This window comes from Ranitomeya imitator, chromosome 8, assembly GCF_032444005.1.
Source record: "Ranitomeya imitator isolate aRanImi1 chromosome 8, aRanImi1.pri, whole genome shotgun sequence".
Classification (NCBI taxonomy): domain Eukaryota; kingdom Metazoa; phylum Chordata; class Amphibia; order Anura; family Dendrobatidae; genus Ranitomeya; species Ranitomeya imitator.
This window is the reverse complement of record NC_091289.1, coordinates 122,012,504-122,084,592: the sequence shown is the minus strand read 5'-3', so window position 1 is coordinate 122,084,592 and position 72,089 is coordinate 122,012,504. Positions and strand designations below refer to the sequence as shown.

Here is a 72,089-nt window from a genome sequence, read left to right as displayed (position 1 = left end):
CCCAGCAGGAAGTACGGCGGCGTCTAAAAATCACTAAAATTGACAAATCTCCGGGCCCGGATGGGATACACCCCTGAGTACTACAGTCATTGATAGACCATTATTTTTAATCTTTAAAAAGACTCCATAATAACAGGGTCTGTACCAGAGGACTGGCGTATAGGAAATGTGGTGCAAATATTCAAAAGGGGACAAAAACTGAAATCGGAAATTATAGGCCAGTAAGCTTAACCTCTACTGTGGGTAAAATCCTGGAGGGCATTCCAAGGGATGCTATACTGGAGTATCTGAAGAGGAATAACGTCATGACCCAATATCAGCACGGGTTTACTAGGAACCGTTCCTGTCAGACAAATCTGATCAATTTCTATGAAGAGGTAAGTTACGGACTGGACCAAGAGAACCCAGTGGACGTAGTGTATATGGACTTTTCAAAAGCTTTTGATACGGTGCCACACAATAGGTTGATACATAAAATGAGAATAATGGGGATAGGGGAAAATATGTGTAAATGGGTTAAGAGCTGGCTCAGGGATAGGAAACAAAGGGTGGTTATTAATGGAGCACGCTAAGACTGGGTCGCGGTTAGCAGTGGGGAACCACAGGGGTCAGTATTGGGCCCTCTTCTTTTTAACATATTAATGACCTTGTAGGGGGCATACAAAGCAGAATTTCAATATCTGCAGATGACACTAAACTCTGCAGGGTAATCAATACAGAGGAGGACAATTTTATATTACAGGATGATTTATGTAAACTTGAAGCTTGAGCTGATAAATGGCAAATGAGCTTTAATGGGGATAAATGTAAGGTCATGCTCTTGGGTAGAAGTAATAAGATGTATTAGGCCGGCGTCACACTTGCGAGTTTTACGGACGTAAGAGCGCAGAAACTACGTCCTTAAAACTCGCAAAAAATACAGCACAATTATTCTCTATGCCCCTGCTCCTATCTGCCGTATTAAACTGATCAGTATTATACGGCTTTCTACGGCCATAGAAAATCGCAGCATGCTGCGTTTGTCACCGTATTGCGCAAATAAAACGTTAATGAAAGTCTATGGAAGCCCCAAAAATACGGATTACACACGGACCAGCAGTGTGACTTGCGAGGAATACGCAGCGCTGTTAGAGAGAAAAGCCAGCAATTCACTGCGGTGTACAGTAAAATCACACTGACAGCTTACAGTAGAATAAATGTGTACACATAGAATAGGTATATATATATATATATGTCAGTGAGACACATATATACATATACATATATATATATATATATATATATATATATATATATTAATATTTCATCCAGCGCGATATAGCAGAAAGCCGGTAATTCAATTACCGGCTTTTGCTTTCTCCTTCCTAAAACCCGACATGATTTGAGACCTGGTTTCCATACAGTAAACCATCTCAAATCCCCATTTTTTTTGCATATTCCACACTACTAGTGTTAGTAGTGTGTATATGCAAAATTTGGCCGTTCTAGCTAGTAAATTAAGGGGTTAAATGGCGGAAAAAATTGGCGTGGGCTCCCGCACAATTTTCTCCGCCAGAGTAGTAAAGCCAGTGACTGAGGGCAGATATTAATAGCCTGGAGAGGGTCCATGGTTATTAGCCCCCCCTGGCTAAAAACATCTGCCCCCAGCCACCCCAGAAAAGGCACATCTGGAAGATGCGCCTATTCTGGCACTTGGCCACTCTCTTCCCATTCCCGTGTAGCGGTGGGATATGGGGTAATGAAGGGTTAATGCCACCTTGCTATTGTAAGGTGACATTAAGCCAAATTAATAATGGAGAGGCGTCAATTATGACACCTATCCATTATTAATCCAAGACTAGTAAAGGTTAAAAAAAAAAACACACACATTATTAAAAATTAATTTATTGAAAAAAAACACAAAGGTTGTTGTATTATTTTATTCTACTCTCAATCCACTCACTGAAGACCCTCGATCTGTAACTCAAAAAAAATAAAAATAAACCAAGAATATACATACCTTCCGAGGATCTGTAAGGTCCAACGATGTAAATCCATCTGAAGGGGTTAAAATATTTTGCAGGCAGGAGTTCTGTTAGGCTACGTTCAGACTAGCGTTGTGCTAGTGTGCGTCGGGTTAGCGTCGGGTGACGCAGTGGCGACGCACGCGTCATGCGCCCCTATGTTTAACATGGGGGACGCATGCGTTTTTGTTTGTTGCGTTGTGCGACGCATGCGTCTTTTTTGCCGCAAGCGTCGGACCAAGAAAACGCAACAAGTTGCATTTTTCTTGCGTCCGATTTTCGGCAAAAAATGACGCACGGTCGCAAAACGCAGCGTTTTTGCGTGCGTTTTGCCGCGTTTTTGCGTGCATCGTGCGTTGCATCGCCGACGCAGCGGCGCACAACGCTAGTCTGAACGTAGCCTAAATGCAGCGCTACTCCTGCCTGCAAAACCCCAGCGAATGAAGGTAAAGTGGGTCAACGACCTATATTTACCTGCATTTGCGGTGAGGCGCCCTCTGCTAGCTGTTCCTAGATCGTGGGAACTTTCCTAGAAAGCTCCCTGGCTCGAGATCATAAGAGGGCGCCCTCTGCTGGTTGTCTACTGATATAGATATATATATATATATATATGTATATATATATACATATATATATATATATACACACATATATATATATATATATATATATATACATATATATACATATATATATATATATACACATATATATATATATATATATATATATATATATATATATATATATACATATACATACATACATACATATATATATATATATATATATATATATATATATATATATATATATATATATATATATATATATATATACACAGTATATATGGGTTTTTTTCTTTTTTTTTACACATGGATCCCTTGTATAGCCGTATGTCGGTTTTGCAAGCCTGCGATAAAAACACGCAGTACGGATGCCATACGGATTACATACAGAGGATGCCATGCGCAAAAAACGGTGACACACCCTGCCTACGGAGGAGCTACGGACCACTATTTTCGGGACTTTTCAGCGTATTACGGCCGTAATATACGGACCGTATTTTCATACGCTGTGTGTGACGCCAGCCTAACTATGTGCTTAATTCTAAAACTCTGGGCAAAACCGTCAATGAAAGAGACCTGGGAGTATGGGTGGATGACAAACTCACATTTAGTGGCCAGTGTCAGGCAGCTGCTACAACACCAAATAAAATAATGGGATGCATTATAATTTTACCTCTACACAAGTCACTAGTTCGACCACACTTAGAATACTGTGTACAGTTATGGTCTCCGGTGTATAAGAAAGACATAGCTGAACTAGAGCGGGTGCAGAGAAGAGCGACCAAGGTTATTAGAGGACTGGGGGGTCTGCAATACCAAGATAGGTTATTACACTTGGGGCTATTTAGTTTGGAAAAACGAAGGCTAAGGGGTGATCTTATTTTAATGTATAAATACAGGTCCTTCTCAAAAAATTAGCATATAGTGTTAAATTTCATTATTTACCATAATGTAATGATTACAATTAAACTTTCATATATTATAGATTCATTATCCACCAACTGAAATTTGTCAGGTCTTTTATTGTTTTAATACTGATGATTTTGGCATACAACTCCTGATAACCCAAAAAACCTGTCTCAATAAATTAGCATATCAAGAAAAGGTTCTCTAAACGACCTATTACCCTAATCTTCTGAATCAACTAATTAACTCTAAACACATGCAAAAGATACCTGAGGCTTTTATAAACTCCCTGCCTGGTTCATTACTCAAAACCCCCATCATGGGTAAGACTAGCGACCTGACAGATGTCAAGAAGGCCATCATTGACACCCTCAAGCAAGAGGGTAAGACCCAGAAAGAAATTTCTCAACAAATAGGCTGTTCCCAGAGTGCTGTATCAAGGCACCTCAATGGTAAGTCTGTTGGAAGGAAACAATGTGGCAGAAAACGCTGTACAACGAGAAGAGGAGACCGGACCCTGAGGAAGATTGTGGAGAAGGACCGATTCCAGACCTTGGGGAACCAGAGCAAGCAGTGGACTGAGTCTGGTGTGGAAACATCCAGAGCCACCGTGCACAGGCGTGTGCAGGAAATGGGCTACAGGTGCCGCATTCCCCAGGTAAAGCCACTTTTGAACCATAAACAGCGGCAGAGGCGCCTGACCTGGGCTACAGAGAAGCAGCACTGGACTGTTGCTAAGTGGTCCCAAGTACTTTTTTCTGATGAAAGCAAATTTTGCATGTCATTCGGAAATCAAGGTGCCAGAGTCTGGAGGAAGACTGGGGAGAAGGAAATGCCAAAATGCCTGAAGTCCAGTGTCAAGTACCCACAGTCAGTGATGGTGTGGGGTGCCATGTCAGCTGCTGGTGTTGGTCCACTGTGTTTCATCAAGGGCAGGGTCAATGCAGCTAGCTATCAGGAGATTTTGGAGCACTTCATGCTTCCATCGGCTGAAATGCTTTATGGAGATGAAGATTTCATTTTTCAGCACGACCTGGCACCTGCTCACAGTGCCAAAACCACTGGTAAATGGTTTACTGACCATGGTATTACTGTGCTCAATTGGCCTGCCAACTCTCCTGACCTGAACCCCATAGAGAATCTGTGGGATATTGTGAAGAGAAAGTTGAGAGACGCAAGACCCAACACTCTGGATGAGCTTAAGGCCGCTATTGAAGCATCCTGGGCCTCCATAACATCTCAGCAGTGTCACAGGCTGATTGCCTCCATGCCACGCCGCATTGAAGCAGTCATTTCTGCCAAAGGATTCCCGACCAAGTATTGAGTGCATAACTGAACATTATTATTTGTTGTTTTTTTTGTTTGTTATTAAAAAACACTTTTATTTGATTGGATGGGTGAAATATGCTTAATTTATTGAGACAGGTTTTTTGGGTCATCAGGAGTTGTATGCCAAAATCATCAGTATTAAAACAATAAAAGACCTGACAAATTTCAGTTGGTGGATAATGAATCTATAATATATGAAAGTTTAATTGTAATCATTACATTATGGTAAATAATGAAATTTAACACTATATGCTAATTTTTTGAGAAGGACCTGTATATGAGGGGACAGTACAAAGACCTTTCTGGTGATCTTTTTAATCATAGACCTGAGACAGGGGCAAGGGGGCATCCTCTACGTCTGGAGGAAAGAAGGTTTAAGCATAATAACAGACGCGGATTCTTTACAGTAAGAGCAGTGAGACTATGGAACTCTCTGCCGTATGATGTTGTAATGAGTGATTCATTACTTAAATTTAAGAGGGGACTGGATACCTTTCTGGAAAAGTATAATGTTACAGGGTATATAGACTAGATTACTTGATAGGACGTTGATCCAGGGAACTAGTCTGATTGCCGTATGTGGAGCTTACTCTTTGCCACATGTGTTTTTTTTGCCTTCCTCTGGATCAACATGAATAACTTCAGACTCTAGGGCAACATCCACCATGAGAAAATTTACAGCAGTGCGGCAACCAAGGCCAGCTGTGTAGCAGCGCCATGGGCAGATGTTCCTTCTGTAACTGTTGACATCAGCCTTGACCTGCAAGGCTCCTGAACACTGAAGCCCTAAAAAGGTGAAATGTGGCAACCTGCTCCTTTTCCCAGTTTAGAGACATTGGTCTTGGGTGTGAGGGGATGCCCTTGCTCTTGAGTCAACCATAGTATAGGGTGTTGTTACAGACTATGCAGCAGGCTGCCATTGCCTTCTATTAAGGGTCTATGTAACTAACCTCAGCCTAACTAACTAAACCTCAGCCCATCTTTCCCAAACACATTGCACAAAAAACTTCTTACAATTCCAATAGCTACTTGCTTTTTATTTTCCTACTCCTACTGATTTCAGGAGACAGCTCCCCCAATCTCGCTCCACCATCCCCCAACCCATACCCTACCTCACATCGAAACCTTACTAACCTTATTAACATTTGTTGTACTCCATCTCCTTCTTTTAATTGTGCCCTCTGAGATCCGTGGTCTGTATGTAACAAATTTCCTTTCCTGCACAACTACTTTATGACCAACTCTCTTAATCTGTTGGCTCTCACTGAAACCTGGATTCGGGATTCTGACACTGTCTCCCCTGCTGCCATTTCCCATGGTGGCTTACAATTCTCCCATTCCCAAAGACCCACAAACAGACCTGGTAGTGGAGTCAGCATACTCCTGTCCCCGCAATGCACCTTCCAGGTAATCCCCCAGTTCCATCACTCTCATTCCCTTCTTTTGAGGTCCACACCATCAGGCTCTTTCGTCCCTTCTCCCTCAGAGTAGCACCCATATCAGCCCCCAGGCTCACCCACCCAATTCCTTGACCATTTCTCAACCTGGCTGCCACATTTCATGTTCTCAGAACTACCAACCCTTATCCTGGGAGACTTCAACATTCCCATTAACAGCCCCACTTCCGCATCTGCATCCCAGCTTCTATCATTAACCACTTCTCTAGGCCTCTCACAGCTCTCAACCTCTGAAACACACAGACGGAAACACCCTTGACCTGGCCTTTGTCCGTCTCTGTTCAATCTCTTACCTAGATAACTTACCACTTCCCCTCTCTGACCACAACATTCTCTCCTTCACGCTCAGAATTCCTCACCCACCCCAGCACACGCTTACCTACCACACATTCAGAAATCTACATGCCACTTACATTTTCAGACTCCCTACACTCATCATGGTCCCCAATCTCCTCTTTTTCCTGTCCTGATCTGGCTGTACATCACTACAACGACACTCACTCTCAGAACCTCCAAGCACAGAGTAAAAAAGCCCTTGCTCACATCGCAAACTCGATTTCTCCAGCGATGCTCTAGGTGTTCTGAACGCTTATGGAGGAAAACCTGCACACCAGAAGACTTCATCCACTTCAAATTCATGTTAAGAACCTATAACTCTGCCCTTCACCTCACCAAACAGACCTACTACACCACCCTGATCTCCTCATCCAACAACCCCAAGAAACGTTTTGAAACCTTTCACTCCCTCCTCAGGCCAAAAGCACAAGCCCTATCACAGACATTTTGCCGACGACCCGGCCTCCCACTTTATAGAGAAAATAGATAATATCCATCAGGAAATTCGCTCCCAGCCAGTGATGTGACTCCCATCCCTCCCTGCATTTCCCCTGGCTCACTCTCCCATCACAGAAGTCGTCTCCAGGCTTCTCTCTTCTTCTAGTCCAACTACATGCACTACTGACCCCATTCCCTCTCATCTCCTCAAGTCTCTCTCTCCAGTCGTCACTACTCACCTAACTACAATCTTTAATCTCTCCCTCTTCTTTCATTTTCCCATCCTCCTTCAAACGCTATAATTACTCCATTATTAAAGAAACCCTCTCTCGATCCATCCTGCACAAACTACAGACCAGTCTCCAATCTCCCCTTCATCTCTAAACTCGGAGCGCCTTGTCTACTCCCGCCTTAGGCTTTCACACTAGCGTTGTTTGGCGTACGTCGCAATGCGTAGTTTTGGAGAAAAAACGCATCCTGGAAGTGTGCCCGCAGGATGCGTTTTTTCTCCATAGACTTGCATTAGCGACACAATGCGACGTATGGCCACACGTCGCATCCGTCGTGCGACGGATGCGTCGTGTTTTGGTGGACCCTCGGCACAAAAAAACGTTACATGTAACTTTTTTTGTGTGTGGAGTCCGCCAATTTTGACCGCGCATGCCGAAACACCGCCCCCTCCTCCCAGACATTACAATGGGGCAGCGGATGCGTTGAAAAACTGCATCCACTGCCCCTGTTGTTCATTTCTTTCACAACGTGCGTCGGTACATCAGGCCTACACATGGCGACGGCTCCGTAACGACGCTAATGTGAAAGTAGCCTTTCCCGTTACCTCTCCACTCATTCCCTCCTAGACCCTTCAGTCTGGTTTCTGCCCCCTACATTCAACAGAAACTGCACTCATCAAAGGGACCAACGACCTGACAGCAAAATGTAACGATTACCACTCTCTGCAGCTTTCGACACTGTTGACCACCCTCTCCTACTCCCTAGGCTCCCGTCACTAGGCATTAAGGACACTGCTCACTCCTGGTTCTCTTCCCATCTTTGACTGCACCTTCAGTGTTTTGTTTGCTGGCTCCACTTCATCTCCTCTTCTTCTCACTGTCGGGGTACCTCAGGGCTCAGTCCTGGGCCCCTTCTCTTCTCTCTCTACACAGCCCCAATTGGACAGACCATCAGCAGATTTGGCTTTCAGTACCATCTTTATGCTGATGACACAACTATATACGTCATTCCCTGACCTTACTCCTGCTGTACTACATAACGCCAGTGACTGTCTCTCCGCAGTCTCCAACATCATGTCCGCCCTCTATCTGAAACTCAACCTCTCCAAAACTGAACTTCTTCTGCTCCCACCATTTACTAACCTCCCTAAATCTAAGGGTACCGTCACACTATACGATTTACCTACGATCACGACCAGCGATATAACCTGGCCGTGATCGTAGGTAAATCGTAGTGTGGTCGCTGGGGAGCTGTCACACAGACAGCTCTCCAGCGACCAACGATGCCGAGGTCCCTGGGTAACCAGGGTAAACATCGGGTAACTAAGCGCAGGACCGCGCTTAGTTACCCGATGTTTACCCTGGTTACAAGCATTAAACTAAAAAGAAAACAAACAGCACATACTTACATCTGGTGTCCGTCACGTCCCTTGCCGTCTCTGCTTCCCGCACTGTGACTGCCGGCCGTAAAGTGAAAGTGAAAGCACAGCCGCTGTGCTCTGCTTTCACTTTACGGCCGGCAGTCACAGTGCGGGAAGCAGACGGCAAGGGACGTGACGGACACCAGAACGTAAGTATGTGCTGTTTTTTTTTTTTTTTTAGTTTAACGCTTGTAACCAGGGTAAACATCGGGTAACTAAGCGCGGTCCTGCGCTTAGTTACCCGATGTTTACCCTGGTTACAAGCGAACGCATCGCTGGATCGCATCACTAGATCGCTAGATCGGTGTCACACACACCGATCTAGCGATGACAGCGGGAGATCCAGCGATGAAAGAAAGTTCTAAACGATCTGCTACGACGTACGATTCTCAGCAGGATCCCTGATCGCTGCTGCGTGTCAGACACAGCGATATCGTAACGATATCGCTGGAACGTCACGAATCGTACCGTCGTAGCGATCGAAATGTTATAGTGTGACGGTACCCTAACATTGACCTCTCCGTGGGTGGCACCATAATAGCACGCCGGCAGCAGGAGCGCTGTCCGGGTGTTACGTTTGACACCAATCTCTCCTTCACCTCCCATATACAATCTCTTGCCCGTTCTTGCCGCTTACATCTAAAGAACATCCTGGAATCCGCCCTTTTCTCACCATGGAAACAACAAAAACCCTCACTGTCGCCCTGATCCACTCCCACCTGGACTACTGTAACGCTCTATTAATTGGCCTCCCCCTTACTCAACATTCCCCTCTCCAGTCTATGCTTAATGTAGCAGCCAGGGTTGTCCATCTGGCTAATCGGTACACAGACGTGTCTTCTCTTCGCCAGTCGTTACACTGGCTGCCCATTCACTACAGGATCCAATTAAAAATACTTGTTCTCACCCACAAAGATCTCCACAGTGCAGCACCCCCTTACATCTCCTCCCTCATTTCTCTCTATCGGCCTAGCCGATCGCTGTGCTCTGCAAACGACTTTCAACTAACCTCTACATTAATCCGTACCTCCCACTCCCGACTCCAAGACTTCTCCCGCACTGCGCCAATCCTCTGGAATGCTCTACCCCAAGAAATTAGGACCATCCACAACTTGCACAGTTTTAGGCGCTCCCTCAAAACACTTTTGTTCAGAGCGGCCCATCACGTTCCCTAATCAATATCATTTTATGTGTAAGTGTGTGTAGCCCATTCACTATCTCTATCTATCCTAAATACACACCTGTACTTTGTATCTCCCCCACCTCATTGTAGATTGTAAGCTCTCACGAGCAGGGTCTTCTTATTTTGCGTTATTGTATTGTTAACATTGTTACTTATGAATTGTGTTTGAAACTGTTAATTTGTAAAGCGCTGTGGAATATGTTGGCGTGAAATAAATAATAATATTATTATTATTATTAAAAAGAGGTCATGTGCAGTGTAAAAACATGAGACAGCGTGAGGCGCATGTGCTACAGAACACATAGCAGGAACCCAAAGACTGAGCTGCATGATGGGGTACATCCATGCATCACTGTCATGGGTGGTCTTCAGAAAAAAGCTATGGCTGTCATTATTTCTCCAAGTTAATGTTAACAGTGTTGAAGACTCCTGGATGTGGACTTAAGGTACCGTCACACTACGCGACGCTGCAGCGATACCGACAACGATCCGGATCGCTGCAGCGTCGCTGTTTGGTCGCTGGAGAGCTGTCACACAGACAGCTCTCCAGCGACCAACGATCCCGACGTCACCGCTCTGCTTTCCGGCCGCTGTGCTTACACAGGGCAGAGAAGCAGAGCACCGAGGGACAGACAGCGGAAGGTAAGTATGTAGTGTTTTTTTTTTTTTACTTTTACACTGGTAACCAGGGTAAACATCGGGTTACTAAGCGCGGCCCTGCGCTTAGTAACCCGATGTTTACCCTGGTTACCAGTGAAGACATCGCTGAATCAGCGTCACACACGCCGATTCAGCAATGTCAGCAGGAAGTCCAGCGACGAAATAAAGTGCTGGACTTTCTGCAGCGACCAACAACATCACAGCAGGATTCTGATCGCTGCTGTGTGTCAAACTGAATGATATCGCTAGCCAGGACGCTGCAACGTCACGGATCGCTAGCGATATCGTTTAGTGTGACGGTACCTTTAGTTGTCTAGTGCTTAACTTGTTGCTCCGCAGGGGTCCGACAGTTGAGATTCCACCAATCAGCAGAACAGGGTATTTTTATCCCCGTTACAAAATGGAGCAGGAGGTCAGAGGCCGGACCACCACCTTATACATTCTCCATGGGGCTCCTGGACAAGGCGGAGGGAAGTGCTCAACAGACCTGCACTCTAATGGGGATAGAAGTGCCCTATTCTGCCCAGCACTCAGACACCCGACCATTAACAAGTTATCACTAGTGATGAGCCAGTATACTCTTTGCTCGGGTTTTCCTGAGCACGCTCGGGTGGTCTCCGAGTATTTAGGACTGCTCGGAGATTTAGTTTTTATCCCCCGCAGCTGAATGATTTACAGCTATTAGCCAGCTTGAATACATGTGGGGATTCCCTAGCAACCCCCAAATGTACGCAGGCTGGCTAGCAGCCGTAAATCATTCAGCTGTGGCGATGAAAACTAAATCTCCGAACACTAACAAATTCTCGGAGACCACCCGAGCGTGCTCGGGAAAACCCGAGCAATGAGTACACTCGCTCATTACTAGTTATCACCTATCCTATGGATAAGTAAAGACTTTCCACAGGACAACCCCTTTAAAGGATTTTTTTATGCTTTAAAAACTGTTTACATGGAGTACAATGGATCACATTCACGCACAGTGCCGGAAGATACGAGCTCACCCTAGCACTGCCTGACTACCATCTCTGCACCAATACCTTAGGTAGCCTGCTGTCTATCAGTGCCAGACTATGCCTACAGTCGTTGTTCTTAGTGCGATGACTATACCCACGCCATGCACACCCCTATAAAATGAAAACTGGCAGCTTTTTGAAGAAATAAAGTTCATTTTCTTCTGGGTGCCACACTTTCTGTACAGCAGCCGGATACCTTCATAATGATATTAACCTGAAGATTCATCTCATATCTGCAGATGAATAGCGTTATCAGACATGACAGGTTCTGTTTAAAGGGAGGCCGTCACCCTAAAAACATCTTATAAACGGAGCACAGAAAATCACAGAAGGTGAAAGCTTGTGTCTCCCTCGCTGGCTTGCCCAGAACAAGCGCCGTCTTAAGACACAGCTGGTGCCTGCGCTCACTGTCTGAGTGCCTTGATCGCCGGGTGCATAGACAGCGCTCTCCTCTCTGCTGCATGCGACGGTAGCAGACGCGAGCGAGCTGTGTGCACACGCGCTAATCATGGAACTCCGACAGTAAGTGAGAGCAGGCATCAGCTTACTCCTGAAACAGTGCTGACTACAAGCAGCCCAGCATGGCCAAAGATCAGAGCGGGAGGCAGGGGGTATCCAAACTCAGCGGGTGGGACAATGCACCGAGCACCCTATTTAGGATATGGAAATTAAGTTTTTTTGCACGGTAGAAGGACAGTTTACACAGTAAAGGTGTGATTTATATAGAGGCGAAATTCTCTACATGACTATGAGTTTAGTTTAAAATGTGTTTTGGGTGGGACAGACTCCCTTTAAATTTACACAAGTTGAATATATGACACATACGTCTACAAAGTGCCAACCCCTTAAGTTGCTTTTTTTTTTTTTTTTAAAACATCGAAAACGATTCACACAAGGTAATAACAAAATCCTAGGGCTTTAATGTCACTTAAGGACTCTCAATAAAATGAGAGAATGTTTACTTCTCGGGAATGAAAAATGTTCCCAAGATCAAGGAGAATAGAAAGATAATCCCTTTTAGACCAACAACCAGGACCTGGGTGGTGTGGTCACTTGTGTGGTCTCCTCTTGTCATGTTTTCGGATGAGGTCCAGGATCTGGTCTCCTGAGACCACCTTGTTCTGGTGATGCTTCCTCTGCTCCAGTCGCTTCTGCTCCTGCACATAGGGCGAGTTCAGCAGCTGTGGGGGCAGCAGTGACCCCGTGGGCTGCACTCTCTTCACCAGGTCCCAGAAGAGGTTCTTGTTGTTTTTATTGATAAATGTGATCGCAGTTCCTCGGTGACCGAGTCTTCCTGCTCTTCCAATCTGGTAAAAACGCAAGATCAGTTAAACATTGCACATGCAAGTAAATTAATACTAATGACTTCTCTCTGCGATGCTTCTGATGCTCTTATTAGTACATTACAAAAATATGCTGACCAAAACTCTTGCCAATATATATATATCATTACAATTTATTTTTTTCAACAGAGCTCCAGATCGAGAGATGCAGTGTCCCATACATACATGAGACCATCCAAAGCAATGTCATGTCAGCGATGTGTCTAATAACCAATGTGACATCACTATGTGAATATATCCCCCTCCCAAAAAAAAATCTGTCAGCAGGTTTTTGTTATATAATCTGAGAGCAGCCTCAATACAGACATGTGTCACTTTGTTATCTTTGTAGAAGATAAAATTGTGGTTGTATAATAACGGCTGCACCCAATAACCTAACTGATACATCACTGGAATTAGGGTCTCTGTCCCTACATAATTCTGCTGTCAAATTACATAGCAGAACCTGCTGACAGATTTCCCTTAATGAAGTAGTGATATTTTCATTTACTGTATTCTTAGAAATTCAGACAAAAACTTTTTTATGCCTTTTAAAGAGGCCAAGTTGAACAGTGCCCTGAAAAAGTAAGAGCTAAATAAATTAAAACAAAATCCTAAAATAGAAGGCCCAAGAAACCTATTGTGTTAACTACTCCAGCCTCATCAGCAAGACGGCTGTTAGCCCAGCACAAGGTCTGCTGTAAGTCACAGAAACATTGCACCTACAGTCATGTAACGTCATGTATCTAGATCATCATCCTTTATACACAGGGACAAAGAACAGAACAGAATAAATTTGACTATAAATAATAGTGTTAAAAACTTGCGAAACATGCAAAAAAAACTGAAAACACTGGCCCACGTGCCGCAGTATGCCTTCCCGTCCCCGGATCCAATATCAATGCTGTCTGCCTTCTCGAGATGAAGATAGCGGTGAATACATTCGTGGAGGATGGATCAGCAGACTCCTTTTTCCACCAATCAACACGTGCGAATGAGACAGCAGACAGAATGACGTCACTACATCTTGCTTGCTGTGCGAAGAGTCAGTACATCAGAGATCAAAAAAGAGCGCCGGGAGAATGGAAACAAGGAGAGTATGTGTTGTTTTTATTTTTTTATATGTGCATGGGATGTGTGCCTGTATATATAAGGGGCTACGTGAGGGCTCACACCGTATATAGGGAGGCTACGTGAGGGCTCACACCGTATATAGGGAGGCTACGTGGGGGCTCACACCGTATATAGGGAGGCTACGTGAGGGCTCACACCGTATATAGGGAGGCTACGTGAGGGCTCACACCGTATATAGGGAGGCTACGTGAGGGCTCACACCGTATATAGGAAGGGTACGTGAGGGCTCACACCGTATATAGGGAGGCTACGTGAGGGCTCACACCGTATATAGGGAGGCTACGTGAGGGCTCACACCGTATATAGGGAGGCTACGTGAGGGCTCACACCGTATATAGGGAGGCTACGTGAGGGCTCACACCGTATATAGGGAGGCTAAGTGAGGGCTCAGACCGTATATAGGGAGGCTACGTGAGGGCTCACACCGTATATAGGGAGGCTACGTGAGGGCTCACACCGTATATAGGGAGGCTACGTGAGGGCTCACACCGTATATAGGGAGGCTACGTGAGGGCTCACACCGTATATAGGGAGGCTACGTGAGGGCTCACACCGTATATAGGGAGGCTACGTGAGGGCTCACACCGTATATAGGGAGGCTACGTGAGGGCTCACACCGTATATAGGGAGGCTACGTGAGGGCTCACACCGTATATAGGGAGGCTACGTGAGGGCTCACACCGTATATAGGGAGGCTACGTGAGGGCTCACACCGTATATAGGGAGGCTACGTGAGGGCTCACACCGTATATAGGGAGGCTACGTGAGGGCTCACACCGTATATAGGGAGGCTACGTGAGGGCTCACACCGTATATAGGGAGGCTACGTGAGGGCTCACACCGTATATAGGGAGGCTACGTGAGGGCTCACACCGTATATAGGGAGGCTACGTGGGGGCTCACACCGTATATAGGGAGGCTACGTGGGGGCTCACACCGTATATAGGGAGGCTACGTGAGGGCTCACACCATATATAGGGAGGCTACGTGAGGGCTCACACCGTATATAGGGGGGCTACGTGAGGGCTCACACCGTATATAGGGGGGCTACGTGAGGGCTCACACCGTATATAGGGGGGCTACGTGAGGGCTCACACCGTATATAGGGAGGCTACGTGAGGGCTCACACCGTATATAGGGAGGCTACGTGAGGGCTCACACCGTATATAGGGAGGCTACGTGAGGGCTCACACCGTATATAGGGAGGCTACGTGAGGGCTCACACCGTATATAGGGAGGCTACGTGAGGGCTCACACCGTATATAGGGAGGCTACGTGAGGGCTCACACCGTATATAGGGAGGCTACGTGGGGGCTCACACCGTATATAGGGAGGCTACGTGGAGGCTCACACCGTATATAGGGAGGCTACGTGGGGGCTCACACCGTATATAGGGAGGCTACGTGGGGGCTCACACCGTATATAGGGAGGCTACGTGGGGGCTCACACCGTATATAGGGAGGCTATGTGGGGGCTCATACCGTATATAGGGAGGCTATGTGGGGGCTCACATTGTATATAGGGAGGCTATGTGGGGGCTCATACCGTATATAGGGGCTAAGTGAAAGCTCATATTGTATATATAGAGGCTATGTGGGGGCTCATACCGTATATAGTGAGGCTATGCGAGGGCTCATACCGTATATAGGGAGGCTATGTGGGGGCTCACACCGTATATAGGGAGGCTATGAGGGCTCACATTGTATTAAGGGAAGCTATGTGGGGGCTCACACCATATATAGGGAGGCTATGTGGGAGCTCACACCGTATATAGGGAGGCTATGTGGGGGCTCACACCGTATATAGGGAGGCTATGTGGGGGCTCACACCATATATAGGGAGGCTATGTGGGGTGGGGGCTCATACCGTATATAGGGGCTAAGTGAAAGCTCATATTGTATATAGGGAGGCTATGTGGGGGCTCATACCGTATATAGGGAGGCTATGTGGGGGCTCATACCGTATACAGGGAGGCTATGTGGGGGCTCATACCGTATTATTATTTATTATTATAGCGCCATTTATTCCATGGCGCTTTACATGTGAGGAGGGGTATGCATAATAAAACAAGTACAATAGTATTGAACAATACAAGTCACAACTGGTACAGGAGGAGAGAGGACCCTGCCCGCGAAGGCTCACAATCTACCGTATATAGGGAGGCTGTGTGGGGGCTCATACCGTATACAGGGAGGCTATGTGGGGGCTCACACCGTATATAGGGAGGCTATGTGGGGGCTCATACCGTATATAGGGAGGCTCTGTGGGGGCTCATACCGTATACAGGGAGGCTATGTGGGGGCTCCTACCGTATACAGGGAGGCTATGTGGGGGCTCACACCGTATACAGGGAGGCTATGTGGGGGCTCACACCATATATAGGGAGGCTATGAGGGCTCACATTGTATAAAGGGAGGCTATGTGGGGGCTCATAACGTATATAGAGAGGCTATGTGGGGGCTCATACCGTATATAGGGAGGCTGTGTGGGGGCTCATATCGTATATAGGGAGGCTGTGTGGGGGCTCATACCGTATAGAGGGGGGCTATGTGGGGGCTCACACCGTATATAGGGAGACTATGAGGGCTCACATTGTATAAAGGGAGGCTATGTGGGGGCTCATACCGTATATAGGGAGGCTCTGTGGGGGCTCATACCGTATACAGGGAGGCTATGTGGGGGCTCACACCGTATATAGGGAGGCTATGAGGGCTCACATTGTATAAAGGGAGGTTATGTGGGGGCTCATACCGTATATAGGGAGGCTATGTGAGGGCTCACACTGTACATAGGAAGGCTATTTGGGGGCTCATACTGTATATAGGGAGGCTATGTGAGGGCTCATACTGTATATACAAATGTTATGTGGGTGCTCCCACTGTATATAGAGGGCTAAGTGAGGGCCCATACAGTATATAGAGGGACTGTTGGCTCATACTGTACATAAGGACTGTGTAGGCTCAATGTAGGGGTGGTGTGTGCAGTCATACTGTACATAGGAGGCTCACTGTACACGGAGTGGCTGGGTGAGGGCTCACTGTATAGGGGACTGTTTGGGATCACATTGTATATAGGAGGATGTGTACAGGCTCGTTTGTTATATAGGGAGGGGTCAGATCAATTCTTCTCTATATTCAGTGATACAACTAATATTAAAGGGAACCTGTCACCCCGTTTTTTGAGATTGAGATATAAATACTGTTAAATAGGGCCTGCGCTGTGTGTTACTATAGTGTATGTAGTGTACCCCGATTCCCCATGTATGCTGAGAAATAACTTACCAAAGTCGCCGTTTTCGCCTGTCAATCAGGCTGGTCAGGTCGGGAGGGCGTGTTCACAGCGCTGGTTCTTCCTCAGCTTTACGTTGGTGGCGTAGTGGTGTCCGCATGTTGAGGTAACTAATCCACTGTGGGCACGTGAACAAGCAGCGCGCGATCTGCGCTGTCATCCCTTTCGTCGGTGGGGGCGGCCATCTTCCTGGGGCCGCGCGTGCGCAGATCGAGTGCTCTGCTGCACGGGGCTTCAGGAAAATGGCCGCGGGATGCCGCGCGTGCGCATTAGAGATCGCGGCGGCCATTTTCCCAAAGCCGAGATGCAAACTCGGCTTTGGGAAAATGGCCGCCGCGATCTCTAATGCGCACGCGCGGCATCCCGCGGCCATTTTCCTGAAGCCCCGTGCAGCAGAGCACTCGATCTGCGCACGCGCGGCCCCAGGAAGATGGCCGCCCCCACCGACGAAAGGGATGACAGCGCAGATCGCGCGCTGCTTGTTCACCACTACGCCACCAACGTAAAGCTGAGGAAGAACCAGCGATGTCACCACGCCCTCCCGACCTGACCAGCCTGATTGACAGGCGAAAACGGCGACTTTGGTAAGTTATTTCTCAGCATAGGTGGGGAATCGGGGTACACTACATACACTATAGGAACACACAGCGCAGGCCCTATTTAACAGTATTTATAGCTCAATCTCAAAAAACGGGGTGACAGGTTCCCTTTAATGATATGCTTGTGCTCCATGGCGGCCTGTGGGGGGGGTGAAGGGGTGGAGGGTCTTCATATGGTGTTTTGCTTGGGTATTAATGTGTATGGCTTCTGTCAGGTCACTGATCCCTAGTTTATATAATGAAAATTATATACATTTAAAAAAAAAAAAAAAAATCACCGTCTGCAGGCTGGTAGGAACCGGCGCCTGCGCTGCAGCATGATCGCATCTATAATATGCATTTAATTTTTGTTTTTTTATTGTATACATAAATTTAAAAAATAAATAAATAAAAATCAGTCTGAAAATGGCGCTGGCTGCAACTGCGATCCGATAGCTGCTACTGGGCAGACATCTTGGTAGAAAAAAAAAAAAAATTCCCTCCTCCAAGATGGCGTCGCCTGCGCAGTAGCAGCTATTGTATCCCTTATAGCTGCTAATGCGCAGGTGCGGCCGGCGCCATTTTCAGACTTTATTTTTTAAATTTATGAATACCATTCAAAAATCGTCTTTTAATTACCGGTAATAGGATTTTACAGAGTCCACGACAGCACCATACGAGAGAGGGGATCCGCCCACCATCTGGACAGGAACCTACAGGGGCGGTCCCCCTCACCACTCCAGTTTGTATTTCAGAGTATAAGGGACACCGCCATTGAGTTAGTATACAATCATATACACTTAAACATTACTAAATACCATCACCTCTATAGAGTGACAAACTAAAGGCACACCTTCCAAAAGAGTGCAGGAATCCAGTGATTAACTCCCGGGGGGGAATGTGTGGGTGCTGTCGTGGACTCTGTAAAATCCTATTACCGGTAAGTAAAAAACAGTTTTCCTATCGCCACGACAGCACCCTACGAGAGACTTTCAAAGACAAATCACCTGGGAGGGACCACAGCACTAAGAACTGATCGCCCAAACTCTAAGTTGGCCTTAGATGATAGATCAAGACGGTAGGGTTTATAAAAGGTGGAAGGAGACGACCACGTTGCCGCCTTACATATTACGTCTATGGAGATGTCTGCTTTCTCCACCCAGGATGAGGCCATGGCTCGAGTGGAGTGGGCCTCGATGCCTTCTGGTGGTATTTGTCCTTTGGCAGAATAGACAAGACATATTGCATCTCTGATCCATCTGGCGATAGAACCTTTTGTTACACTCGCCCCCTTTCTTGGATTCTGGAAAGAAACAAACAGAGCCCTACCCTGTCTTGTGCAAGTACTCCAATACTGCTCTTCAAACATCTAGCATATGACATTTATGTTCTTCTGCTGAAACTGGATTATCACAAAAGGATGGTCAATATATCTCCTGACTTCTGTGGAACTTAGAAGCTACCTTTGGTAAATATGCTGGATCTGGGTTCAACTCAATCTTATCCTTAAAGACCATTAGATAGGGAGAGTCTACTGACAATGCTTGCATATCACTAAGGGTACCGTCACACAGTGGCACTTTGATCGCTAGGACGGCACGATCCGTGACGTTCCAGCGATATCGTTACGATCTCGCTGTGTCTGACACGCTACTGCGATCAGGGACCCCGCTGAGAATCGTACGTCGTAGCAGATCGTCTGAAACTTTATTTCGTCGATGGATCTCCCGCTGACATCGCTGAATCGGCGTGTGACGCCGATTCAGCGATGTCTTCACTGGTAACCAGGGTAAACATCGGGTTACTAAGCGCAGGGCCGCGCTTAGTAACCCGATGTTTACCCTGGTTACCAGCGTAAACGTAAAAAAACAAACACTACATACTTACCAAGGAACTTCTTCCAAAATTTAGAGTAAATCTTGGTCGTAACCTCTTTCCGGCTACTTAAAAGGGTAGATATTAAGGCGTCCGAAAAACCCCTCCATGCTAGCAACTCCCTCTCAAATTCCACGCCTTCAAATGCAGAGACTCCACATTGGGGTGACGAAATGGACCTTGAGAGAGAAGCTCCGGACTTGAGGGCAACACCCATGGGTCGGTCACTGACATTGCCCTGAGTAAAGAGAACCATGGCCTCTTGGGCCAGAAGGGGGCAATTAGGACTACTCTCGCCTTCTCTTCCCTGATCTTCCTGAGAACTAGATGGATCAGACACATTGGGGGAAACGCATATGCTAGAGGGAAATCCCAACAAACTTGAAGGGAATCCACTATATAAGGTTTGTCCGCTACCCGAAGAGATGCAAACTTCCACATCTGCCTGTTTTCCCTCGTAGCAAACAGATCTATAATGGGTAGCCCCCAAAGATTGACTATCTGTTTGAATATTAGCCGGTTTAGAGACCATTCTCCCTGACGTAGAGAATGACGGCTGAGGTAATCGGCCTCCACATTGTACTCTCCTCGTATGTGGATTGCTGATAAAAAAAAAAGGAAGTGAGTTTCGGCTATGGTAAGTATGCCTGCAGTGGTGATCATTAGAGATTTTGACCTTGTCCCTCCCTGATGGTTGAGGTATGCCACTACGGTCATGTTGTCGGTCTGTACCCGCACATGTGAATTCCGCAGTATTGGTAGAAATTTGAGCAGGGTATATTTGACTGCTGTAAGCTCCTTCCAATTTGAGGATCTTTGGGTTTCTAGAAGAGACCATCGCCCTTGGGTCCAAACACTTCCGATGTGAGCTCCCCAACCTATTTGGGCTGGCATCAGTTGTGACCATGTTGTCCGGTACCATTCCCCAATGTACCCCTTTTGACAAATGTCTGATATCTAGCCACCATTTTAGACTGTAGAGAGTGGCGGCTGATCGTCTGAATGGAAGACTCAGACTACCTTGAAGACTCCTTTCTGCATCTAGGATTTCGGATTGCAATACCCGAGTGTGGAATTGAGCCCACTGAACGGCCGGTATACATGACGTCAACGACCTCAGAAGAGACATTGCGTCTCTCAGGGTTAGACCTGGATATTCCCTTACAGTCTTGACTTTGTGAATAATCCTCTGCTTTTTTTCTTCTGGAAGGAAACATAGTTGATCTTCTGAACTTAGCAGAATACCGAGGAAAATCTGACTCGTTGATGGCTCTATCTTTGATTTCTTTAGGTTGACCAGCCAACCTAGGTCCTGTAGATATATTATACAGTTTAGGCGGATTTTACACTGAAAAAACGAATTCGCCACAACCAGGAAGTCATCCAAGTAGGGTATAACTAATGTATCCTGTTCTCTGATATAGGCCATTACTTCCGAAATGATTTTAGCAAACACCCTCGGTGCCATATATAATCCAAATGGCATTGCCTTAAACTGAAAATGTCTGACCTGATTGTTTAATTGCACCGCCATTCTGAGGAATCGCTGGTGATCCTTGTGAATGGGTAGATGGTAGTATGCATCCTTTACATCCAGGACTGTCATATAACACCTGGGAAAAAGAAGTTTAGTTGCCGATTTAATGGATTCCATCTTAAAGGCATGGTATTGTAGAAATTTATTCAGCTTCTGTAAATTTATGATGGTCCGAAAGGATCCATCAAGCTTGGAGATTAAAAATAAAGGGGAATAAAATCCCTCTTTTTCCTGATCTTTCGATACCTCAACAATAACCTCCTTTTGTCTCAACAGCTGAACCTCTCTTTCCAGGGCCTGTTGTTGATCTGAAGAACTAAGGGCAGTTAATACATCGTAATCAGGAGGTATCTCCTGAAACTCCAACTTTAATCCTGACGCAACTATACCCAAAATCCAGCTGCTGGAAGTTATTTTGGCCCATTGATTATAGAAATATATTAGTCTACCCCCTACTGGAAGATGTGATTTATTGGTAATTGCGTCTACGCCTTGAAGATGATGATGAGGTATTGAAGTCTGAACCTTTCTTCCTTGGCTCCGTCGGCTCCGGGAATAATATATTTCTTCTCGGATGACCGCCCTGAGGTCTGATGCACGAAGGGGAGCCTATTCCTCTAAGGTCCGACAAACACAAGCCTGGCAAAGCTTTTTACTATAGCTATCAGGCAAAGGTACTGTGCACAATGCACACTGCTTATGCTTAGATTTAGTTGTCTTTTTGGCCTTCAACAAAGCACAAAAAACGGACCATATCAGCTACTAGGTGTATTTATAACACTCACCAAAGGCTGAACTCAATAGTACCGGTTTCGGATGAGGTGAATCCACATGTGACGATGGGGCGCTCGAACGCTGTTGCCCCCGTACCACAATGCTGCTACTTCTTGAGCGGCTGCTACCGCTTTTCCTGCGCTGCTCAGGCACCTCCACCTGAAGGTGCTCTGTGTCCCCAACCGAGGACATGTTGCCGCACATCCAGCACACAGCCTCCGCTGCTTAATACCTGCAGCCCCGCCTCCTCCCCGGCCGTGTTACCATCTACTTCCGGGTCACAAACGCTGATGAGACGCCGAGCCGGCGCCGCGCGACCCAGGGCGGCACTGCCCGACCCCTGGGATCACAATTCCACATGGCCAGACGAGGAGGGGTCTGCAAGCAGGACACCCCCGACGCTGCTTCCAGTGACCCCGTCTCTGCCGTTCCCGCAGACACAGCGCAGAGGCCGAAGGACCTGGGTAAGAACCTCGTGCTTTAGCACCTGTCTGTTCCCATCTAGGACAGGATCCCAAACTGGAGTGGTGAGGGGGACCTCCCCTTTAAATCCTGTAGGTTCCTGTCCAGATAGTGGGCAGATCCTCTCTCTCTCGTAGGGTGCTGTCGTGGCGATGGGAATAATTAATTAAATACACATTATAGATGTGATTATGCAGCAGCACAGGCGTCAGCACCTGCCTGCAGAAGGTGATTTATTTTCAATATTCATAATTTAAACTAGGAGGCAGGTCAGTGAGGGATCAGTGACCTGTCAGAAGCCATACACATGAATACCTAAGCAGAGCACCACATGAAGCCGCCCGGAGCACGGCCATATCATTAACTCAAAGCTGAAACCACTATATTTATTGCAGGACTAATGAGATTAGTTCTCTATAGCTCATTCTAACACCCTCCTTGTGGCAGCATTGCCCCCAACCAGCCTGTGAGTACAGGCAGGTCTGTTTGGTCTCTCTCCTGTGTCTTTGTGGTGTAAATTTTTACATCTTTATGAATCTGTGAAATGCTATGTTTCAAATTCCCATTTCTTGCTAACGTATAATTGAAATCACTTTCCAGCATACATTTTTGGTAACAGTGGGAGGCAATAGTGGATTGATGGACGGTCCATTATACTTGAAACATTCACTGAACATTACACCGCGAGTGCAGCCTGCACAGAGCCTTTCCTAGCACCCAGCACTGTAACGTCCATTTAAAGGCCAATACTGCAGCAGACTGCTCACCCATGTGAATACCACTGGTATGTCTAACCTCCTCACCTGGTGCACATATTCATCCATGCTTGATGGCATGTCAAAATTTACAACCAATTTCACATGCACTAAATCCAAACCTCTGCCCAGGACACCGGTGCTAACAACAACATCATACTGTCCCTCCAGTAATCCCTGTAAAAAAGAGAGGACATGCGTTACTCTCTGAAACTGCCTTCCTCCAGTCAATTCTTGGCTAGACAGGACAGGAGCAGAAGACGGCAGTATTATTGTTCTGAGTGCGATCCAACAAATCATCGGACTGCACTCAGATGCCACATGAGTGCAGTCTGATTTCCACTGGATTTCCAATGGAGAGGGATGAAGAAATATTGTGTGCTCAGATCCTCTCATCAGAGATTAATCAGTGTAATTTGCATTATCAGCCTGATTTTCTTAGATGAGCGAATCTACTGCCGTCTGGACGAGCCCTAAGGTTGAGGCACCCATCATGTTACCTGTAGTATCTTGGTCCTCTCTGACTGGGACTTTTCAGAGTGAATTGCCACACATTCTAATTGAGTAATCTTCCGGATGGCGTCACTGAGCAGATCTGCCCCCAGACGACAGTCCACAAACACCAGGACTGGGGGCTGGAAAAGCTTGGAGTCCTTTTGAGAGAAAGACTTGATGTAATGCAGGAGGAAATAGGAGTGGAACTTTGGGTAATAAAATTTTGCCAACAGGGAAAAAAAAAGTAATACAAGGCCATGAATCATTTTCTTTTTTTAATGTCCCTTAAACGAGCTGTCTACCTTAAAGGGGTTTTTCAGACTTAAGGATAAAGACTGCAGTCACAATGTGACTTGAGAGTTGAATCCTAACAGCGCGCACATCATACGCCGTGAGGATTCTCTGGTGCCAGGAGCAGGCGGTAACGTGACCGGAAGTATGTGATGTGCATACTTAAGGCCAAATTCCGACTAGATGCCTGGCCTGGCTCTATTCATTGTCATGAGCGAGGCCGCGCACCGTCGTATCAGCATATGACCAAATGTACACAAATCACATACTTGTCCTCATGTTACCACTCTCTGCCAGCACTGGGTAATCCTCACGGTGTTTGGTGTCCACGCTGTGAGGACTCAAAAGTCTGCAGTCACACAGCCTGGTCAACCCCTTTAATCAGAATTCATTTATATGCTCCATTAGGATATGGTGACCTATCGCTTCCCAAAGAGGATGACATGAATGCAGGGGGGGTCAGTGACTAACACCACACAGGGGTCTGTATCATTACCGATGGTTCCCCATTCACTTTGCTCTTGCACCAACCATTGAGATGAAAAGTGTTAGTGTAGTAAGTGCTGACAGCTGGGAGTCCAGTGGGCATTGCAGATGGTTATGCCCACTGGCTACGCCAAGTCCTACCAGGCTGGCAGCTATGAACAGCACCTGGCATGGACCATAGAAGGCCGTACATGGACAGGCCACATTCACTATTCCGGGCATACTGGTATCTGTTTCTTACAGAAGCTGGGTAATAACCATTATACCTTCCTGACCAGCGTTTACCCAAACTAAGACCCTAAATGTGGAAAGTAATCTATAACAAAGACACAGGATGAAACGCTCACATTCAGGACTTCAAACAGCTTTTTTTTCTTGGAAGGCTCTTCCACCCAGAGGACAATCTGCCGAACATTAGGGCACGGCTGGTTCTTCTCGCCTGCAGTTATCTGCACCGGATCCCTCAGCAGCTGCTGGGCGAACCTTTCAATGCTGTCCGGAATGGTGGCGGAGACCAGCACTGTCTGGCGATCTAGAGGGGTGCGCTCCAAAACCTCAAGCACTTGTTGCTGAAAGCCCATCTTTAGCATCGTGTCTGCCTGAAAAAGCAAATGGATATCAATTAGGCACCTCTTACGTTGTAGGACTACGTCATCTGTAAGGCCGTGTGCTCACCTTACATAAAGGTGCCATCATGAGGCTGTACATTGGGATCTCTGCTGCAGGGGTGAAGCAAATTGGCCCAATTGTCATGCAATAAAAGTAATCCCATGCATTTTCAACAGAAATAAACCCTTCCTACTTCCGCCACAGATTTTTTCGCCGTAAATTTTTCATTGAATGTGAACGTGGTTGTAGAAATTATATTCATATGCATAAAACACAAAAAAGCAGAATCTGCCCCAAATTTCACATGAAAAACAATGTGTAAAACATTCCCCCGGGATCTCTTGTTCAGCACATGCTGCTAATTATTAGTGGCTAAAATATTTAACTTTTTTCAGAAGGACATTAAATAATACAGCAAAGAGTAAAGCGGTCATCCTAACTTCATAACCGCTTAGTGACAGAGCCAATTTTTGACCACTGGCACTTTATGAGGTTATAACTCTGGAACGCTTCAATGGATCCTGATGATTCTGACACTGTTTTTTCGTGACATATTGCACTTCATGATAGTGGTAAAAATTTCTTTGATATGACTTGCATTTATTTATGAAAAAAACAGAAATTTGGCAAAAATTGTGATCATTTTCCATTTTCCAAATTTTTATTTTTGTGCCCTTAAATCACAGTCATAGCACACAAAATAGTTAATAAATAACATTTCCCACATGTTTACTTTACATCAGCACAATTTTGCAAACAATTTTTTTTGTTAGGACGTTATAAGGGTTAAAGGGAATCTGTCACCCCAAAAATCGTATATGAGCTGCGGCCACCGCCGTTAGGGGCTTATCTACAGCATTCGGTAATGCATTCTGTAATGCTGTACATAAGCCTCCAATGTATCCTGAAAGATAAGAAAAACAGGTTATGTTATACTCACCCAGGGGCGGCCCCGTCCGATGGGCGTCACGGTCCAGGTCCAGCACCTCCTATCTTCATACGATCACGTCCTCTTCTTGTCTTCCTGCCGCGGCTCTGGCACAGGTGTACTTTGTCTGCCCTGTTGAGGGCAAAGTACTGCAATGCGCAGGTGCCGGGCCTCTCTAACCTTTCCCGGCGCCTGCGCACTGCAGTACTTTGCCCTCAACAGGGCAGATAAAGTACGCCTGCGCCAGAGCCGCGGCAGGAAGACAAGAAGAGGACGACATCGTAAGAAGATGGGAGGCACCGGACCCGGACCGCGATGCCCACTGGACCTGACCGCAGCGGGACCGCCCCTGGGTGAGTATAATATAACCTGTTTTTCTTACCTTTCAGGATACATCGGGGGCTTATCTACAGCATTACAGAATGCATTACAGAATGCTGTAGATAAGCCCCTTTTGCCGGTGGCCTTATCTCATACGATTTTTGGGGGTGACAGATTCCCTTTAAAAGTTGACCAGAAATTTCTTATTTTTCCAACAAAAGTTATAAAACATTTTTAGGAATCACATCATATTTGAAATTAGTTTAGGGGTCAATATAACAGAAAATACCCAAAAGTGACACCATTCTAAAAACTGCACCCCTCATGTTGCGCAAAACCACATTCAAGAAGTTTATTAACCCTTCAGGTGCTTCACGAGAACTAAAGCAATGTGGAAGGAAAAAATGAACATTTTACTTCTTTCACAAAAAAAATATTTTGGAACCAAACTTTTTGATTTTCACAAGGGTAACAGGTGAAAATGAACCACAAAATTTGTTGTGCAATTTCTCCTGAGTACGCCGATACCCCATGTGTGGGAGAAAGCCAATGTTTAGGCGCATGGCAGGGCTTAGAAGGGAGAGAGAACCGTTTGACTTTTTGAATGAAAAATTGGCTGGAATCAATGGCAGGCGCCATGTCACGTTTGGAGACACCCTGATGTACCTAACAAAACCCCTAATTCTAACTCCAACCCTAAAGGCCCCTTCACATTAAGCGACGCTGCAGCGATACCGACAACGATCCGGATCGCTGCAGCGTCGCTGTTTGGTCGCTGGAGAGCTGTCACACAGACCGCTCTCCAGCGACCAACGATGCCGGTAACCAGGGTAAACATCGGGTAACTAAGCGCAGGGCCGCGCTTAGTAACCCGATGTTTACCCTGGTTACCATCCTAAAAGTAAAAAAAACAAACACTACATACTTACCTAACGCTGTCTGTCCTCGGCGCTCTGCTTCTCTGCACTCCTCCTGTACTGTCTCTGTGAGCACAGCGGCCGGAAAGCAGAGCGGTGACGTCACTGCTCTGCTTTCCGGCTGACCGACGCTCACAGCCAGTGCAGGAGGAGGGCAGAGCACAGCGCCGGGGACAGACAGCGGTAGGCAAGTATGTAGTGTTTGTTTTTTTACTTTTAGGATGGTAACCAGGGTAAACATCGGGTTACTAAGCGCGGCCCTGCGCTTAGTTACCCGATGTTTACCCTGGTTACCAGTGAAGACATCGCTGGATCGGCGTCACACTCGCCGATCCAGCGATGTCCGCGGGAGATCCAGCGACGAAATAAAGTTCTGGACTTTGTTCAGTGACCAACGATCTCCCAGCAGGGGCCTGATCGTTGGTCGCTGTCACACATAACGATTTCATTAACGATATCGTTGCTACGTCACAAAATGCAACGATATCGTTAACAATATCGTTATGTGTGAAGGTACCTTAACACAGCCCTGACCCCAATATCACAACCTTAGCTATGTATAACCTGCCCACCCCACAGCTTTCTACATACAGTGCATGGTGACAAAGAGCTACCAATCAGTGCTGGGGTGGAGGTTGGAGCAGGAGGCACGAAGCAGCTTGTCCTGTAATAATAAATCTCCTGCTGATAAAACACTGATTGTATTGAAACAGCAAAACACAGCCCAAGTGCTGCAATCATGGTGCTCTCAGATTACATAACAGAAATCTGCTGACAGATTCCCTTTAAATTGCTGAAACTGCAAAGAGCATGTAAAAACTAGCAGCTTTGCAATTTACCTCTTTGATTGTCATGTATTGGTAATTTTATAATTTACTATTCGTCACCTAGGTTACCAGCCACCTCTGCAGATTATACGTCAGCAGCTGGGATTCAGTCAGTTTCTGTGCCCCTGTGCCTCCTCTACTACTGAGGCAAAGCTGCCTCTGCTCGCAGCATCCAAGGGCGGAGAGTCCAAACCAGCAGTGCGACCATGCCGCTGGTACAGACTGTCAGTCTTCGGGATCGCACCGTCCCCTCAGCAACCAAAGAGCCGAGAAGGAAAGAAGCAGCGCGCTCTCCAACAAAGCAGATTAGATCAACCCTGTCATATTCACTTACCTCATCCACTATCACGATCCTTAGTGCTCCCAGGTTTACGGAATTCTGACTAATGATTTCTAAGAGTCTTCCAGGAGTTGCAATAATAACCTGAAAAGAAGGAGGAGAAGGTTTTCAACACCAAAGTCAATTGTGTAACAGATCCGAGAGAACCTGGACAGTATATATTACAGGGAATCAGTCACCCCCGGGATGTATATGACTTATTAATATGGGCATGCAGGTGATAGAAACGTGACACTAGTCCTGCCTGGCTGCCTCATATTGAGGGGTCACATACAGCCGCGGCAGAGGCAATGACAGCTGATTAGGGGGGATGCCAGGTGTTGGACCCTCCGCAGATCTGCTCCTTATGACCTATTTTAAGCATAGGTCATCAACATCCTATGTTCTGACAACCCAATAACATAAATCTACAGCATTAAATAAAACCATCTCCAAGCTCAGCATACCCCCTTTATTTTCCTGTCCTCACCATAGTAGAGCCGACAGATCCACGATAAGACATTTTTCATAAATTAGCTGAGAAACCTGACTCCAATAATGCGATACAATACTTATCCTGATAGGTGCTCACTTACCTGCACATTCTGCCTGAGTCGGTGCAGCTGGGGTGGTAATGGCAGCCCCCCGACCAGCAGAGCAGTCTTCATTTGGGGAAGTTTAAACATCAGCTCCTGGGCCTGTTTCTCTATCTGCACAGCAAGCTCTCGTGTAGGCGCGAGGATTAATGCAGCCGGGGCGTCCTTCTAAAAAGAAATCCGAAAACAAGCGGATAACACTTCTCCTGGTCTATACGTGTCTCCTCCTATAGTTACATCATTTCCTCCCCAACTATTCCTATGTTCCAGTGACTCCAATAAAAAAGGGCAACGGTTACGCCCAGTTGTCTATTGATTTCCACAAGGAACAGGAGTAATGGCACAATGCAGAGTCATCATGAATGGGCTCCAGTATTGGCCAATAATGGGGATCAACAATAGTTGGCTTGTCAGTTTTAGAAATCCTGCACATGCATTTTTTTCATCCCTTTCAAACACTCCATTAAAGGGAATCTGTCAGCAGGTTTTCACTATGTAATCTGAGAATAGCATGAATTCAGAGACATGTCGCTTATTAGGCTGTGTGTCATTAATTACTTATAATGAAAGTTTTATCATCAGGAAGTAATCACTGTCTGCACATGCCTGTTACACAGACAACACCCCCTACTGGGATAAGCAGCTCACTGTCAACAGACAATGTACACAGAAAGCTGTGGTGAGGGAGGGGGCAGTATTTGAGATCTGCTCCATCTAATAACTGATTGTGTCACAACTGCTGCACCCATCGCTGGAATCAGGGTCTCTTCTACATTATGCTGCTCTCAGTTGAGGTAGAAAAACCTGATGACAGATTCCCTTTCATTTGTCGCATGTTTTGTTGCATCTTCAGTAATGTTTTTTCCTCATTTCTTTTCCTGATGTTTTTTCCAAGTCCCAGAAGAAGAGCTGATGAAAAAAAAAATCATAAATAGTCTTTTCTCTTTGAAAACACAGTCCAATCTGCAGGCCCCGGGAGCAGCGGGAGCCAGTCATTTTCTTACCAGGCGCTTTATCAGCTCCATTCCTGCCCAACATTACATCGCCCACATCTTCCGCACAGACCAGATGTCTGACTTTCTATTCGTTTCTACAAGACCCACACATCAAGGCTTTTACAGGAATGCACAGATGATGGTCGGGGCCCTAATCCTGGCAGAGTAGGAAGGGCTCGTTCACAAGACCGGATTTTCAGTCCGAGTGCTGTCCAAATTGGATCGCACTTGGTCTAATAATATTCTATGGGGCAGGACAGATGAAATTGGATGAGACACTCCCATTCAAATATATATATATATTTCCATACAGAGCCACGGAACATTGTAATTCTGTAACATGAGAATATGACATTGTCTAATCAGGTTTTTGTGTTGCATCTTTTTGCTTTTAAATGTTTGGCAATTTTTTTTTAAGGTATTACAAAATTAGTAATCTTTCATTTTTCAAATTGGCCACTGGAGCTACATTAGATTCTTATATCCTGTCATTTCAAAAAGAGTTTACAGGAGTTTTATCAGCAGTGACAGGATTGCAATAACTGATAACACAGGATCCCCCTATCATAAAAGTAACTTTCTACCTCCCCCTCCCTTCACACGCTCATTAGATGCTTCCATACAATTCAATACAGCCCCTATTGCTGCTAATGTACAGTGGGGGAAAATAAGTATTTGATCCCTTGCTGATTTTGTAAGCTTGCCCACTGACAAAGACATCAACAGTCTATAATTTTAAGGGTAGGTTAAATTTACAGATACTTATTTCCCCCACTGTACATGTGCATTCCCTAAGGCCGGTTTCACATTAGCGTTTTGAGGAGCTGCAGAGGGCTGCGGACTTCCTCTGTGAAGCCCCGCCCTCGGTCGCACCTCCGCCTACTTCTGCATGTGGCCTGCGTACCTATCTTTAACATTATGTACGCAGGTAGTGCCGCTATATGCGGATGCTTCTGCATGCGTCGTTTTGACGATGTGGCGACCAGCGTAGGACGCAGTTTGCATACCTCCCAACTTTTGAAGATGGGAAAGAGGGACAAAGTCTGCGGTGCGCAACGCGCGCCGCGGCAAATTTTAGGCCACGCCTCTGACCACACCCATTCACTAGTCACACCCATATCCACGTCTCAACCACACCCATTTAGCACTGCTGATCAAACTGTTCATAAAGAATAATTATAAACAAAAAAATATGGCCACACATGATGCTCCATACTGTAGAATGACCGCACATGATGCTCCATACTGTATAATAGCCGCACACGATGCTCCATACTGTCTAATGGCCGCACATGATGCTCCATACTGTATAATGGCCGCACATGATGCTCAATACTGTATAATGACCGCACATGATGCTCCATACTGTATATTGGCTGCACATGATGCTCCATACTGTATAATGGCCACACATGATGCTCCATACTGTATAATAGCCACACATGATGCTCCATACTGTATAATGGCCCCACATGATGCTCCATACTGTATAATGACCGCACATGATGCTCCATACTGTATATTGGCTGCACATGATGCTCCATACTGTACAATGACCGCACATGATGCTCCATACTGTATAATAGCCACACATGATGCTCCATACTGTATAATGGCCGCACATGATGCTCCATACTGTATATCGGCTGCACATGATGCTCCATACTGTATAATGACCGCACATGATGCTCCATACTGTATAATAGCCGCACACGATGCTCCATACTGTATATTGGCTGCACATGATGCTCCATACAGTACAATGACCGCACATGATGCTCCATACTGTACAATGACCGCACATGATGCTCCATACTGTACAATGACCGCACATGATGCTCCATACTGTACAATGACCGCACATGATGCTCCATACTGTATAATAGCCACACATGATGCTCCATACTGTATAATGACCACACATGATGCTCCATACTGTACAATGACCGCACATGATGCTCCATACTGTACAATGACCGCACATGATGCTCCATACTGTACAATGACCGCACATGATGCTCCATACTGTACAATGACCGCACATGATGCTCCATACTGTACAATGACCGCACATGATGCTCCATACTGTACAATGACCGCACATGATGCTCCATACTGTATAATAGCCACACATGATGCTCCATACTGTATAATGGCCGCACATGATGCTCCATACTGTACAATGACCGCACATGATGCTCCATACTGTATAATAGCCACACATGATGCTCCATACTGTACAATGACCGCACATGATGCTCCATACTGTATAATAGCCACACATGATGCTCCATACTGTATAATGACCACACATGATGCTCCATACTGTATAATAGCCACACATGATGCTCCATACTGTATAATGGCCGCACATGATGCTCCATACTGTACAATGACCGCACATGATGCTCCATACTGTATAAGCCACACATGATGCTCCATACTGTATATTGGCTGCACATGATGCTCCATACTGTATAATGGCCACACATGATGCTCCATACTGTATAATAGCCACACATGATGCTCCATATTGTATAATGACCACACATGATGCTCCATACTGTATATTGGCCGCACATGATACTTTGTACCGTATAATGGCCACACATAGCTACTCCTACACACACGGCTCCGCTCCATACATCTCGTACACACACGGCACTACTCCGTACACCTCGTACACACACGGCACTACTTCGTACACCTCGTACACACACGGCTCCGCTCTATACACATTGCACACGCTCCGTATACTTTGAGCACGCATGGCTCTGCTCTGCACACCTCATACACACGTGGCTCTGCACTGTACACCTCGTACACACGTGGCTCGGCTCCATACACCTTTAACACTCTGCTCTGATCCGCAAACCTCTTACACACAAGACTCCGCTCCGTAGACCTTTCACATGCTGCTCCGCTCCGTACATCTCGTATACACCCGGCTCAGCTCCGTACACCTCGTAAACACGCGGCTGTGCTCCGTACACCTCATACAAACGCGGCTGTGCTCCGTACACCTCGTACACACGGCTCCGTACACCTCTTACACACGATTCCGCTCCGTACACCTTTCACATGCTGCTCCGCTCCGTACACACGCGGCTGTGCTCCATACACCTCGTACACATGGCTCCGTATACCTCTTACACACGACTCCGCTCCGTACACCTTTCACATGCTGCTCCGCTCCGTACACACGCGGCTGTGCTCCATACACCTCGTACACACGCGGCTGTGCTCTGTACACCTCGTACACATGGCTCCGTATACCTCTTACACACGACTCCGCTCCGTACACCTTTCACATGCTGCTCCGCACACCTCGTACACATGCGGCTGTGCTCCGTACACCTCGTACACACGGCTCCGTACACACGACTCCGCTCCGTACACCTTTCACATGCTGCTCCGCACACACGCGGCTGTGCTCCATACACCTCGTACACACGCGGCTGTGCTCTGTACACCTCGTACACATGGCTCCGTATACCTTACACCTTTCACATGCTGCTCCGTACACACGGCTCCGTACACCTCGTACACACGGCTCCGCTCTGCACACCTTTCACATGCTGCTCCGCTCCGTACACACGCGGCTGTGCTCCATACACCTCGTACACACGTGGCTGTGCTCTGTACACCTCATACACATGGCTCCGTATACCTCTTACACACGACTCCGCTCCGTACACCTTTCACATGCTGCTCCGCACACCTCGTACACACGCGGCTGTGCTCCGTACACCTCGTACATATGGCTCCGTACACCTTTCACAGTACGAGGTGCACCGAGCGGAGCCGCGTGTGTGTACGAGGTGCACCGAGCGGAGCCGCGTGTGTACGAGGTGCACCGAGCGGAGCCGCGTGTGTGTACGAGGTGCACCGAGCGGAGCCGCGTGTGTGTACGAGGTGCACCGAGCGGAGCCGCGTGTGTGTACGAGGTGCACCGAGCGGAGCAGCGTGTGTGTACGAGGTGCACCGAGCGGAGCCGCGTGTGTGTACGAGGTGCACCGAGCGGAGCCTCAGCCGCGTGTGTGCACCGAGCGGAGCCGCGTGTGTGTACGAGGTGCACCGAGCGGAGCCGCGTGTGTGTACGAGGTGCACCGAGCGGAGCCGCGTGTGTGTACGAGGTGCACCGAGCGGAGCTGTGTGTGTGTACGAGGTGCACCGAGCGGAGCCGTGTGTGTGTACGAGGTGCACCGAGCGGAGCCGCGTGTGTGTACGAGGTGCACCGAGCGGAGCCGCGTGTGTGTCTGTGTACGAAGTGTACTGAGCGGAGCCTCAGCCGCGTGTGTGCACCGAGCGGAGCTGCAGCTTGTAATTAGCACATGATGATACAGTGACTGACTGTCATAGGGGCTTAGCACTTTTATGCCTGTGGAAATAAAGCAGCCACATTGATGTGTTGTCACTATCTCCCAGGGAGCTGCAGCTGCTCCTCCTCCACAATGCACTGGACGGAGTGAGTCATCTCTGTGACATCCACTACTCACTGATCTCTCTGCATCTCTCCCATTAGCAGCCTCCAGTCCTCTCATGGTCTGCTGCTTACATTGCCGCCGGCACCCAAGCTGTGTCATGTCACCTCAGGTGTCCCCTCTCTCTGAACTGAGGCTATATTCACACTTTGCGGTTTTTACCGCGGAACCGCCGCGATTTTGATGCTGCGGGTCCGCAGCAGTTTCCATAGCGTTTACAGTAACATGTAAACCCTATGGAAACCGCAAACCGCTGTGCACATGCTGCGGGAAAAACCGCGCGGGAACGCAGCGGTTTAAAACCCGCAGCATGTCACTTCTTTGTGCAGAATCGCTGCGATTCTGCACCCATAGGAATACATTGAACCGCTTACTTCCCGCATGGGGCTGTGCCCACGTTGCGGGAAGTAAGCGGATAATGTGCGGTTCCTACCCGGGGTGGAGGAGAGGAGACTCTCCTCCAGGCCCTGGGAACCATATTTGGGGTTAAAAAAATAAAAAATCTGGTTATACTCACCCTCTGATGTCCGGAGCTCCTGGGCGCTGCACGCGGCCGTCCGGTCAGAGTTGCTGTGCGACCAGGACCTGCGGTGACGTCGCGGTCACATGACCGTGACGTCACGAAGGGTCCTTCTCGCACAGCATCTTTGGAACCGGACCGCCGGGTGCAGCGCCCAGGAGATCCGGACATCAGAGGGTGAGTATAACCAATTTTTATTATATTTAACATTACTATTGATGCTGCATATTGCTGCATATGCAGCATCAATAGTATAGGCGGAAACCCGCAGCGGAAACCGCGGAACAAACCGCGATAAATCTGCAGGGAGAACCGCAGTTGTTTTGCCCTGCAGATTTATTAAATCCGCTGCGGGAGAACCCGCAGAAGGACAACGCAAAGTGTGAACATAGCCTGAGGCAGTGGCACACTGGAAGACTCAGGAACACAAAGACGGGGAAGGGGCGTGGCCTAACAAAAGGGGGCGTGTGACAGCAGCATCAACTGTTCTGTCTGCGGGACTCTCTGCGTCCCGGGCAGGACAGACGGGGCAAGCATGAAATCCGGGGCAGTCCCGCACAATGAGGGACGGTTGGGAGGTATGAGTTTGTAGCAATTTTTTTTCTCCGCATCATCAAAACGACGCATGCGGAAGCATCCGCATACAGCAGCACGACCTGCGTACCTAATGTTAAAGATAGGTACGCAGGCCGCATGCAGAAGTAGGCGGAGCTAGCGGCCAAGGGCGGGGCTTCACGGAGGAAGTCCGCAGCCCTCCGCAGCTCCTCAAAACGCTAGTGTGAAACCAGCCTTAAACAGTGGCCGGTCTGACAAATGCAAGACTACTAATTTTTTATTCAAATCATTACAGAAAAAAAGAACATTAAAAAAAAGGTTATTTTCTAATGACTAGTTTAAGGTCTCATTACAAATTTCATCCATTGTTGGTTTGTGTCCATTGTTGCCATCAGTGTGGCATCTGTTTGCCTTGATGGCATTAAAAAAATAAAATAAAATCAGCACATATCCATCCATCAGCCATTAAAAAACAGCCATCACACGGATGGCACACACGACTGTTATCCGTATGTTTTCACAGATTCGTTCTCTTAAAGTTTAAGTGTAAATTGGATCAAAAATGGACATTCTCAATTTTCCGTAGACCAATTACCGATCTATCAGATACGCATTAGTATATACATGACATTCACTTGTGTCTACATGATCTGCATAGAATACCTGCTCCATACACCTGACCACAGCCGGAAGCAGGAAGGCCGCGGTCTTCCCAGACCCGGTGTCGGCGCTGGCCAGTACATCTCTTCCCATCAGTCCAACAGGGATCATCTGCATCTGGATGGGAGTAGGAGCGTCATATCCAGCCCGCCTCAGGTTTGTGCAAAGTATGGGAGGAAAGTTACAATGCTCAAACTCTATTATTGGCCTGCACACTTCTTTTCCGTTTACAGACAGGCCAAGCTGCTGCCTTAAATTGTCAATCTGCTCCTGACCCAGCTGGGTTATAAATTCGTGCTCCGTATAGGTGTAGGGTGCGGTACTGGACTGTGTAGACGCTGCATCCACGGGCTGATGCACTGGGGGCACAATGGCCATGACCCCACCTGGATGAGGTACAGGCAACGGTTCTACAGCGGCAGCTCCTGTGGTTACATTATGTAAAGGTGAAGCTTGCTGAGCGTGTGATGTGTCGTCAGCAGAGCACGTCCCTGTAGACTGCAGGATGTCTTTGGCTTTACACTCCAGACTACACACATCGCGCTCAGTCCGGTCACAGATGTATTCTCCATATCGCCCACATATAACACAGACCGGTTCTCCGGGGAGCGGCCAGCGCTGAAGTTTGCTGTAGGATTTGATGGGCTCATCCTCTGCATCAGGAGCAGATGGAGAAGATGGAGGAAGAGAAGTAGATGCTGGAAACGGAGCAGGTGGCAGAACCGCAGAGGCAGGTGGGGAGGCATGCGGTGCAGCAGAGGCAGGTGGGGAGGCAGGTAGGGAGGCATGAGCTGCAGCAGAGGCAGGTGGGGAGGCATGAGGTGCAGCAGAGGCAGGTGGGGAGGCATGAGGTGCAGCAGAGGCAGGTGGGGAGGCATGCGGTGCAGCAGAGGCAGGTGGGGAGGCAGGTAGGGAGGCATGAGCTGCAGCAGAGGCAGGTGGGGAGGCATGAGGTGCAGCAGAGGCAGGTGGGGAGGCATGAGGTGCAGCAGAGGCAGGTGGGGAGGCATGAGGTGCAGCAGAGGCAGGTGGGGAGGCATGAGCTGCAGCAGAGGCAGGTGGGGAGGCATTAGCTGCAGCAGAGGCAGGTGGGGAGGCATTAGCTGCAGCAGAGGCAGGTGGGGAGGCATGAGGTGCAGCAGAGGCAGGTGGGGAGGCATGCGGTGCAGCAGAGGCAGGTGGGGAGGCATGAGCTGCAGCAGAGGTAGGTAGGGAGGCATGAGCTGCAGCAGAGGCAGGTGGGGAGGCATGCGGTGCAGCAGAGGCAGGTGGGGAGGCATGCGGTGCAGCAGAGGCAGGTGGGGAGGCATGCGGTGCAGCAGAGGCAGGTGGGGAGGCATGAGCTGCAGCAGAGGCAGGTGGGGAGGCATGCGGTGCAGCAGAGGCAGGTGGGGAGGCATGAGCTGCAGCAGAGGCAGGTGGGGAGGCATGCGGTGCAGCAGAGGCAGGTGGGGAGGCATGAGCTGCAGCAGAGGTAGGTGGGGAGGCATGAGCTGCAGCAGAGGCAGGTGGGGAGGCATGCGGTGCAGCAGAGGCAGGTGGGGAGGCATGCGGTGCAGCAGAGGCAGGTGGGGAGGCATGCGGTGCAGCAGAGGCAGGTGGGGAGGCATGAGCTGCAGCAGAGGCAGGTGGGGAGGCATGCGGTGCAGCAGAGGCAGGTGGGGAGGCATGCGGTGCAGCAGAGGCAGGTGGGGAGGCATGAGGTGCAGCAGAGGCAGGTGGGGAGGCATGCGGTGCAGCAGAGGCAGGTGGGGAGGCATGAGCTGCAGCAGAGGCAGGTGGGGAGGCATGCGGTGCAGCAGAGGCAGGTGGGGAGGCATGAGCTGCAGCAGAGGCAGGTGGGGAGGCATGAGCTGCAGCAGAGGCAGGTGGGGAGGCATGAGCTGCAGCAGAGGCAGGTGGGGAGGCATGCGGTGCAGCAGAGGCAGGTGGGGAGGCATGCGGTGCAGCAGAGGCAGGTGGGGAGGCATGAGCTGCAGCAGAGGCAGGTGGGGAGGCATGAGCTGCAGCAGAGGCAGGTGGGGAGGCATGCGGTGCAGCAGAGGCAGGTAGGGAGGCATGAGCTGCAGCAGAGGCAGGTGGGGAGGCATGCGGTGCAGCAGAGGTAGGCGGTGCAGCAGAGGCAGGTGGGGAGGCATGCGGTGCAGCAGAGGCAGGTGGGGAGGCATGAGCTGCAGCAGAGGCAGGTGATGATGTAGCATGAAGAGGTGGGGGTACACAGGTTACAGATGGTAAGGCATGCGGTGCATTAGGAACACATGGCGCAGCTGTTGCATGTGGTGACGCCTGTGTGACTGCAGCAGCCGGTGAGACATGTGCTGCGGCGTCAGATGTTGCAGCACAGGCAGGAGAGGATGCAGCTGGGGAGCCATGCGCTACAGCAGCAGAGTTTGGAGGTGAAACAGATGATATCTTCGTAGCTCCCGCCGGCGGACATGTCAGTGCCCCCGTGCCTCTCCCCTTCTTCCCTCCGGCTCTCTCCGTCTCCTGACGCCTTTTCACCGCTCTTGGTACAAACATTGTCTGATGACGGACGCCTCTGTCCAGTAAAAAGCCGTCATTCCGCAAGAAATGACTCCGGTCAGCAGAGGTCGCTGTGCAGCAGAGCCATCACTCGGTGAGAGGCAGTAGTGGACGCTCAGCCAGCAACACTTCCGGCTCACGCTGATGACGTCACGTCCGCCTCATTGTTACTAGTGATGTGACGTTCATGAACGAGCCGACTCAAACAGCCGGCTCTTGCTATCTAGTGGCTCTCTGCTCTCCTCCCGTCAGCCTGGTGGTGGAGGGGGAGCATAGGAGCCAGGAGAGACTGTGTGCTGGAGGGGGAGAGAGGAAAGCTGCTGCTGAAAGTACTGTAGAGGAGTCGGCAGCAGCGCACAGTGTTATCTCATTCACCCGGCCAATACAGAAGCAGGATGTAAATGAAGGCAGAACATGTGACCACAGAGCAGCCAGTCACAGCTCAAGTTTCACTTGTCCTCATGCACTGTCTTCTTACCTCTTTATTGGCATCCTGCCCTGTGTTCAGTGTGTTGTAGTGACTGACGGTCCCTGACTGGAGGAGACCAGGCTGAAGTTGGTTTCTTATTCGTTCAGTTTCTTATTCTGAGCTGAAGTTGGTTTCTTATTCGTCGGTTTCTTATTCGGCAATTTTTTCTTTTCTGTTTTTTATAAGTTTAACAACAAAAAATAATCATCACAATAATAAAAGACAATGCAGCGAGGAGCCCTGATGTGAATACACTTAAAAACGGCTACAAAAACAATAAAACTAGCACAAAAATGGGCATCAAAGTGGGCACCAAATAGCGCTGAAGAAAGGGTTAAATGCCTTTGGGCCACTGATCTCACACTGCAGACATATAGAACAGGGAGCCCCACATCAAAACCATTTTTTTCCAGCCTGGCCCAAATGGGTTCTGGGCATCAGAACTGGCATCAAAGTAGGCAGTCAATTTTGGCCATTTGAATAAGTAGCTGATGTTTTTAAGGGGTTAAATGCCTTTGGGCCACTGATACAACACTTAAAATACACAGACAGTGATGCCCTGCATCAAACCCAGGTCCCTCCAGCCTGGCCCAAATGGGTTCTGGGCACCAGAACTGGCATCAAAGTGGGCAAACAGCCCATTTTCACAGATTTGAATAAGTAACTGATGTTTTTAAGGGGTTAAATGCCTTTGGGCCACTGATACGACACTTATAATTCACAGACAGTGATGCCCTGCATCAAACCCAGGTCCCTTCAGCCTGGCCCAAATGGATTCCGGGCACCAGAACTGGCATCAAAGTGGGCAAACAGCCCATTTTCACAGATTTGAATAAGTAACTGATGTTTTTAAGGGGTTAAATGCCTTTGGGCCACTGATCCGACACTTAAAATACACAGACAGTGATGCTCTGCATCAAACCCAGGTCCCTTCAGCCTGGCCCAAATGGGTTCTGGGCACCAGAACTGGCATCAAAGTGGGCAAACAGCCCATTTTCACAGATTTGAATAAGTAACTGATGTTTTTAAGGGGTTAAATGCCTTTGGGCCACTGATATGACACTTACAATACACAGAAAGTGATGCCCTGCATCAAACCCAGATCCCTTCAGCCTGGCCCAAATGGGTTCTGGGCACCAGAACTGGCATCAAAGTGGGCAAACAGCCCATTTTCACAGATTTGAATAAGTAACTGATGTTTTTAAGGGGTTAAATGCCTTTGAGCCACTGATACGACACTTAAAATACACAGACATTGATGCCCTGCATCAAACCCAGGTCCCTTCAGCCTGGCCCAAATGGATTCCGGGCACCAGAACTGGCATCAAAGTGGGCAAACAGCCCATTTTCACAGATTTGAATAAGTAACTGATGTTTTTAAGGGGTTAAATGCCTTTGGGCCACTGATACGACACTTAAAATACACAGACAGTGATGCCCTGCATCAAATCTAGGTCCCTCCAGCCTGGCACAAATGGGTTCTGAGCATCAGAACTGGAATCAAAATTGGTTATCAGCACATTTTCTCAGATTTTAATAAGTAAATGATGTTTTTAAGGGGTTAAATGCCTTTGGGCCACTGATATGACACTTAAAATACACAGAAAGTGATGCCCTGCATGAAACCAAGGTTCCTCCAGCCTGCCCCAAATGGGTTCTGGGCACCAGAACTGGCATCAAAGTGGGCAAACAGCCCATTTTCACAGATTTGAATAAGTAACTGATGTTTTTAAGGGGTTAAATGCCTTTGGGCCACTGATATGACACTTACAATACACAGACAGTGATGCCCTGCATCAAACCCAGGTCCCTCCAGCCTGGCCCAAATGGGTCCTGGGCATCAGAACTGGAATCAAAATTGGCTATCAGCACATTCTCAGATTTTAATAGATAAATGATGTTTTTAAGGGGTTAAATGCCTTTGGGCCACTGATATGACACTTAAAATACACAGAAAGTGATGCCCTGTGTAATGATTCCAATGGCAGGGAATCACAAAAGGACAAGCACCAACGAGCTCTAGGGTGATGGAACCTGAGCTGACCGCGACCCTAAACCTGAACACACAAATAACAATAGCCGGGGAACGTGCCTACGTTGATCCTAGACGTCTCGCACCAGCCGAAGATCTAACTTCCCCTATTAGAAGAAACACAGACCTCTCTTGCCTCCAGAGAAATACCCCACAGAAATAGCAGCCCCCCACATATAATGACGGTGAAATGAGAAGAAGGCACATACACAGTATGAAAACAGATTCAGCAAAATGAGGCCCGCTAAAACTAGATAGCAGAGGATACAAAAGTAAACTGCGCGGTCAGCAAAAAACCCTTCAAAAAACCATCCTGTAATTACTTGAACTCATGTTCCAACTCATGGAACATGAGGAGCAATAACAGCCCACTAAAGCAACCAGCAGCAAAGAGACAATTATATGCAAGCTGGACAAGACAAAAATAAAGCAAAACGTGGAACAAGAAAATCAAAACTTAGCTTGTCCTGAAGATTACTGAAGCCAGAAGCTGAGGTAACAAAACACTCTGATAACCTTGATAGCCGGCGGGGAAATGACAAGAAAGCCCGGTTAAATAGGAAACTCCCAAATCCTAATAGAACAGGTGGACACCAGAGACAGCAGAACACAAATCACCCAGTACCATCAGTAACCACCAGAGGGAGCCCAAAAACAGAACTCACAACAGTACCCCCCCCCCTTGAGGAGGGGTCACCGAACCCTCACGAGAACCACCAGGGCGACCAGGATGAGCCCTATGAAAAGCGCGGACCAAATCATCAGCATGAACATCAGAGGCAACCACCCAAGAATTATCCTCCTGACCATAACCCTTCCACTTGACCAAATATTGGAGTTTCCGTCTGGAAACACGAGAATCCAAGATCTTCTCCACAACATACTCCAATTCTCCCTCCACCAGCACCGGAGCAGGAGGCTCAAGCGAAGGAACAACAGGTACCTCATACCTCCGCAACAACGACCGATGGAACACATTAATAGCAAACGATGCCGGGAGATCCAAACGAAACGACACAGGGTTAAGAATTTCCAAGATCCTATAAGGACCGATGAACCGAGGCTTGAACTTAGGAGAAGAGACCTTCATAGGAACAAAATGAGAAGACAACCACACCAAGTCCCCAACACGAAGTCGAGGACCCACGCGGCGACGGCGATTAGCAAACTGCTGAGCCTTCTCCTGGGACAACTTCAAATTGTCCACCACATGACTCCAAATCCGATGCAACCCATCCACCACCATGTCCACTCCAGGATAATCAGAAGGCTCCACCTGACCAGAGGAAAAACGAGGATGAAACCCCGAATTACAAAAGAAAGGAGAAACCAAGGTAGCAGAACTAGCCCGATTATTAAGGGCAAACTCGGCCAGCGGCAAAAAGGTAACCCAGTCATCCTGATCAGCAGAAACAAAACACCTCAAATAAGTTTCCAAGGTCTGATTAGTTCGCTCCGTCTGGCCATTCGTCTGAGGATGGAATGCAGACGAAAAGGACAAATCAATGCCCATCTTAGCACAGAACGTCCGCCAAAATCTAGACACAAACTGGGATCCCCTGTCAGAAACGATGTTCTCCGGAATCCCATGCAAACGAACCACGTTCTGGAAAAACAGAGGGACCAACTCAGAGGAGGAAGGCAACTTAGGCAAGGGTACAAGATGAACCATTTTAGAAAAGCGGTCACACACAACCCAGATGACAGACATTTTTTGAGAGACAGGGAGATCCGAAATAAAGTCCATGGAAATGTGCGTCCAAGGCCTCTTCGGGATAGGCAAAGGTGACAACAATCCACTGGCTCGAGAACAGCAAGGCTTAGCCCGACCACAAACCTCACAAGACTGCACAAAAGAACGCACATCCCTCGACAAGGAAGGCCACCAAAAAGACCTGGCCACCAAGTCTCTAGTACCAAATATTCCAGGATGACCTGCCAACGCAGAAGAATGGACCTCGGAGATGACTCTACTGGTCCAACTATCCGGAACAAACAGTCTCTCAGGCGGACAACGATCAGGTTTACCCGCCTGAAACTCCTGCAAAGCACGTCGCAAGTCTGGGAAGACGGCCGACAAAATCACCCCATCCCTAAGGATACCAGTGGGCTCAGAATTTCCAGGGGAGTCAGGCACAAAACTCCTAGAAAGAGCATCCGCCTTCACATTCTTTGAACCTGGCAGGTATGAAACCACAAAATTGAAACGAGAGAAAAACAGTGACCAACGAGCCTGTCTAGGATTCAGACGCCTGGCAGACTCAAGGTAAATCAGATTTTTGTGATCAGTCAAGACCACCACACGATGTCTAGCACCCTCCAGCCAATGACGCCACTCCTCAAATGCCCACTTCATGGCCAAAAGTTCCCGATTACCCACATCATAATTCCGCTCAGCGGGCGAAAATTTTCTAGAAAAGAACGCACATGGCTTCATCACCGAGCAATCGGAGCTTCTCTGTGACAAAACCGCCCCCGCTCCAATCTCGGAAGCATCAACCTCAACTTGGAAAGGAAGCGAAACATCAGGCTGACGCAACACAGGAGCAGAAGAAAACCGGCGTTTAAGTTCCTGAAAGGCCTCCACAGCCGCAGGAGACCAATCAGCAACATCAGCACCCTTCTTAGTCAAATCCGTCAAAGGCTTAACAACACTAGAAAAATTAGTTATAAAACGACGATAGAAATTAGCAAAGCCTAAGAACTTCTGCAGACTCTTAAGAGATGCAGGCTGCGTCCAGTCACAAATAGCCCGAACCTTGACGGGATCCATCTCAATAGTAGAAGGGGAAAAAATATACCCCAAGAAAGAAATCTTCTGGACTCCAAAGAGACACTTTGAGCCCTTTACAAACAAGGAATTAGCCCGCAGGACCTGAAACACCTTCCTGACCTGCTGAACATGAGACTCCCAGTCATCAGAAAAAACCAAAATATCATCCAAATACACAATCATAAATTTATCCAGATATTCACGGAAAATATCGTGCATAAAGGACTGGAAGACTGAAGGAGCATTAGAAAGTCCAAAAGGCATTACCAAATACTCAAAATGGCCCTCAGGCGTATTAAATGCGGTTTTCCACTCATCACCTTGCTTTATTCGTATAAGATTATACGCACCCCGAAGATCAATCTTAGTGAACCATTTAGCCCCCTTAATGCGAGCAAACAAATCAGTCAACAAAGGCAAAGGATACTGATATTTTACGGTAATCTTATTCAAAAGACGATAATCTATACAAGGCCTCAAGGACCCATCTTTTTTGGCCACGAAAAAAAAACCTGCTCCCAAAGGGGACGAAGATGGACGGATATGTCCCTTTTCCAAGGACTCCTTAACATAATCCCGCATAGCAGTATGCTCTGGCACTGACAGATTGAACAAACGACCTTTAGGAAATTTACTACCAGGAATTAAATCTATAGCACAATCGCAATCCCTGTGAGGAGGAAGCGAACTGAGCTTAGGCTCCTCAAAAACATCCCGATAATCAGACAAAAATACAGGAACCTCAGAAGGAGTAGATGAAGCGATAGAAATCGGAGGTGCATCATCATGAACCCCCTGACATCCCCAGCTTAACACAGACATTGTTTTCCAGTCAAGGACTGGATTATGAGTTTGTAACCATGGCAGACCAAGTACTAGAACATCATGTAAATTATACAATACCAGGAAGCGAATCACCTCCTGATGAACGGGAGTCATACGCATGGTCACTTGTGTCCAGTACTGAGGTTTATTCATAGCTAAAGGTGTAGAGTCAATTCCCTTCAAAGGAATAGGGACTTCCAGAGGCTCAAGACTAAACCCACATCGCTTGGCAAATGACCAATCCATAAGACTCAGGGCAGCGCCTGAATCTACATAGGCATCGACGGAAATGGATGATAATGAGCAAATCAGAGTCACAGACAGAATGAACTTAGACTGTAACGTACTAATGGCAACAGACTTATCAACCTTTTTTGTGCGTTTAGAGCATGCTGATATAACATGAGCTGAATCACCACAATAAAAGCACAACCCATTTTTCCGCCTATAGTTTTGCCGTTCACTTCTAGACTGAACTCTATCACATTGCATTGTCTCAAGTGCCTGTTCAGAAGACACCGCCAAATGGTGCACAGGTTTGCGCTCCCGTAAACGCCGATCAATCTGAATAGCCATAGTCATAGACTCATTCAGACCCGTAGGCGCAGGGAACCCCACCATAACATCTTTAATGGCCTCAGAAAGGCCATCTCTGAACTTTGCAGCCAGGGCGCACTCATTCCACTGAGTAAGCACTGACCATTTCCGAAATTTTTGACAATATATTTCTGCTTCATCTTGCCCCTGAGAGAGAGCTAATAAAGCTTTTTCAGCCTGAATCTCCTGGTTAGGTTCCTCATAAAGCAAACCCAATGCCAGAAAAAACGCATCCACATTAAGCAACGCAGGATCCCCTGGTGCCAATGCAAATGCCCAATTTTGTGAGTCACCCCGCAGGAAAGATATAATAATCTTAACCTGCTGAGCAGGGTCTCCAGAAGAGCGAGATTTCAAAGAAAGGAACAGCTTGCAATTGTTCCTAAAATTCAGAAAACTAGATCTATCTCCAGCAAAGAACTCTGGAATAGGAATTCTAGGTTCAGACATAGGAGCATGTACAACAAAATCTTGTATATTTTGAACCTTAGCAGCAAGATTATTCAAGCTGGAAGCTAAACTCTGGACGTCCATGATAAACAGCTAAGGTCAGAGCCATTCAAGGATTAAGAGGAGGAGGAAAAAAAAAAAAATCAGCCTGGCTGCAATTAAGGCTAGGCAGCAACCTCAGAGGAGAGAAAAAAAAAAAAAAACTTCCTCAGACTACTTTTCCTCCTACTTCAGCCCAAACATTTTGGCCGGCTATACTGTAATGATTCCAATGGCAGGGAATCACAAAAGGACAAGCACCAACGAGCTCTAGGGTGATGGAACCTGAGCTGACCGCGACCCTAAACCTGAACACACAAATAACAATAGCCGGGGAACGTGCCTACGTTGATCCTAGACGTCTCGCACCAGCCGAAGATCTAACTTCCCCTATTAGAAGAAACACAGACCTCTCTTGCCTCCAGAGAAATACCCCACAGAAATAGCAGCCCCCCACATATAATGACGGTGAAATGAGAGGAAGGCACATACACAGTATGAAAACAGATTCAGCAAAATGAGGCCCGCTAAAACTAGATAGCAGAGGATACAAAAGTAAACTGCGCGGTCAGCAAAAAACCCTTCAAAAAACCATCCTGTAATTACTTGAACTCATGTTCCAACTCATGGAACATGAGGAGCAATAACAGCCCACTAAAGCAACCAGCAGCAAAGAGACAATTATATGCAAGCTGGACAAGACAAAAATAAAGCAAAACGTGGAACAAGAAAATCAAAACTTAGCTTGTCCTGAAGATTACTGAAGCCAGAAGCTGAGGTAACAAAACACTCTGATAACCTTGATAGCCGGCGGGGAAATGACAAGAAAGCCCGGTTAAATAGGAAACTCCCAAATCCTAATAGAACAGGTGGACACCAGAGACAGCAGAACACAAATCACCCAGTACCATCAGTAACCACCAGAGGGAGCCCAAAAACAGAACTCACAACAGCCCTGCATGAAATCAAGGTTCCTCCAGCCTGGCCCAAATGGGTTCTGGGCACCAGAACTGGCATCAAAGTGGGCAAACAGCCCATTTTCACAGATTTGAATAAGTAACTGATGTTTTAAGGGGTTAAATGCCTTTGGGCCACTGATATGACACTTACAATACACAGACAGTGATGCCCTGCATCAAACCCAGGTCCCTCCAGCCTGGCCTAAATGGGTTCTGGGCACCAGAACTGGCATCAAAGTGGGCAAACAGCCCATTTTCACAGATTTGAATAAGTAACTGATGTTTTTAAGGGGTTAAATGCCTTTGGGCCACTAATACGACACTTAAAATACACAGACAGTGATGCCCTGCATCAAACCCAGGTCCCTCCAGCCTGGCCCAAATGGGTTCTGGGCATCAGAACTGGAATCAAAATTGGCTATCAGCACATTCTCAGATTTTAATAGATAAATGATGTTTTTAAGGGGTTAAATGCCTTTGGACCACTGATATGACACTTAAAATACACAGAAAGTGATGCCCTGCATGAAATCAAGGTTCCTCCAGCCTGGCCCAAATGGGTTCTGGGCACCAGAACTGGCATCAAAGTGGGCAAACAGCCCATTTTCACAGATTTGAATAAGTAACTGATGTTTTTAAGGGGTTAAATGCCTTTGGGCCACTGATATGACACTTACAATACACAGACAGTGATGCCCTGCATCAAACCCAGGTCCCTTCAGCCTGGCCCAAATGGATTCTGGGCACCAGAACTGGCATTAAAGTGGGCAAACAGCCCATTTTCATAGATTTGAATAAGTAACTGATGTTTTTAAGGGGTTAAATGCCTTTGAGCCACTGATACGACACTTAAAATACACAGATAGTGATGCCCTGCATCAAACCCAGGTCCCACCAGCCTGGCCCAAATGGGTTCTGGGCACCAGAACTGGCATCAAAGTGGGCAAACAGCCCATTTTCACAGATTTGAATAAGTAACTGATGTTTTTAAGGGGTTAAATGCCTTTGAGCCACTGATACGACACTTAAAATACACAGACATTGATGCCCTGCATCAAACCCAGGTCCCTTCAGCCTGGCCCAAATGGATTCCGGGCACCAGAACTGGCATCAAAGTGGGCAAACAGCCCATTTTCACAGATTTGAATAAGTAACTGATGTTTTTAAGGGGTTAAATGCCTTTGGGCCACTGATACGACACTTAAAATACACAGACAGTGATGCCCTGCATCAAATCTAGGTCCCTCCAGCCTGGCACAAATGGGTTCTGAGCATCAGAACTGGAATCAAAATTGGTTATCAGCACATTTTCTCAGATTTTAATAAGTAAATGATGTTTTTAAGGGGTTAAATGCCTTTGGGCCACTGATATGACACTTAAAATACACAGAAAGTGATGCCCTGCATGAAACCAAGGTTCCTCCAGCCTGCCCCAAATGGGTTCTGGGCACCAGAACTGGCATCAAAGTGGGCAAACAGCCCATTTTCAAGGATTTGAATAAGTAACTGATGTTTTAAGGGGTTAAATGCCTTTGTGCCACTGATACCATAATGCATACATATAGAACAGGGAGCCCCACGTCAAAAACAGGTCTCTTCAGCCTGGCCCAACTGGGTTGTGGGCCTCAGAACTGGCATCAAAGTGGGCAAACAGCCCATTTATACAGATTTGAATAAGTAACTGTTTTTAAGGGGTTAAATTCCTTTGGGCCACTGATACCACAGTGCATACATATAGAAGAGGGAGCCCCACATCAAAAACAGGTCTCTTCAGTCTGGCCCAAATGGGTTCTGGGCAACAGAACTGGCATCAAATTGGGCAAATAGCCCATTTTCACAGATTTGAAGAAGTAACTGATGTTTTTAAAGGGTTAAATGCCTTTGGGCCGCAGATCTGACACTTAAAATACACAAACAGTGATGCCCTGCATCAAACCCAGCTCCCTCCAGCCTGTCCCAAATGGATTCTCGGCATCAGAACTGGCATCAAAGTGGGCAAACAGCCTATTTTCACAGATTTGAATAAGTAGCTGATGTTTTTAAGGGGGTTAAATGTCTTTGGGCCACTGATACCACAGTGCATACATATAGAACATGGAGCCTCACATCAAAAACAAAGTCCCTCCAGCCTGGCCCAAATGGGTTCTGGGCACCAGATCTGGCATCAAAATGGGCACACGGCCCTTTTTCACAGATTTGAATAAGTAACTGATGTTTTTAAGGGGTTAAATGCCTTTGAGCCACTGATACCACAGTGCATATGTCAGGAAATAGGAAGAAGTCCTGATTACTTCAATTACACATACAGCACTCCGAGCTGCAATTTCCTCTGCCTGCCCACACAAGGCTGGAATTCTAAGCCACTCTTTCTCCCTCCCCCGCTATACAGCCGTAATGTACGACGAGCCTGCCAGCGTCATTGAAGAATTTATATGGTCCTGTGCTGCTGTCACGATAATGCCAAAAAATGTCTTATTGTGAGTGTAGTTTCAGAAGAACATGGCTAACTACACACACACACTCACAATGCAGCTGCGACCCCTTTCTCTTCCCCCCACTCAGCTTCACTCCTACCCGAAACAAATCCTATGATAGAGACTGGGCAACCTGATACTAATGGTGGGCAGGGTGTGGCTTTAAACTGCAGGTGACCAATGCGGCAAAGCCACCCGTTGTCCCTCCCATCTCACTCAGGAATGCCTTTGTCTGAGACCTTGGAATAAGGTAAAGAACTATCCGATCAGTGCATATCATTAACCAGCCCTTTAGTGATGTCACAAGCTCAGAAGTATAAGTCACTATACTCTTAGACCAGCCATCAGTCTTGGCCGGGAAGCGATCTAACACAGCTTGGCAAAGCTGTTCCATGCATCTGGATGTATTTATCCTCCTAAGCCACAGGCCAGCCAAGATAATAAAGTTGTCTGCAGGATGCGTTTTTTCCCCATAGACTAGCATTACAGACGTATTGCCACACGTCGCAAACGTCGTGCGATGGATGCGCCGTGTTGTGGCAGACCGCCGGCACAAAAAAAAACGTTCAATGTAACTTTTTTTGTGCGTTGTGTCCGCCCCCTCCTCCCCGCAACTCACAATGGGGCAGCGGATGCGTGGAAAAAATGCATCCGCTGCCCCCGTTGTGCGGCGCTTCCACAGCATGCATCGGTACCTGGGCCCGACGCTAATGTGAAAGTAGCCTAAGCCACAGGCCAGCCAAGATGATACCATGACATAACCTGTAAGTTCTTTTTTCAACGTTAATCCTTTTTTATTTTGTAATCTGTAATGTACCGTATTTTCCGGCGTATAAGACGACTTTATAACCCCTGCAAATCATCTCAATAGTCGGGGGCCCAGGTACCAACACATGCTATGGAAGCGCCGCACAACGGGGGCAGCGGATGCATTTTTTCCACGCATCCGCTGCCCCATCGTGATTTGCAGGGAGGAGGGGGCGGAGCTTTGGACGTGAAAGCGCGGCCGAAAATGGCGGACACAACGCACAAAAAAAGTTACATTGAACTTTTTTTGTGCCGGCGGTCCGCCACAAAACGGCGCAACCGTCGCACGACGGTTGCGACGTGTGGCAATACGTCGGTAATGTTAGTCTATGGGGAAAAAACGCATCCTGCAGACAACTTTGCAGAATGCGTTTTTTCCCCAAAACGACGCTAGTGTGAAAGGAGCCTTAGGAGGATAAATACATCCAGATGCATGGAACAGCTTTGCCAAGCTGTGTTAGATCCCTTCCCGGCCAAGACTGATGGCTGGTCTAAGACTATAGTGACTTATACTTCTGAGCTTGTGACAACACTAAAGGGCTGGTTAATGATATGCACTGATCGGACAGTTCTTTACCTTATTCAAAGGTCTCAGACAAAGGCATTCCTGAGTGAGAGGGGAGGGACAACGGGTGGCTTTGCTGGATTCATCACCTGCAGTTTAAAGCCACACCCTGCCCACCATTAGTATCAGGTTGCCCAGTCTCTATCATAGGCTTTGTTTCGGGTAGGAGTGAAGCTGAGGGGTGGGGGGGAAGAGAAATGGGTCGCAGCTGCATTGTGAGTGTGAGTGTGTGTGTAGTTAGCCATGTTCTTCTGAAACTACACTCACAATAAGACATTTTTTGGCATTATCGTGACAGCAGCACAGGACCATATAAATTCTTCAATGACGCTGGCAGGCTCGTCGTACATTACGGCTGTATAGCGGGGGAGGGAGAAAGAGTGGCTTAGAATTCCAGCCTTGTGTGGGCAGGCAGAGGAAATTGCAGCTCAGAGCGCTGTATGTGTAATTGAAGTAATCAGGACTTCTTCCTATTTCCTGACATATGCACTGTGGTATCAGTGGCTCAAAGGCATTTAACCCCTTAAAAACATCAGTTACTTATTAATATCTGTAAAAAAGGGACGTTTGCCCACTTTGATGCCAGATGTGGTGCCCAGAACCCATTTGGGCCAGGCTGGAGGAACTTGTTTTTGATGTGAGGCTCCATGTTTGATATGTATGCACTGTGGTATCAGTGGCCCAAAGGCATTTAACCCCTTAAAAACATCAGTTACTTATTAATATCTGTAAAAAAGGGACGTTTGCCCACTTTGATGCCAGTTCTGGTGCCCAGAACCCATTTTGGCCAGGCTGAAGGGATCTGGGTTTGATGCAGAGCATCACTTTTTCTGTATTTTAAGTGTCGTATCAGTGGCCCAAAGGCTTTTAACCCCTTAAAAACAACAGCTACTTATTCAAATCTGTGAAAATGGGGTGTTTGCCCACTTTGATGCCAGTTCTAGTGCCCACAACCCATTTAGGCCAGGCTGAAGGGACCTGGGTTTGATGCAGGGCATCACTGTCTGTGAATTTTAAGTGTCGTATCAGTGGCCCAAAGGCATTTAACCCCTTAAAAACATCAGTTACTTATTAAAATCTGTGAAAATGGGCTGTTTGCCCACTTTGATGCCAGTTCTGATGCCCAGAACCCATTTGTGCCAGGCTGAAGGGACATGGGTTTGATGCAGGGCATCATTTTCTGTGTATTTTAAGTGTCGTATCAGTGGCCCTAAGGCATTTAACCCCTTAAAAACATCAGTTACTTATTCAAATCTGTGAAAATGGGCTGTTTGCCCACGTTGATGCCAGTTCTGGTGCCCAGAACCCATTTGGGCCAGGCTGCAGGGACCTTGGTTTGATGCAGGGCATCACTGTCTGTGTATTGTAAGTGTTACATCAGTGGCCCAAAGGCATTTAACCCCTTAAAAACATCAGTTACTTATTCAAATCTGTGAAAATGGGCTGTTTGCCCACTTTGATGGCAGTTCTGGTGCCCAGAACCCATTTGGGCCAGGCTGAAGGGACATGGGTTTGATGCAGGGCATCACTATCTGTGTATTTTAAGTGTTGTGTCAGTGGCCCAAAGGCATTTAACCCCTTAAAAACATCAGTTACTTATTCAAATCTGTGAAAATGGGCTGTTTGCCCACTTTGATGCCAGTTCTGGTGCCCAGAACCCATTTGGGCCAGGCTGAAGGGATCTGGGTTTGATGCAGAGCATCACTTTTTGTGTATTTTAAGTGTCATATCAGTGGCCCAAAGGCATTTAACGCCTTAAAAACAACAGTTACTTATTCAAATCTGTGAAAATGGGGTGCTTGCCCACTTTGATGCCAGTTCTGGTGCCCAGAACCCATTTGGGCCAGGCTGAAGGGATCTGGGTTTGATGCAGAGCATCACTTTTTGTGTATTTTAAGTGTCATATCAGTGGCCCAAAGGCATTTAACCCCTTAAAAACATCAGTTACTTATTCAAATCTGTGAAAATGGGCTGTTTGCCCACTTTGATGCCAGTTCTGGTGCCCAGAACCCATCTGGGCCAGGCTGCAGGGATCTGGGTTTGATGCAGAGCATCACTTTTTGTGTTTTCATGTGTCGTATCAGTGGCCCAAAGGCATTTAACCCCTTAAAAACATCAGTTACTTATTCAAATCTGTGAAAATGGGCTGTTTGCCCACTTTGATGCCAGTTCTGGTGCCCAGAATCCATTTGGGCCAGGCTGCAGGGACCTGGGTTTGATGCAGGGCATCACTGTTTGTGTATTTTAAGTGTCATATCAGTGGCCCAAAGGCATTTAACCCCTTAAAAACATCAGTTACTTATTCATATCTGTGAAAATGGGCTGTTTGCCCACTTTGATGCCAGTTCTGGTGCCCAGAACCCATTTGGGCCAGGCTGCAGGGATCTGGGTTTGATGCAGGGCATCACTGTCTGTGTATGGTAAGTGTCATATCAGTGGCCCAAAGGCATTTAACCCTTTAAAAACATCAGTTAGTTATTCAAATCTGTGAAAATGGGCTGTTTGCCCAGTTTGATGCCAGTTCTGGTGCCCAGAACCCATTTGGGCCAGGCTGCAGGGACCTGGGTTTGATGCAGGGCATCACTGTTTGTGTATTGTAAGTGTCATATCAGTGGCCCAAAGGCATTTGACCCTTTAAAAACATCAGTTACTTATTCAAATAAGTGAAAATCGGCTGTTTACCCACTTTGATGCCAGTTCTGATGCCCAGAAACCAATTGGGCCAGGCTGAAGGGACCTGGGTTTGATGCAGGGCATCACTATCTGTGTATTTTAAGTGTCGTATCAGTGGCCCAAAGGCATTTAACCCCTTAAAAACATCAGTTACTTATTCAAATCTGTGAAAATGGGCTGTTTGCCCACTTTGATGCCAGTTCTGGTGCCCAGAACCCATTTGGGCCAGGCTGAAGGGATCTGGGTTTGATGCAGAGCATCACTTTTTGTGTATTTTAAGTGTCGTATCAGTGGCCCAAAGGCATTTAACGCCTTAAAAACAACAGTTACTTATTCAAATCTGTGAAAATGGGCTGTTTGCCCACTTTGATGCCAGTTCTGGTGCCCAGAACCCATTTGGGCCAGGCTGAAGGGATCTGGGTTTGATGCAGAGCATCACTTTTTGTGTATTTTAAGTGTCGTATCAGTGGCCCAAAGGCATTTAACGCCTTAAAAACAACAGTTACTTATTCAAATCTGTGAAAACGGGGTGCTTGCTCACTTTGATGCCAGTTCTGGTTCCCAGAACCCATTTGGGCCAGGCTGCAGGGACCTGGGTTTGATGCAGGGCATCACTGTCTGTGTATTTTAAGTGTCGTATCAGTGGCCCAAAGGCATTTAACCCCTTAAAAACATCAGTTACTTATTCAAATATGTGAAAATGGGCTGTTTGCCCACTTTGATGCCAGTTCTGGTGCCCAGAACCCATTTTGGCCAGGCTGAAGGGACCTGGGTTTGATGCTGGGCATCACTATCTGTGTATTTTAAGTGTCGTATCAGTGGCCCAAAGGCATTTAACCCCTTAAAAACATCAGCTACTTATTCAAATGGCCAAAGTTGACTGTCTGCCCACTTTGATGCCAGTTCTTATGCCCAGAACCGATTTGCGCCAGGCTGGAAATAACTGGTTTGGATGTGGGGCGCCCTGTTCTATATGTCTGCAGTGTGAGATCAGTGGCCCAAAGGCATTTAACTCTTTCTTCAGCGCTCTTTGGTGCACACTTTGATGCCCATTTTTGTGCCAGTTTTATTGTTTTTGTAGCCGTTTTTAAGCGTATTCACATCAGGGCTCCTCGCTGCATTGTCTTTTATTATTGTGATGATTATTTTTTGTTGTTAAACTTATAAAAAACAAAAAAGAAAAAGTTGCCGAATAAGAAACCGACAAATAAGAAACCAACTTCAGCTCCGAATAAGAAACTGAACGAATAAGAAACCAACTTCAGTTTCGTCTGGAGGAGAGAGTTAAGGTACCTTCACACATAACGATATTGTTAACGATATCGTTGCTATTTGTGACGTAGCAACGATATCGTTAACGATATCGTTATGTGTGACAGCGGCCAACGATCAGGCCCCTGCTGGGAGATCGTTGGTCGCTGAATAAAATCCAGAACTTTATTTCGTCGCTGGACTCCCTGGAGACATCGCTGGATCGGCGTGTGTGACACCGATCCAGCGATGTCTTCACTGGTAACCAGGGTAAACATCGGGTAACTAAGCGCAGGGCCGCGCTTAGTAACCCGATGTTTACCCTGGTTACCATGCTAAAAGTAAAAAAAAACAAACACTACATACTTACCTACAGCTGTCTGTCCTCCAGCGCTGTGCTCTGCACTCCTCCTGTACTGTCTGTGATCTGGAAAGCAGAGCGGTGACGTCACCGCTCTGCTTTCCGGCTCACAGCCAGTACAGGAGGAGTGCAGAGAAGCAGAGCGCAGCGCTGGAGGACAGACAGCGGTAGGTAAGTATCTAGTGTTTGTTTTTTTTTTACTTTTAGCATGGTAACCAGGGTAAACATCGGGTTACTAAGCGCGGCCCTGCGCTTAGTTACCCGATGTTTACCCTGGTTACCGGCATCGTTGGTCGCTGGAGAGCGGTCTGTGTGACAGCTCTCCAGCGACCAAACAGCGACGCTGCAGCGATCCGGATCGTTGTCGGTATCGCTGCAGCGTCGCTTTGTGTGAAGGGGCCTTTAGAGACAGGCAGGCAGAGGTGTGTGCTGTTACAAGAATCCCAGCCATATTACAGTGAAAGCAGATGGAGAATCCTGAAGTCTCTGCAGTGCACAGCTTTGTGTTGTAAGGTGTGTGGTTTCTGACAAATTCCATCAGTAAAAAGTGACTGATCATAACACTACTGTGCAAAACACATGATCAAAGATGAGTGACAAACGGCAGAAGAGAAGCAGCATTTGGGTTCACTTTGATGACATTGGAAACAGTAAAGGCTCAATGCAGACTTTGTAAGCACACACTATCTTTTCGAGCAGGGTCTACCACAAACCTTCATAGGCATATCAGAACTGCACACCCTACAGTGCCTATTGAAGATAGCACACAGGTATCTGCTCCAGACCATGTGACGGTGACCCCCAGTACATCATCTACTGGTACTGCTGCTGCAGCGTCTACAGCCACCCCTCCGGCATCAGTTAGACCAAAAACTAGTACCTAGCAACATCAGTCCCTTCAGAGAGAATTTTCTCCAAAACAGGGCAGATAATCAGAGAGAAGAAACCGGATCAGCCCGTCCAAACTGAGGCACTTAGTGTTTCTTAATGCCAATTTGTCCTAATGACCTTCTAAAAATGTTTCACTGTTAAGTTATACTGCTGTTTTGCACATTTTTTGCATTTGTTTGATGTTCTTATAATGAAAAATAATATAAACAATGTTAATCTGTTAACTAGAAGGTTTTGTGTCATTATTTTGGTGAGATTACTGAAGAGACGATTCAACAGCCGAAAGAGCCGATTCCCCAAAAAAAACCCCGAAGTCCCATCACTAATGTAGACAGTGCGGAGTATGGAGGACCGTGTCCTCCTATAGGATTACACAGGGAACTGTTGCCTCTGCTTAACCCCATACCAACCAACTTTTTAAGGGAAAGAAGGACAAAGATTGCGGCACATGTAGCGCGCTGCGGCAATTTTTAAGCCACACCTCTGACCACACCCATTTCACATCTAGCCATAGCCACGCCCCAACCACACCCATTTTATACTGTTTCATAATAATTATAAAAAATGGCAAACAGTGCTGCATACTGTATATTGGCCACACATGATGCTCCATACTGTATAATGGCCACACATGATGCTCAATACTGTATAATGGCCACACATGATGCTCCATACTGTATAATGGCCACACATGATGCTCAATACTGTATAATGGCCACACATGATGCGCCATACTGTATAATGGCCACACATGATGCTCCATACTGTATAATGGCCACACATGATGCTCCATACTGTATAATGGCACACATGATGCTCCATACTGTATAATGGCCACACATGATGCTCAATACTGTATAATGGCCACACATGATGCTCCATACTGTATAATGGCCACACATGATGCTCCATACTGTATAATGGCCACACATGATGCTCCATACTGTATAATGGCCACACATGATGCTCCATACTGTATAATGGCCACACATGATGATCCATACTGTATAATGGCACACATGATGCTCCATACTGTACAATGGCCACACATGATGCTCCATACTGTATAATGACCACACATGATGCTCCATACTGTATAATGGCCACACATGATGCTCCATACTGTATAATGACCGCACATGATGCTCCATACTGTATAATGGCCACACATGATGCTCCATACTGTATAATAGCACACATGATGCTCCATACTGTATAATGGCACACATGATGCTCCATACTGTATAATGGCCACACATGATGCTCCATACTGTATAATGGCCACACATGATGCTCCATATGAAGATGCTCTTGTAGCACCCCAATGGGTAAATATATATATGGCATATATATATATAGCATAGAAAATTCTAAATGACCGCCAAGTACCAGCAAAGAATGTATAGGAAAAGCATTTACCTGATGTTAGCTGACCAGTGGGTTGGCTCAGGTCCCCCACCGGTCAGCTAACATGCTATATATGTGCACTTGCACCTTTTTGTCCATATATTCTTTTGGCCATAGTGCAGTTGCCAGTGTTTTGCAACGTGCGTTTGCCCTATTTACCCATTGGGGTCTATATTATTATATATGATGTGCTGATACGGCGGGGAGTATCCTGTAGCCTTGTGTTTTACATTGCCGTACAGTTCTCTCACTAGCCCCCACTTGTCCCGATGTATCTTTTCCTTGGTGTATTTTAAAATTTATATATTCAGTAAAGGTATTTTTTATGGGATCTATGGACTGTGGTTCTTTGTGGAGCATTAGAATTTCTGTTGACAGTTGTCCCTATTGTTTAGTCCTAGCATGCACACATGATATATTTATGCTATTGGTACTCTTATATTCATAATCTGTGTGTTACATGTGTGTAATATGTATGTCACAACTTTATTATATATTACTCATATGCATATGGTTGATCCCTAACTTACTCATGCTTTGTGGTGCCTGCTATCCTTTCTCCATACTGTATAATGTCCACACATGATGTGCCATACTGTATAATGGTCACACATGATGCTGCATACAGTATAATGGCCTCACATGATGCTCCTTACTGAATAATGGCCCCACATGATGCTCCATACTGTATAATAACCACACATGATCCTCAATACTGTATAATGGCCACACAATGCTCCATACTGTATAATGGCCCCACGTGATGCTCCATACTGTATAATGGCCCCAGAGTGCTCCATACTGCATAATGGCCCCACATGATTCTGGGTACAGTAAGTATAATGGCCACACATGATGCTGGGTACAGTATAATGGCCTCACATGATGCTGGGTACAGTATAATGGCCACACATAGTTACCCCACCCCTATCATTGCCTTCTCCGCTCCATACACCTCGTACACACGCGGCTCCTCTCCATAAACCTCATACACATGTGGCTCCACTCCGTACACCTCGTACGCACCCGTTTCTGCTCCGTACACCTCGTACACACACGGCTCCGCTCCGCACACCTCGTACACACCCGGCTCCACTCTGCACACCTCGTACACACCCAGCTCCACTCCGTACACCTCATACACACACGGCTCCACTCCGTACACCTCGAGCACACATGGCTCCGCTCCGTACACCTCGTACACACACGGCTCTGCTCCGTACACCTCGTACACACCCAGCTCCGCTCCGTACACCTCTTACACACACGGCTCCACTCCGTACACCTCGAGCACACATGGCTCCGCTCCGTACACCTCGTACATACACGGCTCCGCTCCGTACACCTAGTACACACACGGCTCTGCTCCGTACACCTCGTACACACACGGCTCCTCTATATTTCATTATGTACTGTCACTATACTATTTTGTTATTTTGTGATACATGACTCTTTTGTTCTTTCAGCGATTCAATGAATAAGGCTCTGGTTGAGCCGAAACGTCTGTTGTATATATCGCTTCCAGCACTATATTTCTGTTTCGCTCCCTTATTTAAATTTATTTGACAATAAATGTTTAAGCAAAGCAATCCACACGTTGTCATCAGAGTGTGCGGTGTAAACATATTTACTAGTATCTAGGATCATTTGATCCATTACACCAGCACCTCGCATTTCTAACCGAGTGCACGCCATCTATATTTTTGACTTTTCAAATGGAATAGACAACAGATGGAAATTTTTGGCAATTATCAATACACACTCAATAAGGGTGTGGTTCTGCAGGTGGGGACCACAGACCAGATCTCAGTACCAATGCTTTCTGGCTGATGTTTTGGTCATTTTTGAATGTTGGTTGTGCTTTCACACTCATGGTAGCATGAGACAGACTCTACAACCCACACAAGTGGCTCAGGTAGTGCAGCTCTTCCAGGATGGCACATCAATGTGAGCTGTGGCAAGATTTGCTGTGTCTGTCAGCATAGTGTCCAGAGGCTGGAGGTGCTACCAGGAGACAAGCCAGTACACCAGGAGACGTGGAGGGGGCCGTAGGAGGGCAACAACCCAGCAGCAGGACCGCTACCTCAGCCATTGTGCAAGAAGGAACAGGCGGAGAACTGCAAAATGACCTGCAGCAGGCCACAAATGTGGATGTGTCTGCCAAACTGTTAGAAACCGACTCCATAAGGATGGTTTGAGTGCCTGACGTCCACAGATGGAGGATGTGCTCGCAGCCCAACACCATGCAGGACACTTGGCATTTGCCACATAACAAGAGGAATGTCAAATTCGCCACTGGCACCCTGTGCTCTTCACAGATGAAAGCAGGTTCACACTGAGCACATCTGACAGACATAACAGAGTCTGGAGACGCCGTAAAGAACGATCTGCTGCCTGCAACATCCTTCAGCATGACTGGTTTGGCAGTGGGTCAGTAATGCATTTCTTTGGAGGGCCACACAGCCCTCCATGTGCTCACCAGAGGTAGCCTGACTGCAATTAGGTACCGAGATGAGATCCTCAGACCCCTTGTGAAATCATATGCTGGTACGGTTGGCCCTGGGTTCCTCCTAATGCAGAACAATGCCAGACCTCATGTGGCTGGAATGTGTTAGCAGTTCCTACAAGACGGAAGGCACTGAATCTATGGACTGGCCCACCCATTCTCCAGACCTGAATCCAATTGAACACATCTGGGACATCATGTCTCGCACCATCCTCCAACAGGGGAGAGCATTATATTGTATGGAGGACCATGGGGGTGCATTATATTGTATGGAAGACCATGGGGGTGCATTATATTGTATGGAGGACCATGGGGAATGCATTATATTGTGTGGAGGACCATGGGGGGTGCATTATGTATGGACGGTGTATTAAATTATATAGAGGACCAGGGGAGAGCATTATATTGTATGGAGGACCATGGGGGGTGCATTATATTCTATGGAGGACCATGAGGAGTGCTTTATGGAGGACCATGTGGGGTACATTATATTGCATAGAGGACCAGGGGGTGCATTATATTGTAGGGAGGTCCATTATATTGTTAGGTGTAGAGTTCCCACCTCTACACAGGGAGAATCTGGAACCATCTCTGCTGCAGTCTCCCATTCTTCTCCAGCCGCAGTGGAGTCTGCTCAGCGGAGACGTCGGTCCCAGCGTCTAGCTCAAGCTGATACTGGACGACTGGTTACTACTGCTCTTCCAGGCTCTGTCCTTGTAGCCAGCAATGTTCAGCAGCGAGCAGGTCTTTCTGGGACTAAGTCCTGCTTTTCACATACTGAACATGCCCAGGGGACGACCTCCCATTGGAGGTCGGGGGTCACATGCTCAGGTCCTGTTGCGGCTCCTATTGGTTCATCTGGAAGGTTTTGTAGCACTGCCGCTATAAAAGGTTCGCATGGCCGCTCAGCCATAATAAATAAATAATTATTTTTATTTTTATATAGCGCTAACATATTCCGCAGCGCTTTACAGTTTGCACACATTATCATTGCTGTCCCCGTTGGGGCTCACAATCTAAATTCCCTATCAGTATGTCTTTGGAATGTGGGAGGAAACCGGAGTACCCGGAGGAAACCCACGCAAACACGGAGAGAACATACAAACTCTTTGCTGATGTTGTCCTTGGTGGGATTTGAACCCAGGACCCCAGCGCTGCAAGGCAGCCATGCGCTAGTGTGCACTTGTGAACGTGTGTGTTTTGATGAAAGTCGCTCTTTAATTATCCCCTCCCTTGTGTTTAACTGCTCGCGAAAGGTGGATGATTGCTATCTAGCGCCCGACTTGTTATCAACACTAGAACACACGAAACAGTGTCTATTTGCTGTCACCGCCAGTGCGGGGCCGTACGCTATCACAGTGCTTTCCTAACCAAGTCTGGGTGGTTAGTGGCGTCCGCCAGTGCGGCACCGCACGCACTCTCGTGCATCTTAACTATTATTTCTGTTACTCTGACACCCCAGTTGCGGTGTCGAGTGCAAGAGGTCTAGTTGTACTCTATCCAGAGTCTTGGGGTAGAGTTCTGTGACTCCTTGCTTGCGCTCTTTGTGCGTTACCGCGGCCCTGTGACGCAACAGGGTTCGCTTTCTTCATACTGGGTGAAGTTGGCCCGTGTGTGAATCCATATTATACCGCCATATAGTCCGTTATTACTTAGCAGCAGGTTCCATCTCTGCACGGTGGACCCCGGGCTGCGAACGTACCTTACACTCTTTTTCTAATTATTTGATGCGTTCCGCTAGCCCTAACATTATTGTATGGAGGGTGCATTATATTGTATGGAGGACCATGGGGAGTGCATTATATTGTATAGAGGACCATGGGTGGTGCATTATATTGTATGGAGGGTGTATTATATTGTATGGAGGACTAGAGGAGAGCATTATTGTATGGAGGACCATGGGGGTGCAATATATTGTATGGAGGACCATGGGGGGTGCATTATATTGTATAGAGGACCATGAGGAGTGCATTATATTGAATAAAGGACCATGGAGGGTGTTAGGGCTAGCAGAACGCACCGAGTAAATATAGATGTTTATTATATTGATGCGTTCGCAGCCTGGGGTCCTCCGTGCAGGAGAACCTACGGCTAGTAAATGGTGGCACTATTTGGCGGTATAGACTAGCTCTGTTACTTCAGAGTAGCCGTGGAAGGAAAGCACTGCCCAACAGAGAGCAGTCAGTGGTCATGCATGCACACAATCTCCTCACCGGAGGTGCCGGTATTCTAAGGGCTTATTTCAGCCAGGTCCCTGAATACACTCAAACACACAATCTCCTCACCGGAGGTGCCGGTATTCTAGGGGCTTATTTCAGCCGGGTCCCTGAACACAATCTCACATGACCACACTGGCGCAAAGCACATAACTCAGAAAGATACTGGTGCATGGCCGTGCGGACATGCGCACCTTATATAGCTGCAGCAACCGACCCCTTCGCTGAGCAGGCTCCACTGCGGCAGGAAAAGAATGGGAGACCGCAGCGGAGATGGCTCAAGATTCCCCCTGTGCAGAGGCAGGAACCCGACCCCTAACATTAACCCCCCCCCCTACTACACCCCCCCTCCTTGGACCTCACCACGCTCGAAGGCAGCAATGAGCTGCGAAGCCCGAATATTCTCAGCAGGCTCCCAGGACCTGTCCTCGGGACCATAACCCTTCCAGTCCACCAAATAAATTTTTTTGCCACATACCACCTTGCACCCCAAAATAGCATTCACCTCATAATCGTCCGTAGACGAACCCGATGTCCCGGCAGATGACTCAGAAAACAGGGACATGTATACGGGCTTCAGGAGGGACACATGAAAGGTGTCGGTGATACCCAGACGTGGCGGAAGGGCCAGACGGTAGACCACTGGGTTAACCTGTTCGAGGACCTTGAAAGGGCCCAAGTAGCGAGGAGCAAACTTAGTGGACTCAACTCGCAGCCTGATGTTATGGGCGGAGAGCCACACTAAGTCACCAGGAGCAAAGGTCGGAGCGGGGTGCCGATGTGCATCGGCGGAGAACCTCATTCTCTCCTTGGAGGCCGGAATGGCATCCTGAGTGCGGTCCCAAATGTCCCGCGCCTCCACAGCCCAGTCTGCCACGCTGGAGTCGGCGGAAGACACGGGCATAGGCACAGGTACCCGTGGATGCTGACCATAGTTTAGGAGGAATGGGATCTGTCCGGTGGAGTCGGCTATGGCCTTATTCAGCGCAAACTCAACCCACTGTAGCAAGGATGCCCAGTCATCCTGCCTGGCTGAGACAAAATGTCGAAAATATGTGACCAAGGTCTGGTTGGCCCTCTCTACCAACCCATTCGTCTCAGGATAATAAGCTGAGGAGAGATTCAACTCAATGCTGAGTAGATGACAAAGCTCTCTCCAGAATCGAGACGCAAACTGGGGATCCCGGTCACTGATAATTTTGTCCGGCATAGCATGTAGGCGAAATATGTGTTTGAAAAACAACGCCGCCAGAGCCCGTGCAGAAGGTAGCCGTGGAAGAGGCACCAAGTGCACCATTTTGGAAAAATGATCGGTGATAACCCAAATAATGGTGCAGCTACGAGACTTGGGTAAGCCCACCACAAAATCCATCCCGACCATCTCCCAGGGTCTGTCTGCCACTGGCAGGGGATGAAGCAACCCAGCTGGCCGTTAACAAGGAGACTTGTTCCTAGCGCGGGAGACACATGCCTGAACATAGTCTGCAACATCATGGGCCATATGCGGCCACCAATATGTCCTCGCCAGTAGCTCAGATATCCTTTTGGTCCCAAAATGTCCACCCACCCTAGACGAGTGAGCCCAAGAGAGAACCTCCGAACGCAAACTGGATGGTACAAAAGTCTTACCCAGAGGCACAGACTCTAGCGAAACCGGGGCTACAGTTCTCAGACTCTCGGAAGGGACAATAAGCCGAGGCTCCTCTTCCTCCTCCTCAGATGATACAACGGAGCGAGAGAGAGCGTCGGCATGAATGTTCTTCTCCCCGGAAAGAAAATGGAGGGTGAAATGGAACCGAGAGAAGAACAAGGACCATCTGGCCTGGCGAGAATTTAGCCGCTGGGCGGTCTGTAAATAAACCAAATTCTTGTGGTCTGTGAATACTTGGAAGGGAAAACGAGGCCCCTCCAAGAGATGTCTCCACTCTGAGAAGGCTAACTTCATTGCTAGCAACTCCCTTTCCCCGATAGAATAATTCCTCTCCGCTGGTGTGAAGGTTTTGGATAAGAAGAAGCAAAGATGCTTCCGACCTTGAGCATCCTTTTGGAAGAGGACCGCTCCAGCACCAACGAAAGAGGCATCCACCTCCATTATAAACAGCTTATCTACATCGGGGCGATGTAGAATGGGAGCGCTAGCAAAATGAGATTTAATAGAAGTGAAAGCCTTGGAGACCTCCACAGACCATAATTTGGGATTTGCTCCCTTCTTGGTGAGGGCTACCAAGGGAGCTACCAAAGTTGAGAAATTAGGAATCAACTGGCAATAATAGTTAATGAACCCCATAAAAGTGCTGCACCGCTTTAAGGGAATGGGGTTCTTGCCAGTCCATCACAGCCTGTAGTTTGGCAGGATCCATAGCCAATCCTTGGGCGGAGATGATATAGCCCAGGAAAGGTAAAGACTCCTGCTCAAACACACATTTCTCCAACTTGGCGTAGAGGGAGGGAGTTAGTTCGTAAGAGGTCGAAAACTCTGCAAACATCTCTCCGGTGGGAGTCAATATCTGGAGAGTAGATGAGAATATCATCCAGATAGACTACGACTGAGGTGGAGAGCATATCCAGGAAGATATCGTTTACAAAGTCTTGGAAAATGGCTGGGGCATTACAGAGCCCAAAGGGCATCACTATATATTCATAGTGCCCATCCCTGGTGTTAAAAGCCGTCTTCCATTTGTCCCCCTCACGGATGCGAATCAGGATGTAAGCACCGCGCAGATCTAGTTTAGTAAACACCCTTGCTCCCCGAAGCCTATCATAAAGCTCAGATATCAGGGGCAGAGGATATTTATTCTTAACGGTGACGGCGTTAAGACCCCTGTAGTCTATGCATGGACGTAGTTCTCCACTCTTCTGCATGAAGAAGAACCCAGCCCCTGCAGGTGACACTGACTTTCTAACGAATCCTCTTGCCAGATTTTCCTGGATGTACTGAGACATTGCCTCCATCTCCGGGAGAGATAACAAATAGACTCTACCCCGGGGAGGCTCAGCACCAGGCAAGAGGTCAATAGGACAGTCATAGGGGCGGTGAGGCGGAAGGGTCTCCGCAGCCCTTTTGGAGAACACATCAGCATAGGACCAATACTGTTTGGGCAGAGAGGAAAGATCTGCGGGTACCTCTGTTGTAGCAACCTGAACGCTCTCCCTCTGACATCTACCCCCACAAGATTCACCCCATCCCAAAATTCTGCCTGTGGACCACTTGATATGAGGAGAGTGGTACCGTAGCCAAGGCATCCCTAACAGGACCTCATCAATTCCTTCAGGACTGACGAGCAGAGATATAATCTCCTGATGAGATGGCGACAAGAACAGAGTGAAAGGGATGGCCGGGTGTGTAATCTGTGAGGGCAGTGTCGACCCATTCACCACTCGTACAGTTACTAGTTGAGCTAGGATTACCAGGGGTATTGCATGACGTTGGGCGAAGGCAGAAGACATAAAATTACCCTCCGCCACAGAATCCACGCAGAGCTCTACCGGGTGAGTGAATGAGCCTATTGTAATTGTCCCTTTAAAGGACAATTTGGAGGCAAACGTCGCCGTGTATAGTGTACCTCCACCTACTACCACTAGATGCTGACGTTTCTTCGACCACTGTGAACATCTGGTGGCAAGATGTCCTGACTGTTGGCAAACATGGCAGACCTTGAGTGCCTGAGCGGTCCAGGACTTAGATCCCGCTCGTGACACTTCCTTGGCCTCATGTGACTCAGGAACCAGGACCGGAGATTCCAAAGGTTTGGCGAAGGTGGGAGCCAGCCGAAACCTCTGCTTACACTAGGCCCGCTCTAACCTCCGCTTGTGAAAACGGAGGTCAATTCAGGTAGACACAGCTATTAACTCCTCCAGTGTGGCGGGAACCTCCCTTGTGGCCAGAGCGTCCTTCATGTGGTCAGCCAGCCCCCTCCAAATTATAGGGATAAGGGCTTTATCCGACCACTCCAGCTCAGATGCTAGGGTACGGAAGTGGACGGAAAATGGCTGACCAAGGACGAGCCCTGAGTCAATGCCAACAGTTGGAGCGCCGTATCATGGGTGACTCGAGGACCTAAAAAGACCTGTTTCAGAGCGCTCAAGAACAGCGGAGCACTTTGCACCACATGATCGCCATGCTCCCACAGTGGCGTAGCCCACTCCAATGCCCTGTCCAACAGGAGAGACACAATAAATCCCACCTTTGCCCCCTCTGTGGGGAAACGTGCGGCCAGAAGCTCGAGATGTATAGAGCACTATTATGGACCTGGTGGTTAGGAGCACCCGGAACGACCTGATGGTTAAGCTAACACAGAACAAGCTCTGGGAAGTGGGAGCTCTGCTGACTGCAACCCCTAATCCTATCACACACACTAGAAATAGCCGTGGAGCGTACCTAACATAGCCTAGACGCCTCTTCACAGCCTAAGAGCTAACTAGCCCTAGAGATAGAAAATAAAGCCTACCTTGCCTCAGAGAAATTCCCCAAAGGTAAAGGCAGCCCCCCACATATACTGACTGTGAGTTAAGATGAACGTCACAAACACAGAAATGAAACAGGTTTCAGCAAAGGGAGGCCAGACTAACTAAACAGACTGAGGATAGGAAAGGTATCTTTGCGGTCAGCACAAAAAACTACAAAAAGACCACGCAGAGTGTGCAAAATGACCTCCGCACCGACTCACGGTGCGGAGGTGCCACTCTGCATCCCAGAGCTTCCAGCTAGCAAGGCAAAAACATGATAGCAAGCTGGACAAGAAAACAATGAACAAATAATAAACTAGCAGGGACTTAGCTTCTGCTGGAGTAGACAGGTCACCAGAAAGATCCAAGACCGAACTGAACCAGTACAAGAACATTGACAGTTGGCATAGAGTAAGGATCTGAGTGGAGTTAAATAGAGCAGCCAGCCAAAGAATAAACTAAATCACCTGTGGAAGGAACCTCAGAAGCAGCAGCTCCACTCACAGCCACCAGAGGGAGTCCATGGACAGAACTCACCGAAGTACCATTCATGACCACAGGAGGGAGTTCGATAACAGAATTCACAACAGAGCACTGGCTCACGAAACCCCTACAAGATTTACTATCTCCAGAAAATTTCTCTGGCAGCGGGAGGCGAGATAGAGTCGGAGCAGGGGTGGCAGTGGACAAGGTAGCTGCAGCCACGCTAGCAGCCTGAACAGCAACTGTGATAACATCCACAGCTGAAGTTGAGCACTCGAGAGCCGCCAACCTACCCTCCAGCTGCTGGATGTACCACAAGGATTGCTGTTAATCCGCCATTTACTAGCCAGACCCTGGCGCTAGTATTCTGTTAGGGCTAGCGGAACGCACCGAGTAAATATAGATGTTTATTATATTGATGCGTTCGCAGCCCGGGGTCCACAGTGCAGGAGAACCTGCTGCTAGTAAATGGTGGCACTATTTGGCAGTATAGACTAGCTCTGTTACTTCACAGAATAGCCGTGAAAGGAAAGCACTGCGCCCTGTTAGACTTCACAGGAGCACAGGCTAACTGCCCAACAGAGAGCAGTCAGTGGTCATGCATGCATACAATCTCCTCACCGGAGGTGCCGGTATTCTAAGGGCTTATTTCAGCCAAGTCCCTGAATACACTCAAGCACACAATCTCCTCACCGGAGGTGCCGGTATTCTAGGGGCTTATTTCAGCCGGGTCCCTGAATACAATCTCACATGACCTCACTGGCGCAAAGCACATAACTCAGAAAGATACTAGTGCATGGCCATCCAGACATGGGCACCTTATATAGCTGCAGCAACTACAGGACCTTCCAAAAAAGGACCAATGGGAAACTGCCACAGAACTTGAGCACCTTTAGGACCTTCCTAGAGTACCAATGGGAATAGCTGCAGTACCTGAGCATGTGACCCTTGATCTCCAATGAGAGATCTTACCCTGGGCATGCTCAGAAGGGGAAAAGTAGGACTTAGTCCCAAAGACGTCTGCTCGCTGCTGACCAGTACTGGCTACAATGGCAGAAGCTGAAAGGACAGCAGTAACCCTTCGCACAGTGTCAGAATGAGCATGACGCTGGGACCGACCCCTCCACTGAGCAGGCTCCACTGCGGCAGAAGAATGGGAGACCGCAGCGGAGATGGCTCGAGATTCCCCCCTGTGCAGAGGCAGGAACTCGACCCCTAACAGAGGGTGCATTATACAGGGTGGGTCATTTATATGGATACACCTATATAAAATGGGAATGGTTGGTGATATTACTTCGTGTTTGTGGCACATTTGTATATGGGAGGGAGAAAACTTTTCAAGATGGGTGGTGACCATGGTGGCCATTTTGAAGTCAGCCATTTTGGATCCAACTTTATTTTTTCCAATGGGAAGATTATTGAGAATTTCACAAGGAAAACAATGGTGTGCTTGGTTTTAACGTAACTTTATTCCTTCATGAGTTATTTACAAGTTTATGACCACTTATAAAATGTGTTCAAAGTGCTGCCCATTGTGTTGGATTGTCAATACAACCCTTTTCTCCCACTCTTGACACACTAATAGCAACACCACAGAAGACATGCTAGCACAGGCTTCCAGTATCCGTTGTTTCAGATGCTGCACATCTCATATCTTCACAGCATAGACAATTGCCTTCAGATGACCCCAAAGATAAAAGTCTAAGGGGGTCAGATCTGGAGACCATTCAACTGGCCCACGATGACCAATCCACTTTCCAGAAAACTGTTCATGTAGGAATGCTCGGACCTGACACCCATAATGTGGTGGTGCACCATCTTGCTAGAAAAACTCAGGGAACGTGCCATCTTCAGTGCATCTTCAGCCACTGATGTTTCTTCATCAGTGAGTTTTCTTGCATCCATATTTTGGCAAATCCGACACTGAACCTGTTTCGCTAAATTTGGCAAGCAGTTTGCTAACTTTAGCATGGGACATGGGTGGTCTCGTAGGGTGTCTTGCATTTAAATCTGCTGTAATGACCCGGGTACTGCGTTCACCAGACATCAACACAATTTCTTTCTGCTCCTCACGTGTTAACCTCTGCAAAATGTCAATGGCTGTAAACAAAGAGAAACTTGTAAATAACACATGAAAGAATAAAGTTGTCAAGGTTTGGACAGGGTTAATGCCCTGCCATCTCAGTGTTAATTGTTGTGGCCTCCTTTTGGATCTGAGTGGGATATTTATACCAATGCTGGACTAGGATTCATTGTCAGTTATACTTTTGTTTTGTCTGTGCCTGACCCCCTGTTGTGCGTGTGCATACTGTGTTGTTTGATTTCCATGCTCGAACTGGTCTGTTTGATTCTCTCGGCTTTCTGACCTCCGGCTTCCACCTGTCTATCCTTCTACCTCACCCTCCCGTACCTCACTTATCTCCCGGTTATTTACCTCAGCACGTTTGACTACTCTCCGGCGCCGTTTGCCTACTTTGCACCCCAGCGCCTCGCTCCGCTGCTGGCCACTCCCCCTCTGTCACATGGTTCAGGTCCTACTTGCTGCTCGGTGAGTTCTCCGCCGTTCTGCTCTGGGTTGCCTTACTGCAGCGAGTAGCCTCCCGGCAGTAGTTACATTCCGGATCCCAGACATTATAACTGACCATACAGTCTCTTCCAGGTGGTGAGGTGCGACTTTATTATGGATCCGATATGGGCTCTCACGGAGCAGGTTAATGAGCTCTCCCAACTTATACAGAAGCTGTCCATGGAGCAGCAAGCCCTGGTTCACTCACACCAACAGGTGCAAAGAGATGTGGCGGATGCTCTACAGGGTCCTGTTCCATTGGGGACTCGGGATGGGGGCCTCACTGATGTGACCCTAGTGGACCCCGAACCACAAGTAAAGTTAACTGACAATTTTTATGGGGATAAACAAATTCTTTAGGGTTTTTAAAGAGGGATGCAAGTTGTTTTTTGAGTTGCGTCCCCGAGCTTCTGGTAATGATAGGCAGAGGGTGGCGATCATTATGTCCTTGTTAAGGGGAGCTGCACAGGTATGGGCTTTCTCTCTCTCCCTCTGTTTCTGAACGTATGTCGGTGAAACTGTTCTTTGAGGCTTTGGGGCGCATTTATGACAAGCCTGATAGAGTGCCCGAGGCTCCATGCTAGAGTAGTGATGCAGAAGGAGACCTCATTATACTCCAACTTGTATTACACTGCTCCTCCCAAACAAAGAGTGCAAAAATAGACAACGTTAAAAATATATTTATTTAAAGTAATATAAAGTATAATAAAATTATATGTTAACAAAATATAGCTGCTACATAGGAGCACAAATAATAATATTATGGGACACCCAAATAATATAATAAAGCAAAACATACTACAATATAATAAATCCTCAAAATTATGAAAATCCACTCAAAAAACGTGCAGAGTGCAGTGCCAACATATAAAAACTGATATTACGAGATTTTGAAAAAAAATGCAACTGATTTATAAAGACACCTAATGCAAAAATAAAGTGGAAAAAAAAACACCTCTCAAAAAAATAAAAAAATAAGATAACAGTGCAAAAAAGTGCAACAGTGTTAAAAATATATTATATAAAGAATTTATACAAAAAATTGCAATGGTGCTGCTAGTGCCAAATAACTAAAGTGCTATAATGCAAACAACACTGAAGAAACTTATAACAATAAGAATGTAACAAAAAGTGTAACAGTGCTACTAGTATACCTACTGACCCAAAACAATAGACCAACAATATTGTGTACTACCAAAATCATATATATCCAAAAAAGAGGGGAGTACAAACCAAAGAATACATAAAATATAAAATATTTTATTGATAGCAATTAAAAACAAAGTATCTTAAATATTTGTACAGCATAAGGGAAACAAAAACAAGGCAGAGTGGCCCCAAAGCAATCCTATTCAATGAGTGATAAATACACATGCAGCAGCAGGCTCAGGATGATCTATCTAGGCTCAGGAAGATCTATCTTGGTGAACCAACTAGCCCCCTTAATCCGAGCAAACAAATCAGACAGCAGCGGCAAGGGGTACTGAAATTTGACTGTGATTTTATTTAGAAGGCGGTAATCAATACAAGGTCTCAACGAACCATCCTTCTTGGCCACAAAAAGAACCCTGCTCCCAATGGCGACGACGACGGGCGAATATGACCCTTCTCCAAGGATTCCTTTACGTAACTCCGCATAGCGGCGTGCTCAGGCACAGACAAATTAAACAGTCGACCTTTAGGAAACTTACTACCAGGAATCAAATCGATAGCACAATTGCAATCCCTATGCGGAGGTAGGGCCCTGGACTTGGGCTCATCAAATACATCCCGGTAATCCGACAAGAACTCTGGGACCTCAGAAGGGGTGGATGATGAAATAGACAGAAATGGAACATCACCATGTACCCCCTGACAACCCCAGCTGGACACAGACATAGATTTCCAATCCAATACTGGGTTATGGACTTGTAGCCATGGCAACCCCAACACGACCACATCATGCAGATTATGCAACACCAAAAAGCGAATATCCTCCTGATGCGCAGGAGCCATGCACATGGTCAGTTGGGTCAGTTGGGTCCAGTACTGAGGCTTATTCTTGGCCAAAGGCGTAGCATCAATTCCTCTCAATGGAATAGGATACTGCAAGGGCTCCAAGAAAAACCCACAGCGCCTAGCAAACTCCAAGTCCATCAAATTCAGGGCAGCGCCTGAATCCACAAATGCCATGACAGAATGGGATGACAAAGAGCAGATCAAAGTAACGGACAAAAGAAATTTCGACTGTACCGTACCAATAGTGGTAGACCTAGCGAAACGCCTGGTGCGCTTAGGACAATCGGAGATAGCATGAGTGGAATCACCACAGTAAAAACACAGCCCATTCCGACATCTGTGTTCTTGCCGTTCAGCTCTGGTCAAAGTCCTATCACATGGCATAGGCTCAGGTTTATGCTCAGATAATACCGCCAAATGGTGCACAGTTTTACGCTCACGTAAGCGTCGATCGATCTGAATGGCCAAAGACATAGACTCATTCAGACCCGCAGGCATAGGAAAT

At 47.3% G+C, this 72,089-nt stretch overlaps 1 protein-coding gene across 1 annotated transcript; it reads right to left on the bottom strand.

The window, feature by feature from the left end:
• Positions 1-12,442: 12,442 nt before the first annotated feature.
• Positions 12,443-38,924, bottom strand: DDX59 (DEAD-box helicase 59). The gene is made up of 7 exons (XM_069737331.1): positions 36,277-38,924; positions 29,060-29,227; positions 28,479-28,568; positions 24,890-25,141; positions 23,771-23,923; positions 23,319-23,447; positions 12,443-12,852 (listed from the first exon to the last, which is right to left on the bottom strand). Exons 1-7 carry the CDS (start codon positions 38,791-38,793, stop codon positions 12,595-12,597), a joined length of 3,567 nt encoding a protein of 1,188 aa, XP_069593432.1. The 5' UTR covers positions 38,794-38,924; the 3' UTR covers positions 12,443-12,594.
• Between the last annotated feature and the right edge of the window lie 33,165 nt (positions 38,925-72,089).

Coding starts and splice junctions, on each gene's coding strand:
- DDX59 (XM_069737331.1), bottom strand. CDS start 38,793: ATGTTTGTACCAAGAGCGGTGAAAAGGCGTCAGGAGACGGAGAGAGCC. Junction 29,228..36,276: donor TGGTCAGGTGTATGGAGCAG/GTATTCTATGCA, acceptor ATTTCTTTTTAG/AAGGACGCCCCGGCTGCATT. Junction 28,569..29,059: donor GACTCAGGCAGAATGTGCAG/GTAAGTGAGCAC, acceptor CCTTCTTTTCAG/GTTATTATTGCAACTCCTGG.